Source organism: Esox lucius, chromosome 6 (genome assembly GCF_011004845.1).
Source record: "Esox lucius isolate fEsoLuc1 chromosome 6, fEsoLuc1.pri, whole genome shotgun sequence".
Taxonomy (NCBI): Eukaryota; Metazoa; Chordata; class Actinopteri; order Esociformes; family Esocidae; genus Esox; species Esox lucius.
Genome location: NC_047574.1, coordinates 11,428,513 through 11,485,496, shown reverse-complemented (window position 1 = coordinate 11,485,496; position 56,984 = coordinate 11,428,513). Strand labels below are relative to the sequence as shown.

Genomic DNA, 56,984 nt, shown 5'->3' with positions numbered 1-56,984 from the left:
TTAGCGGTTAGGTTTGAGAAACACATAGTGGTTACAGTTTTTGCCTAGAAGCACTATCTTGGTCTCATCTGGCTTTAACACCTCTTCTCATGTTGTGGCTGGATCAATCTCATGCTTTGAGATGGGAGTTTTGAGTTATGGTAACAGGCCAGTTTTATGCAGAGCTCATCATAATGTTGACCGAGGGGCACCATTATTCCACTCCAGGAAACTGAACTCTGCAGAACCTTCAAAGTGATTGATGTGGCTTCTCTCACAATTCTTCTAAAAAAAAAATATCAACAGAAAAAACTTTCAATAAAATGAGAGAACTGGTCTTGGGTTTTAATACTTCTGCCTAGGCACTGAAATATACTGTATATGCAGAATCTCATGTTGCTGATGTGGTTCTTCTTCAGGTACTTGAAGCCCAAACACATTCTTGGTCTACTCTTTCATGTCCTTTAGTACCGAATAGCACTTTATGATGAGGGTGATGCTGGTGTTGCCTTTCAGCACTAGCCAGGACTCAGTCAGCCACCTTAAACTCACAGTGACATGACACCACAATATGTCAATGCAGTTATGCGACACAACAATGACAAATATTTGTAAAACTAAACCAATACAATTTCACAAGCTGTAGTTAACAAATGGAGGATAGTGAAGCCAAGTGTGCTGAATCTAGGAAAGCAGATGAGCAGAGCAAGTACGAGCTAGCCAGATCATATTGGGCAAAATTGCTCCAACCCAGCAGCATGAGGACCAATCCGTTTCCAACAGTCATGCAGCATCAGTCTTAACAAAATCCATTGTTGAAAGTCAGGGTACATTTTTGTAAATAAAAAAACATACTCTCACGATTAACAAGTTAAATCATTTGGATCTCTGAAAATATTTCTAATAATGTGCTTGTTGTTCAGGTAGGCTGAGTCACATTCACACCCATAGGTAGCTTAGCATACTCCTAAGCAGTGAACTCCTTGTCTCATAATGAACTGCATGGCGGTTGTCAACGTTCAGATAACAGTCTGCTAATCCAAATCCAGTATGGTTTCCAATCTCCTGTTAAGTATCTCTGATTGAGTTAGGTCCCTTGTTTCTGCTTTAAATTACCTCATCCTGTAGGTTGCATGGGTAACCTATACGTTTTCTGAATTCATCACACTCCTTCATCCTGATGGTGGGGTAGGCGGGCCTTAATGCTAACCTTAATGTAAAATAAATTCAGTCACAGAAATACAAACCCAGTTAGGATTTGTGTTTGATTAAATGTTGAAATGACAAACAAAGCATTGGTTTAATTATGTTTCTGAATGGCAGATCGGTAAATGCGAACAGCTATTCTGCACTTGAGAGCAATTGAGACAATTGAATTGTGATTTCCTATGCATGCGCAGGTTTGGGAAGGCCAAGGAGCCCCCTGAGACCAGGTTAGGATCCCAGATAGCCCTGACCCCATTCTGGTGGACCTTCAGGGCGCTTCAGAAAGTCTTTGACTTTTAAGACCAGATAGGTCTAGTTTTCAACATGAACAGCTATTAGAACAAGTGGCTATACTTTTTTTGGACTAAATATGCATGGAAGTTTGTAGCAGCATTTAATGAAGATTTGTATTGTATTGAATGAAGACGAGTCATGTGACATGTCTTCAGTTAACACTAATGTCAGTGTCCCCTCTAAGGTTTGTTAATCGGATAGACTAGGTATGCTGTATCATGTATTATTTTTGGGAACAAGCTCATTGAAAAACAAGCTTTTGACAGCGATGCAGTGACATTATTTCCATTGTTTTTGGAATTTAGGTTGGGTGGTGGGGCTCTACAGGGGATGCTTGTTACACAACTGTAATTTTTAAAACATGCAGTGCTCACCTCAGAACATTAGGATACAGCAGGGAATGTTTTGATCTCAAAGTTAAATCAATCAGAAACTGAATAGAAGTTAAAGAAGAAATTGAATCAGTTTCCTATCAATTGAATATATTGGTCATTATGTAAAACAGACAGATTGTCTTAGTATAGTATATTTTTTATTCTTTACCAACAATAAAAGCAAATTATTTCTTGGTGCCTGTGAAAGTTAACTGGCCATGTCATTGATCCTACTTTGTGAAATGCTCCTAGTTTGAGTGTCTTCTATGTTGTTGAAACTCCCCCCTACTGTACATTCCTTTGTGCTTTTGGGACTCACATTTCTTCAGGTCGAAGGCAGCTTCAGTGTGATGCATCCTGATGAAAAGCCACACCTCTTCAGCCTTTAAACATTCAACCAGGAGGACTGGTTTATCCATACAGTGACCAGACTTCATTACTGACATTCTCTCTCTCACATATCCAGCCACAGTTTCACTGAAACTCACCACTTCAAGATCGCTGTCAGCGGATCTTACTTCTGCATTCAGATTACCACTTCATGTTTTCACCCGCTGATTTCACTTCAAACTGACCGACACCAGCTTTTCCTTTCCAATCTTCCTGCGGATCTCACCTGTTTCACCTGACCTGTGGACCTACAATTTAGTCATATCCGCGGATCCTCCCAGTTACGCCTGGACTTGTGGATCTAATTTTGCCCTACCTGTGGATAACATTTTTACTTGTTGGTCCTACTCCTACCTCTGACAAATGTCTCATCGTGGCAGCAACTTGGATCTGGATGCTACCAACAGGTATGGCACATTGGGAGGGAGGAACCAACGACGCTCCACTACCCCACGCTCCCAGTTCCCCACATCCTCCAAGCCAGGCGACGTGCTGTGTGACTTCTGCACCACACGGAAAGATAAGGTTTGGTTCAAAAACTGTTTGGTCTTGGCATTGTTTCTTTCTCCTCATGTTCCATATTCACGAGTATTTTGGCCTGGGAAATGTTATCATTTCACTTCTTAAGGCTGTGAAGTCCTGCCTGGTGTGCTTGGCGTCCTACTGTGAGAACCACCTCCAGTCCCACTATGATTACCCAGCGCTGATGAAACATAAGCTGGTGAAGGCCACTGGCCAGATGAGGGAGAAGCTCTGTGCCCAGCATGAAAAGCTGTTGGAGGTGTTCTGCCGGACCGACCAGACGTCCGTCTGTGTTCTCTGCATCATGGATGAACATAAGAACCACAACATTGTGCCGGCTGGCACTGAGAGGACTGAGAAACAGGTATGTTGGATTTTTAACACTACATTCTGGCAATGCAGGATTCCTCACTTGGAAGCCCCAAGTTCTATTGCTGTCTGAAGCTGGCTTTTACGCCCCCTATGTATGCATTCATAAAGCCCTTATTACATTTCGCATTAGACATGATGTCTTCCATCGGGCCTAGTTCATATGCTGATGTTCCTATTACATGGTGTAAATGTTGCACCCTACAGAAACAGCTGGGTCCTACTCTAATGAAGTCTCAGCAGAGGATTGATCAGAGAGTGAAGAAGTGGACAGACCTTCAGCAGGCAATGGAATCAGTCAAGGTGAAAAATGTCCTAAAATAAATCTTTGCATGTATGCAATTGGTGGTAGAGCATATTAGTGGGAATCATATCAATAAACCTCCAAACACTAGCAAAAGGCTACTTGTAACAAAGTGGGAAGTTTCTGCTTTTCTCCACCTGGCCCGATATGGCTTCTATATCTGTTCTTTCATTCAATCTTCAATATCCCCTATGCCTCCCTCTCCGTCCATACAGCACTCTGCCCAGGTGGTGTTGGACGAAAACGAGCGAATCTTCACAGAGCTGCTGCGCTCCATTGAGAGAAGGTACGTAGAGGTGAGAGAGCTGGTTCAGGCCCAAGAGAGGACCACGGTGGTCCAGGCTGAAGGACTGCTGGCCCGCCTGGAGGAAGAGATCACCCTGCTGAGGAAGAAACACACTGACCTGGAGAAACTCTCACACACTGACGACCACATACACTTCCTACAGGTTGGTAAAACATAGGATGTACACTTACACATTGAGTTTATTTGGCTACTGGAACCGGCACGGGAACGGGACATATCTGGAGTATCACTTCTCACAAGGCACTTCTAACGTCTACTAGGCAAAAGTGGTAGTGAAACAACGTTTCACCTGTCCATGAAATTGTATTTGAACCTTTAAGTAATTTGAATTTGTTTCTAGGTGCTGAATTAGTCAATGCCATTACATTTACAGGTTCCATTATCAACATAGCTGTTTGACTGAATTGCTAAAAATGATCATCATTCACTACTTTCCTTATTCGTTCCTGAAGAGCTGGCAGTCTCTAGCTGGTCCCTCTGGGTATGAGGACCTGAACAATTTAACTGTGGCTCCCAACTACTCCTTTGATGGGGCCAAGAGAGCAATAGCTGCACTGAAGGTGCAAGTGGAGGAAGTCAACAAGAATGAAATGAGCAAAATCGCCACTGCAGGTTATTTACTGCATTTTTCTAAGTCATGCTATCTTTTATGTCTTAATTCTGTTGTCACAACTGGCTTCTTTCAGTTGAATAAGCCTGTCTGTCTCCACACAGTGAAGGAGGTCCACCTCATTCAGGCGCTAGAACCTAATGCGAGGAGAGAACTAGAAGATTCTGAACCTAAGACAAGGGAAGATTTCAAGAAATGTGAGTCATGTTAATTTGTTTATTCAAACAACACTGACCCAAGCGCCGTCCCCTGTGACAGCAATTCGTCATGTTTATTTGCAGGAAGGATTCAATTTCCTTATTGCATGGGCCCAATGCTGTAGTACTGAGTTTGAGATTGGGTGGGCACATTCATTTTTTTAAAATATTTTTTGTAAGTGTTGTTATTATTGGGGAGGAGCCAACTTACCTTCTTATTCAGACAAAATGTATAGTAAGAACCATGAAGACCAAAATGAGAGAAAGACATCAGAAAGCCTGAGTGCAATTTATCAAAACACACCTGAACATACCACAATCCTTTCGGGATCTCCTGTCAAAAGATGAGACTAAATTAAAAGCTTTTGGTAAAGCATACCATCTCTGTAGTCATGTGAAAAAAGTTAGTACATTCCCTGGAAAGTTGTCATGGATATTTGAACTAAATTCCAACCACATTCTTTGATAAAGGTAACCCAATTTAAAAGTAAACCAGATGTGCTATTAAAATTAACAGAAATGCAATTTTCTTATGAGGGTAAAAAGTTAGTATACTCCTCCATTCACCATCAGATAAAATTGAATCAGGTGCATCAAAACAGGTGCAAATTATTCGAAAACGATTACAGTGTAACTTGGGAGGGTCAAGGCTGGATTCCAGCCTTCCATGAAGACGTATCTGCAGAACAGGTTAGGTGAAAAACCATCCAGTAGTACTAGATCTGAACAGAAAATGTTGTCACTCAGACCAGTGAAAAACTGCCCATTATGATTAAACAAAACTTTGTCCTGTGTTGGCACTCGATCATATGTGGAAGGAGTTTCTCTAACAACTGCTTTTGAATCCTCTTGGGCAACAATAAGGAAACAGCATATTGTATTGGTAGTTCCACTAAGGTAGGGCCTTTAAAACAAAGGAGACTGTATAATGTTGTTTCATGTAAGACTCAGGACTTTACTGCCACCATGGGGCGTTGCTCGGAACACAGTGAGGAGCTTGAGATGATGGTACAATGAACTCGTTTATTTACACACTGCAGTGCAAATAGAGGTGGAGTGGGTGGAGGCTGGTATTTGTGGCTAGTGAGGCCTGTAAGGTGAGGTATTTGTGATTGTGTGTTGTGATCTGGGAAGAATACAAAGGGGGATAAACTGTTAACAAGGTTTCTTTAGGGTGGGGGACACTGAATGAACAGCCAATGAAGTGGAATGAGAAGAGGCTGTAATGATTGGAGGCTTGGAACCATGAGTTCAAAGAGCATGCATGGGGGTATGAGGTAATTTACACTGAACAAAATTATAAATGCCACACTGCCCCTATTTATCATGAGCTGAACTCAAAGATCTAAGACTTTCTCTATGTACACAAAAGGCCTATTTCTCTTGCAACATCTGTGGCATTGTGCTGTGTGATGGAACTGCACATTTTCAATCAATCAATCAATCAAAATGTATTTATAAAGCGCTTTTTACAACAGCAGTTGTCACAAAGTGCTTTACAGAGACACCCGGCCTTAAACCCCAAGGAGCAAACAACAGCAGTGTTGAATTTCAGTGGCTAGGAAAAACTCCCTAAGAAGGTCGAATTTTAGGAAGAAACCTAGAGAGGACCCAGGCTCAGAGGGGTGACCAGTCCTCTTCTGGCTGTGCCGGGTGAGATATTAAGAGTCCAATTGGAATAATAAATACATTTCTCTTGGCTAAATCCAGAGTATATTCGATTTTAGACTAGGTCAGAAGTATGACCAGGTGGACAAGGACAGGAACAGCAACGGTCCCCCCAAACCAGGTAATCCGCAGGTGTGGACCAGGACCTCATCTCCTTCTAAAATTTAAAATTGGAGGAAACTGAGAAAAGTTAGTAGTACATCCCTCATGTCCCCCAGCACAATAATATAGCAGCGTAACACCTTGGAAACTGAGACGGGGGGGTCCGGTGACACTGTGGCCCTACCCGGGGGAGGCCCCGGACAGGGCCCAACAGGCAGGAAATCAATCCAACCACATTGCCAGGCATCAACCAAAGGGACACCCACCAACCGCAACCCCCCTGAATGAGGGCCGAGTATTGCTAGCAGCGTACAGCCCAACTGCACAAGTGCGCAATAGAGAGTCAACAACAAGCCAGTGACTCTTCCCCCGAAGGGCATTGGAGGGAGGGCATCCCAGTGGCGACGAGAGCCCACCTGGCAAGACAGCAAGGGTGGACAGTATCAAGCCTACTGGTCATCTTCACGCCCCCGGGCCAGGCTACACCTAATTATAAACCGTGCTGTAGAGATGAGTTTTTAGTAGACACTTGAAAGTTTGCACTGAGTTTGCATTTCTAACCTTAATTGGCAGATCATTCCACAGGAGTGGAGCTCTATGAGAAAAGGCCCTGCCGCCAACTGTTTGTTTAGAAATTCTAGGTACAAATAAAAGGCCTGCATCTTGCGATCTAAGGTTACGTGTAGGTGTGTATGGCTGGATCATTTCAGCAAGGTAAGTAGGAGCAAGTCCATGTATTGATTTATAGGTTAAGAGTAAAACCTTAAAATCAGCCCTTTTAGAGTGGCCTTTTATTGTGGCCAGCCTAAGGCACACCTGTGCAATAATCATGCTGTCTAATCAGCATCTTGATGTGCCACACCTGTGAGGTGGATGGATTATCTCAGCAAAGGAGAAGTGCTCACTAACACAGATTTAGACAGATTTGTGTACATAGAGAAAGTCTTAGATCTTTGAATTCAGCTCATGATAAATGGGGGAAAAACAAAAGTGTTGCGTTTATAATTTTGTTCAGTGTAAATGTATGTACATATGGTTAGGATCAGTAGTGGACAGATAATAAACAGTGAGAGCAACAGCGTACTTTTACATTATTTGCTGGCTGCGAAAGTGTAGGTGTGTGTGCAGTACTTATTCAGGTTCACATTGTGTGACTATATTCTCTGCTAAAGCATAATGGAGGATGGCCAGGTAGCCGTTTCACAATCGCCCATCTTGTTCAACAGTCCTATGTATTTGGGGTAGAAGCTATAATGTTCCTCTGTCTGTTATAGACATAGGGCACTTATACCTCATGCCACGCCAGCCATGCAATAGTTTAGAGAACTGAGGCTTATGTGGCTGTGGACTGTTTTTAGGACATACTTCTGACAGCTTCTGGTGTAGAGGTCCTGGGTGGCATGGAGCTTAGGGTCAAGGAACCCTCTCAAACGTTGCCATACCAAGGTTTGAAGCAGCATGTTAAGATGCCTGTTAAATGGTGCACCTGTTGAACTTGTTAGCAGATCTGAAGGCCCATTCGGGTGAATCATGGGGCACATGTACTATTAAGCAGTTTGGACCACCTTTTCAATCCAAAAACCTTTATTCCTCTGCCCCAGATCTGATCCCGCTAACCCTGGATGTCAACAGTGCCCATCCAAACCTGCACTTGTCTGAGGGCAACACTGTAGCCAAGATGAAGAGCGAACCCAAAAACTACCCTGACCACCCAGACAGGTTTGACCACTGGCAGCAGGTGAGAAGAACATGGCGTTTGTCCAAAATGTTAAAATCCAGTATGGGAGGAGCTGTTCTGTACCAAAGTAGTCTGGAGTTCTCCAGGCTCAGACAGAATGATTTCACACCAGAAAAGGACAGGGCTTTCTCAAAGGTTTACATAGTTTTTTAAAACAATTTTACCATGCTGGAGAAATGGTCCAATCAATGTCCAATTAACTCAAGCCTTTAAATTCAACTCACTTCTATCCCAGGTGCTGTGTAAGCAGGCCCTGTCCGGAAGTCGCTGCTACTGGGAGGTAGACTGGCGCGGAACAGAGGTGGATGTCGCTGTCACATACCAGAGCATCAAGCGCAAGGGGAACAACAATGAATGCAGCCTGGGCTGGAACGACAAGTCCTGGAGTCTGTACTGCTCCGAGGACAAATACTCCTTTGTGCACAAGAACCAGAGCACAGATATAGCCAAGCCCAGGTCTTTGAAGGTGGGGGTGTATGTGGACAAAGTGATGGGGACTCTGGCATTTTACAGTGTGTCCGATAGCATGAACCTCCTTCACAGGGTACAGGGGACCTTCATAGAGCCTCTCTACCCGGCCTTCAGTGTGTGGGGCTTTGGTTCCAGTGTGAAACTGGTGTAGTGATTGACTCGGAATGGTTAAAAAGGGGGTCTTTAAGTACAGCCACCCTTCGGTTAAAGATAGATTTCATTGTTTGCCTTTCAGGTCCAGATATATTACAAGTGTTTTGTGTGAAATACAAAAACAGATTGAGGCTCATCATAAACGGTGTATATTTGGACATTCTTTCACTATAATGACTGTTGATAGTTTGTAATTATTGAAAACAATTATTTATGCAAACACATTTTTTTAAATTACTGTAAAATAGTAGGCATAATTTTAGAAGGCTTTGAGATGAGTTATGTGTTGCTTTCTACTGTTGGATGTTTGAACTTTCCTTTATTTCATGTGCCTTTTTCTTACATATTTACAACCAACTAGATATATATGAGAGTGATAAAATGTATATCGTAATTATTGTGAATAAACCACTGTCTCTGTAATGAAATGGGCAACATTTTCATGTGAGGGGGTGTGATGCATCTTAAGTCTTTGCGACTGTTTGAAAAAGTTATTGCGTACAATGTAATTTAGCAGGATTTACTTGATAATGTTATCTTCATTTAGCATACTGTGATAAACTGATATTTCCTTAAATCAACCCATCTTCCATTTAAAACAGTGGAATTTCAGAAATTTCTGGGACTTGATAAAGTGACTTTCAAGCGCGAGAATTTCTGTTACACGTAAGAGACCATACCATACCATACCATCTTCTTCCGCTTATCCGGGGCCGGGTCGCGGGGGCAGCAGTCTAAGCAGGGATGCCCAGACTTCCCTCTCCCCAGACACTTCCTCTAGCTCTTCCGGGGGGACACCGAGGCGTTCCCAGGCCAGCCGGGAGACATAGTCCCTCCAGCGAGTCCTAGGTCTTCCCCGGGGTCTCCTCCCGGTGGGACGGGACCGGAACACCTTCCCAGGAAGGCGTTCCGGAGGCATCCGAAAAAGATGCCCAAGCCACCTCAGCTGACCCCTCTCGATGTGGAGGAGCAGGGGCTCTACTCTGAGCTCCTCCCGGGTGACCGAGCTTCTCACCCTATCTCTAAGGGATCGCCCGGCCACCCTGCGGAGAAAGCTCATTTCGGCCGCCTGTATCCGGGATCTTGTCCTTTCGGTCATGACCCAAAGCTCATGACCATAGGTGAGAGTAGGAACGTAGATTGACTGGTAAATCGAGAGCTTCGCCTTGCGGCTCAGCTCTTTCTTCACCACGACAGACCGATACATCGACTGCATTACTGCAGAAGCTGCACCGATCCGTCTGTCAATCTCCCGTTCCATCCTTCCCTCACTCGTGAACAAGACCCCTAGATACTTAAACTCCTCCACTTGAGGCAGGCACTCTCCACCAACCTGAAGCGGGCAAGCCACCCTTTTCCGACTGAGGACCATGGCCTCGGATTTGGAGGTACTGATTTTCATCCCCACCGCTTCACACTCGGCTGCAAACCGTCCCAGCGCATGCTGAAGGTCCTGGTTAGAAGGGGCCAACACGACAACATCATCTGCAAAAAGCAGAGACGAAATTGTGTGGTCCCCAAACCTGACACCCTCCGGCCCCTGGCTGCGCCTAGAAATTCTGTCCATAAAAATTACGAACAGAACCGGTGACAAAGGGCAGCCCTGCCGGAGTCCAACATGCACTGGGAACAAGTCTGACTTACTGCCGGCAATGCGGACCAAGCTCCTGCTTCGGTTGTACAGGGACCTGACAGCCCTTAGCAAAGGACCCAGGACCCCATATTCCCCAAGCACCCTCCACAAGATGCCGCGAGGGACACAGTCGAATGCCTTCTCCAAATCCACAAAACACATGTGGATTGGTTGGGCAAACTCCCATGAACCCTCCAACACCCCGTAGAGGGTATAGAGCTGGTCCAGTGTTCCACGGCCCGGACGAAAACCACACTGTTCCTCCTGAATCCGAGGTTCTACTATCGGCCGTATTCTCCTCTCCAGTACCCTGGCATAGACTTTCCCGGGGAGGCTGAGAAGTGTGATCCCCCTATAGTTGGAACACACCCTCCGGTCCCCCTTCTTAAAAAGAGGGACCACCACCCCGGTCTGCCATCCCAGAGGCACTGTCCCCGACCGCCACGCGATGTTGCACAGGCGTGTCAACCAAGACAGCCCCACAACATCCAGAGACTTGAGGTACTCAGGGCGGATCTCATCCACCCCCGGTGCCTTGCCACCGAGGAGTTTCTTGACTACCTCAGTGACTTCAGCCCGGGTGATGGACGAGTCCACCTCTGAGCCCTCATCCTCTGCTTCCTCAATGGAAGAAGTGACAGCGGGATTGAGGAGATCCTCGAAGTATTCCTTCCACCGCCCGACGACATCCTCAGTTGAGGTCAACAGCTGCCCACCTCTACTGTAAACAGCGTTGGTAGGGCACTGTTTCCCTCTCCTGAGGCGCCGGATGGTTTGCCAGAATCTCTTCGAGGCCAGCCGATAGTCCTTCTCCATGGCCTCACCGAACTCCTCCCAGGCCCGAGTTTTTGCCTCCACAACCACCCGGGCTGCAGCCCGCTTGGCCTGTCGGTACCCGTCAGCTGCGTCAGGAGTCCCACAAGCCAACCAGGCCTGATAGGACTCCTTCTTCAGCTTGACGGCATCCCTTACTTCCGGTGTCCACCACCGGGTTCGGGGATTGCCGCCTCGACAGGCACCGGAGACCTTACGGCCACAGCTCCGAGCGGCCGCTTCGACAATGGCGGTGGAGAACATGGTCCACTCGGACTCAATATCTCCAACCTCCCTCGGGATCCAGTCGAAGCTCTGCCGGAGGTGGGAGTTAAAGATCTCTCTGACAGGAGACTCGGCCAGACGTTCCCAGCAGACCCTTACAGTTCGCTTGGGCCTGCCGAGTCTGTCCAGCTTTCTCCCCCGCCATCGGATCCAACTCACCACCAGGTGGTGATCAGTTGACAGCTCCGCCCCTCTCTTCACCCGAGTGTCCAAGACATACGGCCGCAGGTCAGATGAGACGACAACAAAGTCGATCATCGACCTGCGGCCTAGGGTGTCCTGGTGCCACGTGCACTGATGGACACCCTTATGCTTGAACATGGTGTTCGTTATGGACAAACTGTGACTAGCACAGAAGTCCAATAACTGAACACCACTCGGGTTCAGATCAGGGGGGCCGTTCCTCCCAATCACGCCCCTCCAGGTGTCACTGTCGTTGCCCACGTGGGCGTTGAAGTCCCCCAGTAGAACAATAGAGTCCCCAGTCGGAGCACTTTCCAGCACCCCTCCCAGAGACTCCAAGAAGGTCGGGTACTCTGCACTGCCGTTCGGCCCGTAGGCACAAACAACAGTGAGAGACCTATCCCCGACCCGTAGGCGCAGGGAAACGACCCTCTCGTTCACCGGGGTAAACTCCAACACATGGCGGCAGAGCTGGGGAGCTATAAGCAAACCCACACCAGCCCGCCGCCTCTCACCATGGGCAACTCCAGAGTGGTGAAGAGTCCATCCTCTCTCAAGGAGTGTGGTTCCAGAGCCCAAGCCGTGCGTAGAGGTGATCCCGACTACCTCTAATCGGAACCTCTCAACCTCACGCACTAGCTCAGGCTCCTTCCCCGCCAGCGAGGTGACATTCCACGTCCCTAGAGCTAGTTTCTGTGTCCAGAGATCGGGTTGTCTAGGCCCCTGCCTTCGACTGCCGCCCGATCCTCTTCGCACCGGCCCCTTATGGTCCCTCCTGTGAGTGGTGAGCCCACGGGAGGGCGGCCCCACGTCACCCGTTCGGGCTGAGCCCGGCCGGGCCCCATGGGGGAAGGCCCGGCCACCAGGCGCTCGCATACGAGCCCCAACCCCGGGCCTGGCTCCAGGGTGGGGCCCCGGCTGCGCCATACCGGGCGACGTCACGGTACTCATAATGTTGTTCTTCATTAAGGGGGGTTTGAACCGCTCTTAGTCTGACCCGTCGCCTAAGACCTGTTTGCCCTGGGAGACCCTACCAGGGGCATATAGCCCCAGACAACATAGCTCCTAGGGTCACTCGGGTACTCAAACCCCTCCACCACGTTAAGGTGGCAGTTCTTGGAGGGGACGTAAGAGACCGGGACTCAAATTTCTCCAGAAACACCAACCTGACATACAGCTGACATACAACGGTGTTCATCAATTGGAATGCCAGATGTTTAGAAATACACACAAAACTTAGCACGTTTTAGTCGCCCTTGTTTCCCCTTGAAAATGCATTTCAAAAGCACTAGGTGGCAGTATGAATTTGTTTTATACCTTGCCCTCTGACTCCACAATACTTTGATTTCTTAAGAAATGAACTGCATTTCTTAAGAAATGAACAGCATAATTGATCAACTTTCTTTCAATAATTGGGCTGTTATAACAATCATTTCTTAATGTTTTAATGTAATATGGCTTATAGGCAACATATGTTTTGACTGCCAAGTTTCTTTTTAAGCAAACGCACCAGGGAGTGTAGTTAACGGCCAATATACCATGTCTAAGAGCTGTTTTTCTCTGCAACGTATCACAGAATGGTAAATGACACCGTATACCATGGTTACGACATCACATCACTTTTTAATGTTCTAATTGCGTTGGTTACCGTTTTAGAAGAGTAGCCTAAGGAATTTGGGGGTTTATGATATATTCAGCACATACCGCGGCTAACCACTATTCGGGATGCAAACCACCCTTTTTTACAATACAGTACAGTAGCCTTCAGGTAACACTTCTCTGGGAATCTGTTTTCAAACGGCATTCATTAAGTGTATCTTTTATAATTGTAAATTAATTTTCGAATAGAAGAGTTTCTGAGGATACAAATAACAACAACAATATGACAACAACAACAAATTCCCAAAATAATGTGAATAACTAGATTTAGTAAATATCAAACAAAGAAAGTAATGTCTAATGGCTTTTTCATAAAGGCAAACTGAAACATCAATGCACCAGAAGAACAATAATTTAAAACAATAATTTACTGCTAAATTTGTGGCCATTGGAGTTCTACCGAGTTCCACACATATTCTAGAGACATTTTCTAACTGCTTCTCGTCAACCTGAGTTTCCTCACCCATTCTCGCGGCTGAGGGAGGAGTTGAGTTCAACAGCTGGCTGGATCGCTTTGAAGATATTTGAACAAGATACCTTCACACCGCGATGCATGAAACAGCGTCTATGCACTCAGAAGAAAAAACACTGTGTACCATTAAACTATGAAAAACGGAAAAGGAAGGCTTATAGAATCACACAAAGATCTGGTGGACGATGGAAACGGTTCATCGTTGAATAACTGTTTTTCCATGAGAAACGCTGGAGATTTGCCTCGTGAAAAGGTGACCATTGGAGTGAGTGCCTTTTGACAGTGTTGCAGCTACAGCCGCTCGAGACGAGAGAGGGACAAAAGGTGGGAGCGAAAAACGGTATTTTCTCCAAAAGGGAAATACCGCAATTTTCATATCTTTATGTAATGTGACAGTTAGTTTGAGTGTATTAGAAATGTAAGTAAATGTTGAACCCTGGAAAGTGAATGCAAACGTTGACCGTTCACTGAAATACTTAGTCACTCAGTCATCCTGGTCACACAACCTGGATGTTGTGTGACCAGGATGACTGAAATGGGAATACGTAACGTAGAAAACCAGTCAGTGATAGCCGAATTTAATTTAATTACAATGTGCTTCTAAAACATAGGCCAATGTGGCTTGTGTTTTCACAGGAGTCACAATATGATCTTTATTACCACTGGTGGTCACATCTTTTTACAATAGGGTTGATCAGCTTAATCGAAATACCAATTAGTAAAAAAAATATATAAATCAGCATTCGTCTGCTAGTGTGAACGTGATGAATGGGATGTTGAGTATTCATTCAATTTTCAATTTCAGACGGGACACATCGCAGCTTTTGCTCTCTCCATACATCGGCCCACTTTTATGAACAAGTTGGCTAAGATGGGGCTGTCATTTTCCTGGAGTTAAATGCTAGTTCATGAGAAGAGAGTGCGAGTTTGGCCAAGGACGAGGAGAAAGAAGAAGAGGGCTGTTTCCTGATGCAACAGGACAGAGCAAGAGTGGACATGTCTTTTTGGGCGATATTACCTGTCAGTCTGCCGGCCTTGACCATCACTGGAATATGGGTTGTGTGAGTGTGTTGTTTTATTTCATTTATTTGATCCTGGGATTACCTAAATTCCTTTTATTAGCAACACATGTTCATGCAACAATGATTTAATAAGATGGAGCATCTAATGGAACAGGAACAACTTGTCTCTCAGATTAATTCTTACTACCTAAGTAATTTATATGGAGCAATCTGTTATAATAGTTTCAGATTCAGTGACAACCAGCACTATCTGCCTGTCTTAGTGGCCTTAGGTCCCCTCTTCTCTCTGTATTACATCATGTGCTGAGATTAATTGCTTCCTCCATCTGTCTCTGGTGCTCAGTATCTCTCGTCTGTCTCTCTTCCTCTCTCCCTCTCTCCTTCTGTCTCTCTCCATCTCTGTCTCTCATCGTCTTCAGCCATGGAGGGGGAAGACACAAGGGAGAGAATAGATAGGATTAAGGCAGATGGAGAGACGGCTTAATTTGAGAAAACAAATGTGTGAGGACAGAGACAGAAAAATAGACGTCTAGAAGTAGTTTGGTTCCTCTCACCCTTTACCTTCCTGCCCATTGGGCCTCATAAAGCCACCCGATCTCCACCTTTCTGCCAAAGCAGTGAAGGGCTTCTCTCTCTGGGCAGCAGAATGTGAAAGGGCACGCTTTGTTACGTAACAACCTTCCCACCACCATTGCCGGGTGGGAATAGGGTAAACACTGGTCTGCTGGTGTAGTCAGAGTGCTTATTCAGGGCTTTCGCTTGACTACATACACACGCACACACACACGCACACACACACGCACGCACGCACACACACACACACACACGCACACACCCACACACACACACACATGTGCACACTTCTCTGCCCTGTTCAATCAAAGAACCACTGAGAGCTAAACGATGACTTGACGTTAAAATCCTTCCCTAACTAGTCAGATTCTCCATTGACTTTTCAGTTTGCAAATTATTACATTTCTGTTTGTTGGAAAGCTGGATGTCAAATGGCAATTCATTGCTCGGCCCTTTTTCAGTGCTCTTCAAAATCAGAGAAAAAAGAATTCCAGAAATGGAAATATTAAGCCGACCTTTTAGATATGTAGCATGAGGTAACCTGGACTGATAGTGAAACATTAAGCTGTTTTCATTCAGTGTATGAAATCTTAGACACTGATTTGATTCAAGCATGTGAAATGATCACAGCACTTTCTCCAATGACATTTAATCTTCATTATTCTTTTCATGGGCCATTTGTTTAGAAAGACTGGTTGCTTTTTTAAGTTCAACAGTCTCTACATGTCTGTTTAGTGTTAGCTGTCCATAGAGCTGACACAGTGAACCGAAAACTATTGACACTTACAATAACAACCACTTATCACAGGTCTTTTGCTGATATTGTTCACAGTGATACAGTAAGTAGCCCATACTAAATGTGAAATCAAATCATTTTGCTAAGGTGGGTAATTGTGAATGGGACAATGGATGTTAACAGTGCTAAAATTGTTAACATTAGTTTGCAGGGTAATACCTTAAAACCGTGTTCCACATTATTGTTGAACAGATTGGTTGACATATGTGATTTGGACTACAACATTGGCTTATTTATGTGTCCTAAACCTAAGCTGCACCTATGACTGACATTGCTTTCTTGGTGGTCTTACAGAATGTACATATTCTAGAAGTTTCCATGGTACCGTTCCGTAGGCTAAACATTCTAGTTAAGGGGTCTTACATCAGAAAACATGTTCTCTTCTGTTGCCTCCCAGTCATGCAATTATAGCCTAATCACAACACACACAGACACACACACACATACATACCCATACACTGTAGCTCAACTCTGCCCACAAATGTAAACCCATATATTATTTTTAACTGTACGCATGTACGCTCCGCTGTGTCATGATTTTGGGACATACTGTGTAAAATAACCATTTAGAAAAATGTACAAATGTGAATGACACATTTAGAAAAACACCTTGCAGATAGAAAGTTTAGTAACACAGTCACTTCCCCAACAACAGCGCAAACTTTAACTTTGTTATACCAACCTGCATATTTCACAGGGAGAAATCAAATTCTCAGTGTAATTCTGTTACATGATGTGTTTTTTTTCATGATATCTCTATTGGATTTGTCTGCAGATTAATGGAGCTCACAAAGGGTTGTGTACCAACTCTTTTCTTGCTCAGTGTGTGTTGGAGTAGAAAAAGCCATGACAAATAAAGTCTGGTTCTGTAGGTCCATATATCTCCATAAACAGAATCAGAAATAATACTTGTTGGGATGCAACTAAAAACATCTCAAACTGGCACTGAAACAATTCCATTGTCACTTGTTTGAAAGAGAGCTCCATGTTAGTTACCAGGTAAACAACATTAACAGTGAGTTGATACAGATTCCAGGTCACTGGTCAGGTTGCCAGTGGTCTGACCAAAGCGCTGACAGCGCAAGAGTAAATCGTTGTTGATGTGAATAGAAAGGTGTACAACCCTGTTTCCATAAAAGTTGGGCAGACCACGAGCTGTTGAGCAGCTAAAATCCTATATCAAGCAGGCAACATTCCACTTTCAGAACTACAGCAATTGGTCTCCTCAGTTCCCAAACACTTAGAGTGTTGTTAAAAGAAGAGCTGATGCAACACAGTGGTAAACATGCCCTTTTCCCAATTTCTCTGTCACGTGTTGCAGGCATCAAAATCAAAATGGGCATGTATTAAAAAAAGAGGTTTTTGCTCAGTTTCACCATTTGATATGTTGTCTTTATACTGTTTTCATTTAAATATAGGGATGAATGACATTTGCATTTCATGCAGCAAACCAACTTTTCTGGAAACAGGGTTGTATTTATGTATTATGTTAACGTATTATGTTAACGTATTCATGTTAATAAAGTTAATTGAGGTAGTCTGAATAGGCTCTTACTGGTCTCTTGTTTGGCCAGGTTTAGACTAGGAAGTTTTATTTTATTTTCTCCCAATGGTCCCCCCCCCCCCCACTTCGCCATCGTATCCCCTTATCCCTGTCCATATATACCTTTCTGTTCTGTCTTCGCCTGGCCTAGGGCTGCTGCAGATTATGATTATTTATGGTTGCCGGGGCTTCAAAACCAGAGAGAATGTTTGTTTGCCAAATGTCATTTCTTTTCGTGTGAGCGCGCGCGTGTGTGTGTGTGACTGCCTAGTGTGCAGTGTTTTATTTTCTGTAAGGACACGGAGTAGCCCGCCGAAATAGAAAAGTCTGTGGATTGGACTGTTTAAGTATCTGCCGTAGGAAAGGATTCGGTTTTTCACGGCCCTCTTAGCGTATGTGGATCACATTCGAAACGTGCCTTGTTTCTCTACACACAGTCTCTGCTGTTCTCGTAGAGCACAGGTTGATATTACAAGTTCAAGACTGAATCGGTGTTGAGATGAACAGCATCGAACGAGTGACCAAAAGGTTGCTAGCCTAGATAAAGGATAGGACACGTTAATATTGAGCCAACAGAATATGAACTTATGAAATGTTTCACTGGAAAGCTAATTTAAGGTAATGCTTTCCCCTGTGCAACCGGGGAAATGACCGTTATATAGTTGCGGTTTCCTCTTTTTTGCCATGACTCACTTTCTGAGTGTACTTAGTCGAATGTGTGGGAAAGTAGATGTTGTTAACTGTTTAACTGCATACATGAATTGCCCTAAATGGAAAATGAAATCCAAATTTAAATATAAATGACTGTGCTTCAGGTATATAAGAGTAATGCCTCCAGTAATCAAATGTTCAAGGTACAGTTGTTTGATCCGGCTTAAAGACCATGATTAGTGGATGAGTTGAGTCAGGTGAGTTGCATCCTGCCAGATGTGTTTGAGCCTAACCATGACCCTTTACAGGTGACAGTTTCTGTTGTCTGATGATGAAGCTAACCTTTCTGTTAATCTGTTCCAGGTATGCCATGGCCTTGTACAACCAACACGTCTGTCCTGTAGATAACTGGCAAGTAGCTTAATCAATCCTAATTCATGTTGCTGGTTATAACTGGTTAGAAATCACTTGTATCACTGCCACATGGCCTAAATCCTAAAGAATATATCGATTTGAACTTTATTCCTACATAGAGATCCACTGAGACCTCCGTTTCTTCACAGATGAGCCCTATACTACAGCAATTACAACCCACACAAATGCAATTATGAAGCCCATACATTAACATAAAAACCCCCACAAGTAACAATAACACATTTATTTAGCAGACACTTAAATTGCCTTATAGGAGGTCACTCTGAGTGGCATTCCATGAGTGTGCTGCATGGTATTCAAAAACAGTTTTGCCCAGTTCTAAGTCACCCTGTGGTGTCTCCAGAACTAACCTGTCTTGGGAGCGTGTTTGATAACTGCTGTTTTCCAACTAATGTTTGAGCAACCTGGTTCTGTCTGCAGTATTTTGCAACATTGCTCATGTTGTGTCGTCTATGGCCTCTTGACCAATTTCCCAGTTATCCAGTACAGAGCATAAGACCTAAGATACTTCTCATTAACCAGGCAAATGGAACAGCTGATTGCTACCTCGTCGTCTCCTTAATGTTATCAACCTTCTATCTAATGTGTGACCAGATCCTTTTTTTGTTCATGGGAACTTTGAATATACATACTGTTGGGCTACTGAATGTTTAGGTACCGTCAATGTAGAAACTAGAGTGCTCACAACCTATGTCCCTCCACTTTAAAAAGGAAAGGTTCTTGGAGCATCATTTCATTTGAAACTGTGTGTTCCAGTGTTCTTGGAATAATTTATAAGGGTTCTCCCACAGTTTCAGAAGTGAGGAACCCTCAATGACCCTCTGAGAACCTTTTCTTTTTGGAGTACACTGGGTTACTGCGTTGGTTTCTGGAGATAGCAGGTGCAGACACTGATCTACATTAGGGCTGTTCAGTATGCCAAGTGGGTAGGAAGGCAAAACAGAAAAGGCAACCTAACTGAGAACAGTTGAAAAACAACACCAAATGTCCAAATGTTCCCCTTTGTGATGGGAGAATCAATAATATAAAAGAATGATGCTAACATTTACTTTAGGTTAAACCAATGTTACTGGATGACATCAAGGAAGCAGCACTGGTTGATGAATTAACTGTGTGTGTGTGTGTGTGTGTGTGTATGTGTGTGTGTGTGGTGATATTTAACTGTCTGATTCTATTCCTAGGTCTTACACCATACTGTGTATGTGTGGAGTTGTCAAAACAATGTCACTTCCAACATACTGTAGTATCACCATAACGCATTTGTCCTAACTGTGAAGCAGTCTGCTGTTACACATTAAACCGTTTCCCAGCGCCCTGTTTCAGATTTCAATGGCTGCTTAAAATTACTTTTTAAGCCTTTTCATCAAAACGTTTCTATTTGTGTATGTGACTGTGTCTGTGTGTGTGTGTGTATGTCTCTTTGTGTCTTTGTGTGTGTGTTTGTGTCTTTGTGTGTGTGTGTGTGTATTTGTGGTTGTCTGTCTGTCTTTGTGTGTAGGCTGTATAATCAGTCGTGTGAGGAGGAACTCCATCTCCAGAGCGGCCCAACGTTGTGCTGCACTCTGGAAAATGTTCCCCTCATCAGGTTAGTCTCATTTCTGTCTGCCTGTATGTCTGAGTTTGGCCCTGCAGACACAGACCACGTAATGTAAATCAGGCCCATGAAAGACTTGCATAAACCATCTCTTGTTACCTGTAAACATCAGGAGATTTATAACAAAAACAACAATGCACTGAACCGTATCGCCCCTGGCCAAACAAAGTGTACTAAATAGTGTAATAAATTATGTACTAAATAGTGTACTAAATAGTGTACTAAACGGTGTACTAAATAGTGTACTAAACGGTGTACTAAATAGTGTACTAAACGGTGTACTAACTGGTGTACTAAATAGTGTTCTAAATTATGTACTAAAAGGTATACTAAATGGTGTACTTAATAGTGGTCGAAATGATGTACTAAATAGTGTAATAAATGGTGTATTAAATAGTGTACTAAATGGTATACTAAATGGTGTACTTAATAGTGGTCGAAATTATGTACTAGATGGTGTATTAAATAGTGTAGTAAATGGTGTATTAAATAGTGTAGTAAATGGTATACATGGTGTACTAAATAGGGATTTGGTTGTTATTCAGGATGGACTCTCAAAAACAACTGTCTTTACCTGTTTTCTTTTTCTCTAACTCGGTTGCACTATACCTCCTCTTGCCTCTAACAGTTTTCCTCCTTCTCCTCCATTCTCCAAATTTTTTCCCTCTGTCTCCTCTGTCTCCTTCCTGTCTTCTCCTTTCTCACCCATCTCTTCTCTTAGTTTTCCTCTTTTTTCTCCCTCTGCCTGTCTGTCTGACTGTCTTTCTGTGTAGTGTTTATGAGATACGGAAACAGGATACTTTCAGTTTGTCACGAATTGCTGTTGGAGCTCAAGGGGACAGTGCGTGTGGGAATCCCAATTCTGAAAATAAATGACGACTAAATCTTCTGCCTTTTTCCATACAAGTGGGAAAAGGAGGGAAGGCACAGGTCTATACATGACAGACAAACATGCAGGCACACACACTTGCACACAGACACACTTGCAGGCAGGTGGTATTATGCCAGATAGCTTCCCGCTCCCTGTTCCTAGAACACAGGCTGGAGGAGTAGGTGAAAGGTCAAATGCTGGGGCATGGCAGATCATTTCCTTTGATTCCTTCCACCCTGTCCCTCATCCTCTCCTTGCTCCATTTTCAAGGTAAAAAAGGATGGGAGAGAAAGGAAACAAAATGAGACTCTTTCTCTACTGATGCGTCATCTGGCAAACTATGTTTACATAAATGGAATCCCACAATGCATTTGGTAGAAATACATGTAAAATAAACTACATGTGCTAGGAATTGTGTACACAAAAGGATAAATAGCATGTCATGTTTAAATGAGCGCATGCTTTTTCGATCAGAGAAATCTGTTTCAAATAAATATTGGGGATTAAATGATTAAATGCCTGCACAGTAAAATTAACCAGATTATTTACCTTTTGGAAGAGGCAGCCAAGGAGAAAAGCTTATCAGTTTGCAGGTCACTGAGGAAATGGTTTCACATGGTGGTGAACTCTGCTGTTCTACTGTCTTCTGCAGTAAATGTGGGACTCTTCCTCCAGAAAGCTGCTTCTTCAGCCTCATCTGCAGCACGGGATCCTTCATAGGTGAGTCGCTACTCTCTGCCCCAGAGAAGCTGAGTGGAGCGTGTGGAATTTGGCTTGAGTGTGGGTTTCCAAAATGTTGGATTAGCTGCCATCTGTCCTGCTTCAATTTGGAACTGGTACCATTCAGCCATGTACAGGCCTTGGAACTGGTACCATTCAGCCATGTACAGGCTTTGGAACTGGTACCATTCAGCCATGTACAGGCTTTGGAACTGGTACCATTCAGCCATGTACAGGCTTTGGAACTGGTACTGTTCAGCCATGTACAGGCTTTCTTTCCTTCATCACCCTTATTTAGTGATGAGTGCTTTTTCTTAGGTACCCTACTTCAAATGTTAGTCTACATAATAAAAAAAATGATGTTTTTTAAATTCTGTTTTTAATCTAAAACGAGTAATGGACTGATACCAATATAAGTTTTAGTCCTGTGAGTGTGGAGTGACATATAGCGAAAATGGACATTGAAAACCCGGAGCACTGCACTTCGTCAATGATGAGTGGGATGAGTCCTGGTTCGCCCACACCTAGCCCTGGTTCGCCCACACCTAGCCCTGGTTCACACACACCTAGCCCTGGTTCGCCCACACCTAGCCCTGGTTCACACACACCTAGCCCTGGTTCACACACACCTAGCCCTGGTTCACACACACCCAGCCCTGGTTCACACACACCTAGCCCTGGTTCACACACACCCAGCCCTGGTTCGCCCACACCCAGCCCTGGTTCACACACACCCAGCCCTGATTCACACACACCTAGCCCTGGTTCACATTCCCAGTGTGTTGTTGAGTTTCTAACAGCTCCAGTCAGTGATTTCCCGCTGTGTCTGAGCCCACAACATCACGTACACTGCCATTGGCATGTGTGTGTGTGTGTTTATGTGTCTACGTGTTTGTGCGAGTCCGCGCGTGTGTGTATTTTCCATTGTGGCAGGGTGGGCCGGGTGGGAATCAGAACCCATGCCAAGAACATGAGAGCCGGCTCTGCTGTGTGTGTGTTTGGGTGTGTGTGTCTGTCTGTGTATGTCAATTGCCGTTTGTGCATGTATTCATTGTTGTGATTGTGTGTGTAATTGTGTGTGTTTCCGTTCCCCCACCCTACCCAGAGTAGATTCCAGGAGGCCTGATAATGCCCATTGCTATTTTAAGTCTTCTGACCCAGAGTGCAGGAATGTGACCCAAATTACAGTGTATTCCCAACATAGTGCCCTACTCAAGACCAGAGGGCCGTGCTCTAAAATAGTGAATTGGGTGCCAATTGAGACTCAGGTCTGGCCGCTTGTCCCTCCCTCCCTCCCCAGAGCCTTGGTCAGAGCTCTTCTTGACTTGGCTTGGCTCAGACCTGACCACCCAGAGAACAGAATCCTAATCACTCCATATTGGGGAGAAACGTGGAAGAAGCCTTAGTGCGTGGTTCTGAATAGATAAACATAGCTTTTGTTTAAATGAAACGCATCCGGGAACTGCTTCTTTAGTGTGTGTAGCAGCTGAAAGTCTGCAGTGCTTGTTATTTATCGGTGTTCTTCTGTTCCTGGGGACTCACAGATGTGCATGCTTTTGCTCCTGCCCAGTACTAACAGGAAAACCAGTTTGACTTGAGGACAAGTGAGGACATGTCAGGTCTTCTTCATGTTTAGCACCATATGCGGTCAATCTTACCAGACTGTGCTATAATGATCACTTATGGCTAGTGGTTTAGCATCAAACCATTAACCAGATAGGTTACTTGATCGAAAACCTGAGCAAACAAGGTGAAAGAAAATGTATTCCCTTAATACTCCCTGAGCGCAAAGTGGAGGCACGTAAAAATTATGCAACTTGAGAAAGGCAGAATGTATGCCTAAGATGATGTATTCCTCTAATAATAGTACTGTTCTGTTCATGACCCACTCAGCGAGGGAATGCTTACAGGAAAGACCCTTAAACGGTTCTGGAGTGACACACGTCTTCAGATAGCCTGCCTGGGAAAGATTTTGTGTGTATTTATGTGTGTACTTCTATGTAAATTACTTTACTTGTGGGGACCAGAGCTCTTCACCAGTATAGTTAACCATGGTAAGTGGTGAAGTGAGGACATTCTGCTGGTCATCACTGGTAAAATTATTATTTTATGCTTGGGGTTAAGGTTAAGATTATAGTGAGATTTAGGATTAGGGGTTGGGATCAGAAATTAGGGCCGTAGTTAGGGCCAGCGTTAAGATTTTTTAAGAAGTGTGTACGTTTTGGAAGAAGTCCTCACAAGTAAAATATGTGGGTGTGTTCGCGAGGGTTCGGGTTAGGTTTGTGTGAGAGCCCGTGTTATCGGTCTGTAGCCATGTGATGTTCTCTTAGCCCACTTTGACCCGTGAGCTAGTGTCACGCTCCGTCTGAGCTCTACAGTTTCTGTGCTTGTGCATTCTGTAACAGAGTTAAGTAGTAATGTATTAGCTTAGTGTAACCTTTTCACAGATAACGTTGTTCTTAGCATTCTTAACGTCAACAGTTACAAGCCCAGTCTGTATCTATCCATCCCTCCCTCTCTCGTCCTCCCTCCCTCCGCTGGGTCCCGGAGGTCTGGTGGAAGCATTAGGATGTTATTATAGTTGGCTAGTGGCATGGCACAGACGCGTAAGACTGTGCAGAGAACAAAGACTTGAGAAGTCACACCCTCAACTGTAGACTGTAGCATAACTACAGGAGAATATCGCTTCATGACTCTGATCCTCGGGAGTCTTTCTCAATTATGTAGCCTGCATACAGATGTGGGATCTGAAAGGCATTCTTCAATTAAGAAGTTAGTGTTTTCGGGGGTGGTTTATCCATCAGCTCTCTTTAATGGGATATTTGGAACGTCAACGCTCCAGCTTCTACAAGGGGAGCAGAAGGAATAATGTGTTTACACAATTAGATAGACTTAGTAGCTTTAACATGTGTCCTCCAATTCGAGTAACGTCTTTTTCCAATACCGTTTCGAATATTTTTCTCCTTTTGCGGGTGGAAAAAATTACTCCTTTAATGTAGGCTACATACAGTCCTGCCAGTTGTTTTTTTCTTCCTGTATCTTAGTTATTTATACCCAACACTTTTCTGGTTAAAAGGCCCAGATGAAATCCAGTGTGCATTTCAGTGTTGCCCTTATAGTTTGGGGGGTGTCTCTCTTTTTTCATTTTAGTACCAGCAGTTAAATTGTTAATGACAGTCCAAGAAAAACTTTTGTATCTTTATTTTTTAAGGCAAGCATTCAAGTTCAAACAATTACATCCTCAGTACAGTTGAGTAATAGGCATCCCAGACATGTAGCCTGTCCAGAATACACAGCTTGTTTTCCTGATCCCAGGGTGCACAGTAGGCTAGACAAATACTAAGTAGGTCCAGAATTAGATTATCCTCTGAGTTACATGACACAGTAAAGGCCACTAGCTAGTTTTTACCCTAGTGTGACATGTGACAGTGAGGTGACATTCTGTCTCTCACTGTTCAAATAAACCTACCATTAAAATTATAGACTGATAATTTCTTTGTCAGTGGGCAAACATACACAATTTTCTTTCAGACCGTTGACAGAATAAAGGAAAACCAATAAGGTGTTGGGCAACCACAAGCTTAAAGAACAGATTCAATCCACCTTCGCATAGATTCCCTGCAACTCTGCTAGTTGGACATAACTCCATTCCTCCAAATATAAATATATTTGTATTTGTTATTTCATAGTTTTATTATTCTACAATGTGGAAAATGTTAGAAATAAAGAAATACCTTTGAATGAGGGCCAAATTGTGATGGCTAGATGATTGGGTCAGACCATCTCTTGTGGGGTGTTCCCGTTCTGCAGTGGCCAGTAACTATCAAAAGTGGTCTAAGGAAGGAAAAGTGGTGAACCGGCGACAGGGTCATGGGGAGCCAAGGCTCATTGATGCATGTGGGGAGTGAAGGCTGGCCCGTGCAGTCCGATCCAACAGACGAGCTACTGTAGCTCAAATTGCTTGAAAATGTTAATGCTGTTACTGATAGGAATCTGTCAGAACATACATTGCGTCGCAGTTTGTTGCGTATGGGGCTGTGTAGCTGCAGACCAGTCTGGGTGACCATGCTGACCCCTGTCCACTGCCGAAAGTGCCTAAAACGGGCATGTGAGCATCAGAACTGGACCAGGAGCAGTGGAAGAAGGTGGCCTGGTCTGATGAATCACGTTTTCTTTTACATCACGTGGATGGCCGGGTGCGTGTGTGTCACTTACCTGGAGAACACATGGCATCAAGATGCACTATGGGAAGAAGGCAAGCCGGCGGAGGCAGTGTGATGCTTTGGGCAATGTTCTGCTGGGAAACCTTGGGTCCTGCCATTCATGTGGATGTTACTTTGATTTCCTTTTTCTCATAAAAAAATAATATGCATTGATTCATTCGATCCAGTGATGATTTAAAAAACAAATGTATGGTATGGTGGCTTAAAATTTAGCTTTCCACATGTAGCACTGTTGGCATAATTTTTTATACCGTTTCCCAAAATAGTTGCCGTCTGTCTACATGCCAATACAATCCAGTTATTTGACCAGTTTTAACAAGGCAGTAAACACAGTGTTTGGTTGTATACTCATTTTTTCCAGACAGTTTCATCTCATAAACATGCGGCACGCAGAGTGTATTCATCCAAATACACGCCAAAAACAATAAAGGAAAGCCAAAAACATTGTGCGAGTGTGTGTGTGTGTGTGACTTCTACAAATGGTCCATATAACTCAAGACTGTATCAAACATCACACAAAATGTGCTTGTTTATTTAGGTTCTGGGACTACTGCTTTACCGCCAGATCCACTAATAGGCCTCACTTGATCATGTCTTTGGAACATGAATCTGTCTTGGTGTATTTATAAGATGAGTCATTTTCCAGATGGTTTTACCAGAAAGATTAAATGTCAAAAGGAAATTCTGTGTTGATAATATCAAAGCTGATGAGAAGACATTTATCAGTGAGTAGCTTATGGGCAATTACATATTAAGAGTATCAATCAAAATAGAGACTCAAACAAAAAAACTGAATGTGGTTTGGTCCAAAATGAAGCAGGAAGGTTTGAGCTGCCAATCTATTACCAAACATCACATGTTATTCAGTGCAGTGTTTTTCAGCTACATTTGTTCTTGGGAGTGTTTCAGTGGAAACAGTGATTGTGCAAAGAGGTCCGTGGTTTATCTTTATCATTAACATTTAAGTCCTAACTCCAAATATAAACCTAATCCTATCCATAAAAATAACCCTAACCTTGACCTTAGCATCAAACCTGAAATGATCTTTTATCTAAGTGAGCCAAAACATCCTCAGTTTCCCTCGCTGTTTGACGTGGATCTTTATGTGTAAGAAACACACATGAACACTGTCTATATTCCTCTGCCTACTCACACTGACGGAGTGGGGCAGTGTGCTTGGTTCGCGAGGAGACCAGTTTATTTAACTCTGAGGGTGTGATGTGACTGATTTAGATTGTGTGTGTGCGCACGTGTGTGTGTATGTATGCATGTGTTTCTGAACCTGTGTGTGTTTATTTTAGTGTGATGTGCGGTTTGACAGAGTGGAGAATGTTCCTGGGCTTTAGAGCCAAAATCACCCTCTCTGGCTCAAAGCTGCGGTTCAGTTTCCCGCTCTCCTTCCTGAATTCCCAGTGTGTCCCTGCGGGTGGAACAGTTGGGTAACGGGACCAATAGGCACACAAGGACGTTCGCTCCTCCCCTTTTATTGGATGTATTCATGAAGTTCAGGATAGTTACGAACTCCCCTCTCATGGATGTCTGAATTAGACACCAACTAAAAAGAAAAACACAAAAACCAGCAGACACTAGGTCCTCAGTGTTTGACACCCCTGGGTTAAACCATCAGTCTGAAATGGCTAGCTGCTAGCTTTTCTCATAAGCCAACCTGACAAAGATTGCCACATTGCTGGGGTGTCAATTAAATAATTACCTGTAACATAATAACCAATTAACCCTGCGCCTTGAGGATTATTCAGTCAAATTTGCATCCATCTAATTTAACCACCAGAGGGAGACTGGTTAACGATTCCTCACTGAGTTAACTATTGCGCGTAGTTATGAGCTTTGTTAAAAGTTATAAAAAAGAGTACATTTGATGCTATGTATGCTATGATTAATTCCAGTGGCCTTGGATTCAGGGAGGTTTAAGACCAGATTCAAGTATGTAGATCATTTTTATTGGCTGATTCAGGTAGTGCCTCCTGGGCACTTTGATTAACAGATACAAACGCATATTAGCTTAGCGAGACTGAAACAGACTAGTTCACTCACCCTATATGCAATCTGCACAGGGATTCAAACCGGCAACCTTTGGTAGTCAGCCAGACAGTCTACATTGCACAGACCAGACAGGCTCTATAATCAGAAGCAGTAAACACCAATTAGCGTTCTTCCTCTTCTCTTAAAGTCTTCTCTGTTGAATAGAAACCAGAAGACAGCTCAGAAAATCGGGATCATTTCCTTTTGGTGAGAGCCCAGAGTCAGGGCACTTTGTTTTTCCAGTAACGTACCTCACTTCTCTGAAATGACTCGGGTGTGCTAACACAGACCGACAGACAGACCCACCCACCCACATAGAAACCTTTTCTTCTTTGCGCTCTGTGTCTCTACAGCTAAATGACCTGCGGCAGGGAAATTCTAGCTGGCTCGTTCTGTTCTCCCATAACGTCACTCGCTCATTCCCCCTGACCCTTAGGGAGGTTTATCTGGGCTGCTTTTGTCTCCGTCTTTGCTTCGGTCGGACCGTCTGTCCTGTAATTACTTTAGACAGGGATGGCAGCATTGGCGTCCCCATAACAACACCTGTCTGGGTTGGGCAATCGTGGTATTATGACACAACATTCAGGAAAGACTAGACACTAGCCTGTACTTACTTTGAATGGCTCCATGTTGGTTAGTCATTTCACAGGAAAACATTTACTGATGCTGGAAAGGTTGTTCTCTCTTGCATTTCATGTAAATCCTCATGTTTCTCACTCACTTTTTCTTTCCTGTTCTCCATATCCTCAGTCCCTCCGTGTCCGGGTGTTCAGTCCCATCGTACCCTGGTGCTCAGTGTCTCCAGTGTTCAGTGTGTCCATGCCGTGGTGTTCAGTAACCTGGTGAATTTCCAGGAAAGAGGCTTTTCATCTGTGTGCTGTATGCTCATCCAGATGACTAAGCTGTGTGTCGCTGCATTATGACCCATAACCAATGACCATGCCTCTCCCCCCCCGCCCCCTCCCCCTCCCTCCCCCCTCCACAGTGATGGTGATTGTCCTCCTGCGTTATGCTCATGTCATAGAGAAGCACCAGAACTGTGTGTTGAACACTGCGGCCCTGTCCACAGGCTGGATCTGTGCTGCGGGACTCATCATGGTCGGCAACTTCCAGGTAAACGCCTTTAGCAGCGCAACACTGTTTCACAGAGGCTAGTTTATCAACTTCCAGGTAAACACGTTTAGCAGCACAACACTGTTTCATTGCCGTTTCAAAGAGGCTAGTTTATCAATTTCCATATAAACGTGTTTAGCAGCACAACACTGTTTCACAGAGGCTAGTTTATCAACTTCCAGGTAAACACGTTTAGCAGCACAACACTGTTTCATTGCCGTTTCAAAGAGGCTAGTTTATCAATTTCCATATAAACGTGTTTAGCAGCACAACACTGTTTCACAGAGGCTAGTTTATCAACTTCCAGGTAAACACGTTTAGCAGTGCAACACTGTTGGTGGGCTTAGGTTTATGTAACTCATTTAGTTCATGTGAAATCTGCATAAGGCCGGACTTGATTCTACACCATGGTGAATTTCCGGGGATTGCTCTATGCCCCCAAATCCTACTATATGTCCAACTCTCCGCAGCTCACAATCTTTCATCAGCCCCTTTCTCTCTCTTATTTGTTTAACTTGTGCCTGTGCATTCCTGACCTGCTTTATGTTGTAGTTAAGGAAACATGCAAACATACCGTACATATATATCTACGTGCACACACACACACACACACACTCACATGCAAATCATTTATCTCTAATTCAAAATAGTACAAAGACAAAATATCAAATGTTGAATCAGAGAAATTATTATGGTTTTTGGAAAAATACATGCCCATTTTGAATTTGATGCCAGCAAAGTTTCAAAAACGTTGACACGGGGGCTTGTTTATTACTTTGTTGAATCACCTCTTCTTTTAACAACACTCTGTAAGCGTTTGGTAAACTGAGGAGACTAGCTGCCATAGTTTTGAAGGTGACATTTTTTCCCATTCTTGCTTGACATAGGATTTCAGCTGTTCAACAGTTCAGGGTCTCCTTTGTCAAATTTTTCATTTCATATTGCGCCAAATGTTTTCAATGGGTGACTGGTCTGGACTGCAGGCAGGCCAGTTTAGCACCCAGACACTTTTACTACGGAGCCATGCTGTTGTTATACGTGCAGAATGTGGTTTGGCATTGTCTTGCTGAAATCAGCAAGGCCTTCCCTGAAAAAGATGTTGCCTGGTTGGCAGCATATGCTGCTCGAAAACCTTCATATATTTGTCCCCGTACCATCACCGTCCACGGATGTTGGCTTTTGAACTGTGCGCTGATAACAAGCTGGATGGTCCCATTCCTTTTTAGCCTCAGTCCATCTTAAATGAGTTCGGGCCCAGAGAACCTGGCAGCTTTTCTGGATCTTGTTTATATCTGGTTTATTCATTGCATGGTAGAGTTTTAACTTGCATTTGTGGATGCAGCGACGTACTGTGTTAACAGACAATGGTTTTCGGAAGTGTTCCTGAGCCCATGCAGTAACTCTTACAGAATCTTGTCTGTTTTTAATGCAATGCCGCCTGAGGGCCCGAAGATCATAGACATAAAAAAAAAATGTTTGGCCTTGTCTCTTGCATATAGAGGTTTCTCTGCATTCTCTGAATCTTTTAATGATATTATGTGCCGTAGATGATGAGATCCCCGAACTCTTTGCCATTTCACGTTGAGAAACATTATTCTTACATTATTGAACTATTTGCCTGTGCAGTGTTTCACAGAGTGGTGAACCCCTCCCCATCTTAATTTCTGAAAGACTCATCCCCTCTGGGATGCTCTTTTTATACCCTATCATGTTACTGACCTGTTGCTAATTAACCTAATTAGTTGTGAGATGTTCCACCAGGTTCTTTTTAGTATTACACCACTTTTCCAGTCCTTTGGTGCCTCTGTCCCAGCTTTTTTGAAACATGTTGCTGTCATCAAATTGAAAGTAGGCATTTATTTTTCAAGGAACAATAAAATATCTCAGTTTTAACATTTGATATGTTGTCTTTGTACTATTTTCTATTGAATATAGTGTTTAAATGATTTTAAATCATTGCATTCTGTTTTTATTTCCATTTTACACTGCGTTACACAACTTGGAAACAGGATTGTAGTACCCCCCTCCCAGAATTGTAACGTCCCTCCTGAATTCCTGCCCTGTGGTCCTTGGTTGTTCATGACTGACTTTCTGCGAGTAAAAATATTTGGAAGTTTGGCACCACGCCTGGACTTGTGTGTGCATGTTCGTGCATGTGCAGTGTGTGTGCGTGTTCGTGCATGTGACTGGGGCCAAGGTTGTGGCATCAATTTTGGGTACAATGGCAGTGTTGCCATAGAGATTAGTTGAGGGAGGGTTCTTTACTTTAAGTATGTTAGGCTTTGGCCTGTAAAATGTTTGAATGATGGCTTTCTACCCATTTCTCATATGCTGTCAGTCTTTCCTTACTCCTTAGGCCTGCAACACTCTGCAAACATTCCTCCTGACAACTGAAGTTCAGATAACCTTTTTTCTGAGGCAATTCCTAGGATTACTTACCTACTTAGTCCGTCTTGATTCCAGGAATCATCTAAAGCACCTGACAAGTGTCTGGAATTTTGAAACCCTGCTAGGTTCCCAGAGTTCTGAAATGGACTCTGTTGTGAGGGGCTGTAGTGTGTGTGTTTATGTGTGAGTGTGTGTGTGTAGGATGTTTCAACCCTGAATGTCTGAACTGCTCCAGAGGCATACAGCTGCCACCTTCAATACGCCCCTGATTCTCCATAACCATTTTGGCATCCTGTCTCTGTCTCACTTCCAATATTCTTCTGCAACAATTATGTCCAGAACTCTGTCTTTCTGGGCCTTACGCCAGTTAAACTGCAGTACCGGCACCAGACTGTCAAAGTATGCTTCCAGACTAGGACCCTTACTTATTGGTATGTTCCTTTAGAAAATTCAAGTGAAACCATAGTGAATAGTGTCTGAGACACCCCCCACAACCTAGTCCTTCCCTCTCTCCCTACCTCTGCAGTGTCTTTACCATCTGAGAATTTTGGGAAAACTTTCACAGGAAGCAAGGGAAAGTGAGTCATCACTTTGTGTGTGTGTGTCGTACAGCCAAGAGCAGACAGCGTGCATACGTGTCAGATCCCATCTGTACCCAATCAGTGGCTGTCTCAGAAACGGTATACTCAGTCACCAATCAACAACAATCCCTTGAATGTTATATTCTGTCACCAGTCAATGGCAGTTTCTGGAACTTTATACCAAGTCACCAATAAACAGCAGTTTCTGAAATATCATACTCAGTCACCAGTAAATGTCACCAACATTAGTTTCTGGAACATTATGCGTCCCCATACAGAGCCAGTCTCCACCAGGGCAAAGTTGGATGGGATTGAATAAGACTTTATTTATCTAGCAGATATTCTGGGCAAAGCAACACAGATATACACAGATTATACATCTACTGTATAGCTCTATGAATACATTAGTCGTACACACAGTCACGTCACATTCAACATTTCAAATAATTGCGGAGGGTTTTGACTCTGTCACACGACTTTGACCGTCGTAATGGTCGTTGGTGTCGGACATGGTGGCTCCGGCGTCTAAGAAGCAGCTGGAGGGGTAGGATTTTCACTCACAAGGGGCAGAATCTGGCGTAAATCACATGAACCCGCGGACCCGTCCTGCCTTGTGTCAACGGTACTGGTTGCTGACGGTGCGGCGTTGTGGGAATGTTTTCTTTGTCACACATTAGGCCACGGTCTGCCCGTTTTCAGCGGGACAATGCAACAAGTCACAAAGCACACGTCACCCCACGCCTGGTGACCGGCGCTTTCGGTTTACTCCAGTGTCCTGTGCACAGAACGACGGCTGCAGAAGTCGGCGTGGACCAAAATGCTGAAGGAATCTTTCCGGCGGCTGGTTGAATCCAGAGATTTCAGGCTCTTCTGGAGGCGGTAGGGGGTCTTACCCGGGTGCCCCAGATACCGTGACCAAGGAGTGTATGAGGGGCGGATGTGAGTCATCCCTTTGTTACGTCTGTGTCTGCCGACTTGGAGAGATGCCACGGTACAGCGGGAGAGGATGAAACCAGGAGAGGAAGAGGAGCCCACGGAGGTGTGAAAGGCACAACTGGCTGTCAGTCGTTGTTGGTATCTCTTCCCGAGGGATAACTGAAGGTTCTCTAGACAGGTCTACGCACGCTAACCCCTCCCCACATACAGCCACGTAGGCACAGGAAACAAGCCCCCGTTTTAGACACCTATTCCTGTGCTCCAGTTCTCCCTATTCTAAATCACTTTTCCTACCTTGTGTTCTTGAACCTTCTCAGCCTACCACAACTTCATCTCCTAATTGACCATTCCCTCTGGACTGCCTAATCACCTAATTACCGTCTATCTACAGTCTGCAGCTGTTTCATTCAATAAGGCCACCAGAGAAATACAGGATGTCCCTACTAAATACTGTTGGTTGTTACTATTCTACTTAATTGTTAATGTGCTTGTGTGTTTGTGCATGCGTGTGCGTTCATGCTTGTGTGTGTATGCGTGTGTGTGTGCGTGCGTGTGTGTGTGCGTGCGTGTGCGCGCGTGTGCGTGGGTGCATGTGTGACACAACAGTGTGCTACACATGCCTCTTGACATTCCGCATGACAGGTAGATGGATGAAATCCTGGAATTTACTGCCTGATAACTCCAGAGTTCTCAAGTGAAAGAGAACGTAGAGGGAATAGAGGAGGTGGGTGGGGAGAGAAGAGGAGGTGGGTGGGGAGAGAAGAGGAGGTGGGTGGGGAGAGAAGAGGAGGTGGGTGGAGAGAGAAGAGGAGGTGTGTGGAGAGAGAAGAGGAGGTGGGTGGGGAGAGAAGAGGAGGTGGGTGGGGAGAGAAGAGGAGGTGGGTGGGGAGAGAAGAGGAGGTGGGTGGAGAGAGAAGAGGAGGTGGGTGGGGAGAGAAGAGGAGGTGGGTGGGGAGAGAAGAGGTGGGTGGAGAGAGAAGAGGAGGTGGGTGGGGAGAGAAGAGGTGGGTGGAGAGAGAAGAGGAAGTGGGTGGGGAGAGAAGAGGAGGTGGGTGGGGAGAGAAGAGGAGGTGGGTGGAGAGAGAAGAGGAGGTGGGTGGAGAGAGAAGATGAGGTGGGTGGAGAGAGAAGAGGAGGTGGGTGGGGAGAGAAGAGGAGGTGGGTGGGGAGAGAAGAGGAGGTGGGTGGGGAGAGAAGAGGTGGGTGGAGAGAGAAGAGGAGGTGAGTGGGGAGAGAAGAGGAGGTGGAGAGAGAAGAGGAGGTGAGTGGGGAGAGAAGAGGAGGTGGGTGGGGAGAGAAGTGGACAGAAGCTAATTGGGGTGGAGAGCAGGGGAGAAAGAGGATGAGAGGGGTGGATCATATTAAAGGAGAGGAGAGGATCTGAGCTGGAAAGTAGCAGAGTCAAGAGGAAAGGAAAGCAGAAGTGGTGAAGTGTGGAATGTTCAGGGTGTATCCCACTGAATGGGGCCAGGCTTCATGCTGATTGAAGGGGAATTTTGGGACTGCAGTTCAGCTGGTATGGCCTTAAAAGGCAGTTCCCATAGACAGCCCAATAAATGTAGCTTCACAACAGAAGATATCCACTTTTAATTTATTCAAATGGCATGGATTTTGTTCAGTCATCATGGATAGTGTCTCCATTTGTTGTTCGGTGATCTTTGTTTTGTCAGAACCCCTCTCCCTTCTCCAGCTCTCGCCCACTCCTTTCTACATCATTTTTCTCCATATCTCTCTCTTTGCCAACACTAGGCTTCTGTTCCCTGGTCTGCATCTGTCACCCACTGCTTTCCTTTTGCTTCTGTCCATTCCTCTCCCACCCCACGGTCAACCACCTCCTTCACCCCCTCTCCTCCACTCTGCGTCTCTGCCCTTTCTGAGGGAACACACGGCCAGTCATTTAGGCGGACCTGGCAGAGTCTCTAATTCATCAGACTGGAGAGAACAGTGTGTGGTGTGTTTGTGGCAGGTGGTCGGAATATGAACATATGGCTAGCTGAAGGTGTTTACATTGAAAAGACTGGCAGAAAGGATGCACTATGTCTGTGTGTGTGTGTGTGTGTGTGTGGGGGGGGGGGTGTGGAGGTGTATGACAGCTAAAAGCAAATGTGTTGAACTGGAAACAATAAGATTTACCTAATGGCCCCTGATAATGGAGGAGACGAGAGGTGAGAGGAAGGTAGAGGGGTGAGGAAGGGAGAGGGGTGAGGGAGGGAGAGGGGTGAGGTGTTGCCACACTGCCAATCCACAAAAGGTCAAATGGAACTGCGTGTCATACTCAGGGCATCATTAGCCAATAAGAAAGTTGGGAGAAATTGCATGCGCCTTAGGCTCCATTAGTTTAAGTCTGTCACCACCCACCACATCTTGCCCCCCATGTGTCTTGTGCATCACTCTGTTGTAATGTTTTTGTGGGACAGCTGAGCGCTCAGTGCTGCTGAGCTGTTTCCACACGGCATTGACTCTAGCCACAACAACAGCAAATAGTCCTACAGTTGCTGGCTAGCTGGCCTATTGAGGTAACATTGCATTTAGTGTTGCAGATTACTAAGCTGGTTAGCTTCACTTTTGTGATATTGCTGTAGTGCACTCAACTGTTCCTCTCCCCCATCTAGATGCACTGAAACTGTAAATCCATGTGTATTATACACTCGTTGCTCATATTACATTGTCTTGTATGTTCACAGAATCTACACAAAGGTGCATGTCAAGTTGTTGTCTAGCTGTGTGAGTTTAAAGGACTGCCGATTCCTTTCGAATCCTGAAGTGGCTGGCTGAGGCTTGATTGGATGTCAATAACAGGTGCTCCTTCACCTGATCAAATGACCAGAATACAACTCTGTCTGGATGGCTCCTGCCAGTATTTTGAAGCCACAGCTAAAATCTAAAGATTACTCCATTTACTCAGGCAGGTCAATCCCATGGAATGATACAGTCACTGACACCGAGGCCAACTTTGGCAGGCTGTTGGGCCCGGGTGCCTGGGCCTGGGGGTTCTGTCATCAGAAAGCCTGCTGTATGTTATCTCAAGGCTTATTATACAGCCGTCACCTCCAGCCATGTTTCCTTGAGTTGCAGCGCAATAGAGATACGTCAAATAGGATTTCCATAACTTGTGGGAGAGCGTACAGAATGTACAGTCACATCATAATGAGTCAGGCAGCTCCGGGACAGCTGTTACTGTCGCCCAAACCGACAGTCTAATTTAATTGGCCGCGTGTTTAGTTAAAACACACATCGTCCTCTGAGGACCCGCCAGACTATCTGGGGCGACAGAGGCGGGTGCGTGCGTCACATGCTCCTTTGTATATTGTATTGTAATGCAACGATGTCCGTCTCCTTTCCCTGTCCACGTCGCTCTTAACTCCCTCTGTCTCTCTCACGAGCTCCTTGCGTTCCTTTTTTTCTTTCTTTCTCTTTCTCTTTCTCTGTTCAGTGCCCCTCTCTCTGTGTGCTTCACTGCTGTTGTACAGTTTCTACTGTGTTTCTGTGTTAAGAGAGGATAGAAGCAACATCAGGCTCCATTGACAATGACTCAGCTGAGTGCTGTTTCAATGACTGAGTGACAGGTGCCTCCTGCTGGTCGACCTGAGACACTGCAGCACCAGAGAACTTTTGATGTATACTGTAGTATGTCATTATACAGATACAGTTCTACTATAATATCCCTCTCCGTGTAGTTCTACTATAACATCCCTCACCGTGTAGTTCTACTATAACATCCCTCTCCGTGTCGTTCTACTATAATATCCCTCTCCGTGTAGTTCTACTATAACATCCCTCTCCGTGTAGTTCTACTATAACATCCCTCACCGTGTAGTTCTACTATAACATCCCTCACCGTGTAGTTCTACTATAACATCCCTCTCTGTGTCGTTCTACTATAATATCCCTCTCCGTGTAGTTCTACTATAACATCCCTCACCGTGTAGTTCTACTATAACATCCCTCTCCGTGTAGTTCTACTATAATATCCCTCTCCGTGTTGTTCTACTATAACATCCCTCTCCGTGTCGTTCTACTATAATATCCCTCTCTGTGTAGTTCTACTATAACATCCCTCTCCGTGTAGTTCTACTATAACATCCCTCTCCGTGTAGTTCTACTATAATATCCCTCTCCGTGTCGTTCTACTATAATATCCCTCACTGTGTAGTTCTACTATAACATCCCTCTCCGTGTAGTTCTACCATAACATCCCTCTCCGTGTCGTTCTCGACAGGCTGTTCTGGCTGACACAGTCTGATCACATCCTGCGTTGACATTCTCAGCCACCTTGGAAAGAGCTGCACTACTGATTTGAAACACTTGAGCAGTCCTTGTGACTGCCGCCCCTCCCCTCCATGCCGCAATAATGTTTTTAAAAGTCACTTAGATTCTTGCCATCATGACCCAAAGTCCGGGTCAGCCGGGCCCGCTCTGCGTTTTAAAAGCCACAGAACCTGATGGGATGGTCATTGTATCAAGCAGTAAACCTGTATGGAAGCACCTGTGTTCGCCGTGCGGTTCTAATAATGTGTCTTCCTGTCTGTGTACCCTCCCTCCAGGTGGACAATGCTAAGATCCTCCACTATGTGGGAGCAGGTGTGGCCTTCCCCACCAGCATGCTGTTTGTGTGCCTGCAGTCGGCTCTGACCTACAGGCTGGCCAAGACTCAGGGAGAATACAACGTGGCGCACCTTCGCCTGGCCATGACGCTACTGGCTTTCATCGCCTTGGTGCTTAGTATCCTTCACAGCTGCGTATGTAGCCACCGTCGTTAAGACGTGGGTTATCTCTACAACCGTCGTAGGCTTCTCTCCTGTTCGGGTGACATAACGCTAACTCACAGTGTGGACACAGGAGACGAGACAAGACTACTTCTTGTTCCAACCAGAGAGGGTAGCTGGTGGAATAGACTGGGGAAAGAAAATAGGAGCACAGAATGGATTGACAGAAGGAGGAAAACAGGGATGGGAAACCCTGCCTGGTTTTCGGTAACTTCTGAACCTTTTATGAATTGTCTAAAATAACTCCACAGCCCCTTCCATTGCCAGTTTATTTTAATACCATAAAAAAGAAAACTGTTTGTGTTTTTGTATTCAGTTCACGTTTCGTTTTTTATTTAGTTCATGTGTTTATCACGTATTTATTCACATTTGAATGAAGCCAGTCTTGGTGAGACAGTCTGTTTGTCTGTGTAGTGTTGCTCCTTGACCACCTTGCTTCTAGGTGGCGTGTTCTTCGTCCAGGAGAGTTTCGTCTTGCAGCACGCATCTGCCATCTTTGAGTGGGTGTTCTGCGTCATCATCATGCTCTTCTACGGAACGTTCAGCTTTGAGTTTGCCGGCGTCACAGGAGACACTGTGATGGTGCTCGCCAGAGGGGGCGCTCTAGGACCAAATGGGAGGGGCCACAAAGTGGAGTCACTAGGGGGGCCCATTTCACATCCCCCTGAGAGCATGTCCATGCTGTAGTCCCTGGGAGAAAGGCCAGAGATCTGGCCTGTACCATTATCAATCTACGGGGAGGTGAAGGGACATTGTGTATCCATTGCTAAACACCAAAAAACCCATTCCAGGATGTGAAGTGGACTATGCCAATACCACATTAACCCATTGTCAGCATGCCTGGGCGTTCCAAGTGGAAACCGTGGGGGAGACATTACCCTTGTCCCCAAACCCTGTCCCAACCCCCATAGACCCTGATTCAGTTTGCACATCGTTAAGGAACCAAATAAGATTTAGCTTTTCCTTTATTCACCCTTTTCTGGTGGAAGGAGTGATGGTGCTCCATCACCTGTTATAGGAAGAAATCCCACGGCAGCTGAGTCTGAGCCTGCTGCCATCTGATGACATCATGGTCGTCTCTGGTGACATCATTGTCATCTCTGGTGACATCACTGCCATGTCGACTAAGGCTGAGAGGAGGGCTGGCCGCCAGAATGCCATAAAGTATGAACGTAAGAGAAAGAGACAGAGGCTGAAAGGCTATGAAAATAATAACATAAATGCATTAGAGAAGAGACTGACTGGGTCAGTAAGCTAGGACTGTAATATAGCACCTATTCCAATGGGGATTTAGGATTGATTAATATTGTCCAATAGACCAAGTACACATCATTCATAAAAACCACCTTCCTGACTGTTAAATTTGTACATAAAATTATTGTATTTTTTTACCTCTAAGTCCTATTGGAACCAAAGTTGTATTACTACAAGAGGTTGCTTATGTTGTTAGTTCGACAGCATGTCTGTTTTTCCGAAGGTGACTGAGATAACATTAGATTTAACAAAAGGCTTCTTGTAATACTTGTGATTCATAATGGACCCTTATGATGCAGCCCTGGAGATTGAAACAGGTTTAAAGCTATTCCACTATCTAAAGCTATTCCACTATCGCCAAGTATCGGAGGGAGCCTAAACAAAACAGCACACCTAAATGATGGTGTTTAATGCTTGTGCACATAATTCCCAATTCCTGACCTCCCCCAGTGAAACAAATACCGTCCATAAAGGGCTGTGATTTTTCTGCCAGTGTTGAACTTCAAATGAGACCTGCCGTCAGTGTCATGTGAGCCGGGCCTCACTGGACAGCTCCCAGCATGCCACACGGACTATTTTTAATATCCCAAATAATTCAAATGGTTGAATGAGTGAGGACAACAAATGTGTTCATGGCAAAGAGGCTTCTCCGATGAACCATATACTAGTCATTGAAGCCCAGCTTTAAAACTGGGTATATCTGGCAACCAGCTGAGTTAATTTATATTTCTACTGATGGAAGTATTGTATTTTAAAGCTGGATTATGGAATGCAGACTTTTGGATTCTTTTGGAATTTTACAGATACTTGAGTATATGAAAAGCCGAACCTCCAATAGTATTTTATATATAATGTCTAAATTACTTGTATTGTATTTTTACGTGTTGACTGTGCTGTTCAGCCAAAATGTATAAATGTTTGGAGATCTGATGACTGGAAAATCCAAATGTAAACCAGCTAACACAAGCTACAGTTGTCCATTCAAATCACAGGAAATCACAAACGTCTGAAGAAAACCAAGGACCAAAATAGAGAATCTATTTATAATCTCAGAAACGAGGATTGGACGCGCCTTCTTCCCTTCGAATTCCCTTCCAGTAGGCCCTTTTTGTCAGTCTGAATGTCTGTATGTTCCTGTTTCAGTCAACTTGGTGTTGTCTCAGAGAACATGTCAGTTGTTGTTTTGCGAGGTGACAATGTAGTGCGCTTGGCTGCTCTTGTCATCTTGGCTTTTGTCTTTCTGTCATTAAGCATATTTTGGTAATAGGGCAAAGGGAACGGGATTGCTGCCTGCTGCTGCTGTTATTCAAAAGACTGTAGGGACATAAACCTATTCTGTACTTACACTGTGCCAAACCATCTATCTGCCTTCCAGATCTGTGTGGCCTTACTGTGCATTTTTCTCCACTGTTTCAATGCTGCCTTAATTAGCTTTGCTGTTTGTAGATTGTAGAGCATACAGTTCCATTCACAAGTGTTTCACATTTCCCCTCAGCCATATCAACACCTAGAAAGTGAGTTACTGAAAAATTGGAGTGAATGCAGTTTCTTACAGACTTTAATAAAAAAACTCAAGTAGGCAATAATTATTATAGAGCGGAAAAGTTGTTCCATAACGCCTCCTGGTGGCAACGCTGATTACTGCACAGAGCTGTTACTATCAACTGGTTTCAATTGGCCATACCATAATACAGAAAAAAAATGATATGTGGCTTTTGTATTCTGGTGTTACTCTGTGCCAACCAATCCACAACTGAAGCTATTTAAATGTCTGTTTTTAGTGGTATTAATGCCCAGGAAAATTAAACAAACTCAATGTATCTTTAATGTCATACTACACATCTGCCTCTGTTTTCAAGTGGCCTTACAGAGCTGTTAAAACTGTCTGAATAAATCACACTGATCTGGTATTGACTTCCAAACACTGCCAAATGTTATCATAGCTTTATGCATAGATGAAGTTTCCACATGATGGTTTAGGTTCAGCTGAGCATATAGTCTAATGGTTATGGTTAGGATTTGGCACAGATAAGATAATCCAATATCTGTCTGTAATACATATTTGTGCAGAGCTCTGTGGCCATGTTCATTACACTAAATGGAAGAAAGCTGACACAGGGAGGAAATAACTGGTCCAATGAATTATCCTAATGTTGGCGTTCAATGTTGAAACACTGTCAAACATTTTCTATGGCATGCCTGAATGAATGACTGATTTCAAGGTTTCTCAATGTGTCTCTGTTTACTGATCTACCTTTGAACTTTTACCTCTCAGGAATTTGTTACATCACAAGATGGCCGCCATCCGTTTCTCTAAACAGAAATGTTGTCTTTTTCATGTCAAATTATGTTTGACCTGATTGGCTAATTGACCTGATTGGTCACCTGCCATGGTCCCATTAGTTATATGTTCTATGCAAAACCATTTAATATGCCTGGGGTCAGCTGTGGTTCAATGCTTTATCATACAATGGCAAAACAGTAGTGTAGAAATCACATCAGTTAATTCATACATGTATGATTGAAGTGGTTCTGTTGTAAATCTAAAACTTGATAGATTATGTTATGAAAATGCTTGCTTAGGTGTTATTTGTACAGCCAAAGATCTTTCCAAGGCTGTAAGTTTCCCACCCCTGATCCAGCTCTTGTCATCATGGTTAATTTCAATATTGTCATACCTACCTTCAGATATATAGTGTTAAACGTTACTATTACACTAAATATTACATGTATGTGCCTTTTTTTTGGATAGAAATAATGAAAGATATGTTTAAGGGTATGTGTATTTGGCGTAAGAGAAACAAGACTGTTTGTTTGCCTTAAAGTGATCTATAATAAAACTGAGGAAAATATCTGACCTTCTAATTCTGTGCTTTTGTTCCTCATCCCCCTTTGGTGATTTACGAAGTCACCTCTTTTTTTATCACTTCTTTGTATCATTCCACTTACACTCCTTTCCTGACAACTTTCTACAAGGAATACATTGCTAATTCTTGGCATTTTGATAAAATGTTGAACTAAAATTAACATAGTATTCAACGTGTACAGCAATCATTAGACACTGTGCATACTTGGTTCCTGAGGACTTTTAAAATCTTTTTTATTGTCAACAATTATTTACATTTCGTAGTAAAACATTATGAGTAGTGAGAAGCTACCAGGTACAGAGGATAGGACAGAACAAACCTTAGGACAGGTTTTACGACAGCTGAGATGAGATGATATTTGAATTGTTTTAATACACTATTTCTCTACTAGGTCCTTAGAGAGGAGACTGGGCCCAGCCACAGGAAGACAAAACAGACAAAAATCTGCAATATTGATTTCATCTATACTAAGAGAGATAGAAAAGCAGCAGATTAGTGTTTTTCAAGTAAGACTTTAGTGATGTATTGTTTGAAAAAAGAAAATGGATGACGGAAAGAAATACACAAGATGCGGTAACGCTGAGAAGAGGGATATTGACATGAAAAAAAATATTTCATATTTGTTTGTCAAGCTCAACAATATTTTCCTCAGAAAGCATCACCTCAGGCATATACAATTGTACAAATATAGACATTTTAAGATGTTAATGGTCCACAAAATAATATGCCTACCGTGGGCAGCATGTTGACAATCTATTAATAAACTATTCATAACAAATAATCAAAAACGATTAACTCATAATTACATCAAAACACTACATACATTAAACCTTATCTACTGTCCGCCAGCCAAATGAGTTCAAATGATTATCATTTATTTAACGCAGTAACTGTTGTTTACAGTAAGACAGATCCCAGCAGCAGCTCTACAGATGTCCATAGAAAACGTACGTGATGATACCTTATAATCGGTTATAAAACGTTATTCTGCAATGCTATTTTTACTGCTAGATTTGGTCAATACGCAAACTGGTAAGAGGTATAGTATATTTCCCAACACCTACCTGGGATAAGAGACCAGCATATTGGTATTGGTAATACAATGTAAAAAAGAATATCACGAAGTATTATGACATTACCGAATGTAAAACTTTATATAGATTTAATCTTCAAAAGCTACAAATAATGGAAATAACTTTGATGCATGGTACCATATTAGAGGATGATCTCCCATCTAATATTAGAAAATTAGATTAGAAAATTCTCCTGATTTTTATTTTATTTTATATTATGTGTGGTTTAAATTTACAGATACGTACATATTCCCCTTTTTTGGATGACAAAAACAGGATTTATAGCACCATCTTGAGGCGATATGGACAGAGTGGCTGGAATGAAATCTCTATTATACACAGTATATTCACAGTTTAGAAGCTAAATGCTGTATTACATGTTCCTTCTCAATTATTAACTAAATTCATTAGGCTACTATCTAGTTTATTTGATTTGTTTACTTCTTTTGTATTTTTGTTTGATTCAGACCTGCCCACGAAATCCATTCCCCAGAGTGTGCGTGAATACTTCGGTACATTATTCTTTACACTTATCCTAAACCCAAACCTTAATCCAAACAATACCCAAAAACCGAACCATTAAAACACACTGACCGCCTAACAGTTCCATCTGAAATTGATCACTGTACTTACATAATAGTTTGATGACGTTCACGCAGCTGTCCAAATTATGTCTTTTTTTGTATCCACTTCCACATTATTTCATCTTGTTTCTTGACTAGCATACAGTTTTGTGCCGTGGGGTTCATTCAAGCCTAACTCGGTTCATGCCTGATTTCGGAAGATTATTGTCACCTTTGATATGCCAAGTCCCCTGGCTCCATGTAACCGTGAGCGAACTAACAATACCGTTCACAGTAGGATACGGACTATATATTCTAGAAGAGTTGACTTTTATGTATCAAAATAACGTGTTAATTAAAATATTAATTCAATGTTTTATATGAGAATGTTGGTAACGAATCATAGAAGCAATAAAGGCGTACGATTCAGTACTGTATCGTGAATAAAGTCACAGGTAAATGAGCTGACTGTAGTGATGGGCATTCCCGAGTCATAACTAGTGAGCCGCCTTGTGTAATTTATTTTCCCGAAAGAGCCTGCTCATTTGGCTCCCAAACGGCTCTTTGTTTAAAATGCTTATGAATAATGCCAGAAGAAAATGGTCAAATCACCAAATGAAAAGCCAGAAATTAGGTTATAGCGTAAACTACACATTCAAATCGGTTAAATTAGCTTAGCTGTCGTAATTATTATATTTTGTAATACCTGAAGGCACCCTGCAGAAAAATGCGCTTAGAACACATCCGTCCTATAATGAATTGTTTCCTAACTGCATAAATGTATCATCTTCTGTGAAAAAGTATCTAACATACCTGCAAAAGAATCGTTTGAACAAAAATTGCTGGTAAAAAAGAAATCTCCAGTTGACTGACCCGACACCATTTATCTGAGACTGTATTCATGATACAACACAACTTCTAGTGCCATATTGCTTGAATATTTGATTATGAGTCATGTTTAGTAGTTGTATTCTATAGTCATATTGTTATATTATTGTTATCAGATTACCATTGGGCATGTTTAGAAATTGAGCACTTTAGGGACTTCCCAGGTGAACTCACTCCGGCCAAAATGTCCGTAACAAGCTGTGTTCTGGTATATTGGCCTCTTCAGGTTTAGTTCCCTGAGGAGAGAGGTGACAATAACACATATATTTGAGGTGACAATAACACATATATTTGAGGTGACAAAAACACATATATTTGAGGTGACAATGACTCATATATTTGAGGTGACAATGACTCATCTGCAACAGTAGTAATTACACAAACTTTATTTATAGATAAACGCAATTTAACTTTAGACATAGATTAACACAAACTGCTCATGAGTAGATTAGTGACCTTAACAGACCTGATAATTATGTTCATTTTTTTGTGGTGTTATGATCTTTGGACTAGAAGCATCTTAGATGACAACAAGTTGCAGTGAAACGTGAGGCGTTTACCTGACAATGACACCAGGTCTTAGGTCAAAGTTCTTGTTGACAATCTGCAGGAGCTCCTTCTCTGACCTCTGTGATGAGCCGTAGGTGAAAACGGAAATGGACAGGGGATGGGCCACTCCAATGGCATAGGATACCTACACAGTCACACAGACAAAATGGCTGCCGTTAGAAAACCAACAACATACCAATCATGACAGTATAAAGTCAACAGTCATAAACTGATGTAAGGTTCTGTCTGAAACATTTTTGCATTTGGTTTGTATTTTATTGTGGAGGAGAAGCCATGAAGTGGAAAACAAGGAGACCAGGAGAATAATGACAAGATACCTGAACCAACACCCTCCTGCACAGCTCAGCCTTGACCAGAGACTTGGCCACCCAGCGGGCGGCATAGGCAGCCGAGCGGTCCACCTTGGAGAAGTCTTTACCAGAGAAAGCTCCGCCGCCGTGGGCCCCCCAGCCTCCATACGTATCGACGATGATCTTCCTTCCCGTCACTCCGGCATCACCCTGGAAGAAGAGGAATTGCGGATATTATGTTTGTGTTTCTCCTGCTTCGTCCGTAAAGCAGGAGAGATTTGTCCTCGCCGGTGAGCTGAGAGAACTTACGTCCGTACATTTGCCTCGTGATGCTCGGGTTGGGTTTGTGTCACTCACCTGGGGTCCCCCGATTACGAAGCGTCCACTGGGCTGCAGATGGTAGATAGTCCTGTCATCCAGGTATTTAGCTGGGACCACGGCCTTGATCACCTTACAGGAGGCAGGTTTACATTGCATTTGTATGGAGCCTTTAATTAAGCGTCCGAACACTTCACATTCACATCCACTACTAGAGCCACAGACTTAGCATAGCATAATCCGTGTTCTGCCGCAGCCTCCCACCATCCACCGTGGAGGCCCTTGTCACAGCCCCGGAACATTTAAATGAGGACCTGCTTCAGGAATGCTTTTTCCAGGTTTTGGAAAATATCCAGGCTGGCTTCCAAGCAGGTGCCCCATCTACATACCTTCTCCTTGAGGACGTTCTTCTGCTCCTCCAGGCTGATGAAGTCGTCGTGTTGGACAGAGATGACCACGGTGTGGACCCTCTTGGGAATCACTGCTCCGTCTTGCTGTTCGTAGTGCACAGTCACCTGTGGGAAGAGGGGAGAGAGGGAGGAACGGGGGCGTTCATGTTGTCTTTGTCTTTCTCATTCTTACCCCTGAAGCTGAGATGCCTGCCTGTGATATTGGACATCAATAATATTTTCTAAGGGGCCTTGGTGAACTGACCCTCTGTTCAGATGGATGGCTTTCATATGATTTTCTAGCTTCATCGACTGAGCAATGGATCAATCGATTGGTGGTTCCAAATTAAGAAATCAATCACCTCAGAAAGAAACACACGCTGTACATGGAGTTGGCCTTCGACAGCCCTAATGCCTGAACGTAACCCTTGTCACAAGGGCCTATTTTGAGCCATGTGTGTTCCACCCCTGCCTTAAATTAGGAGACACTTCCTTCACCTCCACTTCAGAAGAATCTTAGAAATGTGAAAACTGCAGATGAGGTTACACTGGATGTCGGTCTGTTCCATTTCAGCTCTTTTCTTCTCCCAACTTCAACCCAAGACGTTTAGGGATATCGTTGTCTGGTCCAAACCTGGGTCTCGGATAACTGCTGATTTTTATTCAGTAACATTTTGTTTTTAGAGAACCAATTTCCAACTGTAGATGTTCTATAGATAGTGATCTGTTAACAAGCCTCTGCTCACTCAGGTTAGGGTTCGGTTTAGAATAAGGTTTATGGTAAGGGTTAAAGTTAAGTTTAGGATAAAGGATAAGGTTACACTTAATAGATTGTTAGTTAAAATGTTACTGATAGTCAGCAGATAATCTATAGCGCATCTACAGAAACACTTTTTGGACTCTCAAAATAAAGGGTCAATTTTATTCAAGTCTTTTAGTACTGCTTTTGACCTGGGACACCAGGTTAATGCAGTTACCTATCAGCTAAACAAGAAAACCAGCAGCACTCTGTATCTACAGGCTCAGAGTTGAAAACGACTTCTTTAGGTCAATGCAAGTGGAATTAGTGAAATCAGCCAGAGAAAGAAGCTCCGACAAGGACTCAAGAGTTATTATCGAACTAGATTCTTTGATGTGATTGACAAGACCAATGGCGGCCTGACTAGTTTTACTACAGTGGGTCAGTAGGGGTCATCTCATTCCCACCCAGGGATAAAAACAGACTCATGGACTCATGGGAATAGCTTCCTAGTGGAAACCTCTCAGAGGGGAGTCGTGGATTCAGTTCCAGGTGTGTGTTTCGAGGACCATGTGTGGCCTTGCTCTGATTCTGCCTTATCAGAATCCTACACTCCGTATCTTCTACACACAATCCAAACCGACACTCCGTATCTTCTACACACAATCCAAACCGACACTCCGTATCTTCTCGCACATCACCCTCGGAATGAGAAAAAAAACGTAGAGAGGGAAAGTTAATTGGTAAATTCTCTTGGTCTCACCTGCGTTTTAGAGTCCGGGCGGAGCCATGGGATTGTTCCGTTGCGTCTGAGTTCGGCCATTTTGTAATTAAGTTTGTGAGCCAGGATGATGGTGAGGGGCATGCACTCCTCTGTCTCGTCTGTGGCGTAGCCAAACATCAGGCCCTGGTCTCCCGCTCCCATGTCCTCCTCTTGCCTGTCGACATGGACGCCCTGAGCAATGTCAGGACTCTGTTGCTCCAGCGCCACCAAAACATTGCATGTCTTATAGTCAAAACCTGGACGGAGAGATGGCGGAGGGGATGAGGGAAGGGGAAAGGGAAGAATAGAAACAGAGATGGGGGAGTGAGATGGAAGAGGGAAAAAGTGGAGAGTGAAGAAGGTTGGAGAAGGAAAGGATGGGAAGGGGTGGGAAAGGGACTCGTTGTTTTTAATGTTTTTGACATCACAAAGTCTGCCATCTAGTGTTTGCAAAAAGTTATGATTTGTGTAGGTTTCTAACCTTTCTCTGAGTTGTCGTAGCCAATGTGTTTTATGGTGTCTCTGACAACCTTCTGGTAGTCAACGTTGGCCCGAGACGTGATCTCTCCACACAGCAGTACCATGCCTGTCTTACAGACTGTCTCTACACAGAGAAAACACAACACATGTACTACTTGTTAACGGCATAAAAGTAACATGCCATACTTTATAAAATGATTTTTATATTTATATTGTCAAATAAAATGATATAATAAAACAAACAAAGCTAACCCCTGTGAGTTAATACTTGGTGGAAGCACCTTTGGCAGTAATTACAGCTATTGCCAATTGGTCTGTTGGTCTCTAGTAATTTTGTAATTTCTAGATTTGTCAATATTTGACCATTCCTCTATACAGAACTGTTCAAGTTCATTGGATAACAGTCTTCAAGTTATGCCACAACGTTTGATTGGATTAGGGTCAGTACTTTGACTGGGCTATTCAAGGACAGTTACTGTTTGATTACTTTGCCATTCCACAGGACATTTGGCTATGTGCTTTGTGCTGTTTTCATGCTGAAAAGTGAACTTTTTATGGCAGAAGACAGCAATTTTTCCCCTCTAGGACTTCTCTGTACATGGCTCCATTTTCCCCTCTTGTATCTCTGATGATGATAAACATTGTGTGATTTATTGGTCAAAAAGTTTTTTGTCTGAGCACAAAACATTTGGTCACATGGCTACAGAATTTCCAGAGTGTTGTTTGACATTATTCAAATACAATTTAATTAAATGAACGGTTGCCATTCAGAAGTAATAGTTTGCTTTTTGTCACCCTGTCTTATATGCTTTGTTGTCCAGTTTGTAAGGGTACCCTAAACTAGGCTCTACCCAGGTAAGGTCAGTTACCTTGGTACGGGATTCTTTATAACCGAGTTAATTTAGAATTGCCATTACAAATAATTTGTATCCAATATTGATATTTGAGGTAAGTATTTTTCAAATGTAATTTCATTTCACAAGAAGATAATATTCCAGGGACCCCTTTACTGGTGAATATGAACTTCCTCCTTACATTTTAAATAAAGTCACAGTTTAAAAGCTCGGAAATGTAAAGCACATGAACCAATGTGTCTTTTTTGTTCACGGTGTCAGTGGAAAGTACACGTGTGTCACTGGGTCGGCGTCCTGATTTGGGCTCAATCGGTTTATCCGAGATGTGCCTGGCGTCGCATGTGGGACACGATGCGAGAGAATATCAAAGGGTTTGAGTTCAAACAAAGGACAAAGAATTTATAGTTCTGGAAATAAATCAGTAGAGGTGAAAGACATAATACGTGTGACGTGTACACTTTCTGTTTTGTCTGTGCGCTCAGCTTGAATGCATTCTGTTTGCGTTTCCGCTCCGGTCACGGTCCGCCTTGTTGACCTGCGTGCGTCATTTAAATGTACCCCACCCAACTGCCCCTCACTCACCACAGGCAACCTTGGCGTCTGGGTCATTTAAATGTACCCCACCCAACCCCACCCCATCACTCACCACAGGCAACCTTGGCGTCTGGGTCCTGTTTCAGGTGGGCATCCAGAACAGCATCACTAATCTGGTCGCATATCTTGTCTGGGAGAGAAAAAAGGATAAAAAGAATAAAAGAGTGAGTCTTCACGAAGGCCTGTCATCTGGCCATTGGCTGGACTAAGCACAGTAAAACAACGTGTATTTCAGTGTGATTCAAATTAATAATTTCCTCATGAACAGGATTGTACCCATTGAACTCGTCAAATCTGTAAAAAGTGACACATTCCTTCTGCAGGGATAATCCCAGACTACAAAAGGGTCATATTTTCCAGTTTTCACAACACACCAAAGTCAAAGTCAAATAGCGCTGTATGAGTGTATGCTCCATGAATGATTGAGTGGGTTTGGATCTGGCTAGGTTAGGAGACGTATGGGGTGCACTTCTGTGCACGGTTTTGGGAATGTTCAGGATTTCTTTGCTTCATTCCTGTTCCCAGGAGGATTTCAGATGGACACAGTGTCACAGCACTGCAGAACAATGCCAGTGTTCCCTGCATTCATCTACTGACTGATTATTTGTCTGTCGACCACTGACGTAATGTGCAGTGTGGGCTACATCAGAAACAACACGCAAACATCCCAGATATTCAGGCTTGGCAGGAACTACATTGTGGTACATTTTCACCTCACACTCAAACATTACCCATTGCAACTGGAAAACTAGACTAGAAAACTATACAACAAATGCCTCAAAGCAAATATTATCTCACATATAGTATAACCTAGTACAGAGATTATTGTAGAAAGTAGTACACGGACACCGAAAATGTCTAAGATCTAATTGACTTTAATTCACATTCCGAATGGAGAGGATACCAGGTTGCAAGAAAGATACATCGAAGAGATGCCCATTTAATAGGCATGGTGACAGGAACAGAGGCCAAATTGCCATCCTGAAAATATATTTCATCCTGGAATACGAGGCCCCCCCATAAAGACACTTATGTTTCTAATATAAAAAGAACCCAAATCCTCCACCAGCACTGACCACTTCTGTAACATTCTAAAGGAAAAGTAACAATACGAATAAACAATTCAATACATTTCTACCACAATCTTCACCTGGAACCAAAGCTTCCCACTGTATGTCAAGGCCCAGTGTAAAGGCAGTGATGTTGATGTTAAACTGTTTAAACCTTAGAACAATAGTGGAAATCTTTCTGAGAGGATTAACGGATCAATTCAATCTAACCTGCATTGCAGACTATACACAGTAGCTCTTTATCCATTGGTCAACTTAAGACACAGGCTAATCTTGGTACTGTATAAAAAACCTACCAGACTAGTCTTGGTACTGTACAAAATCCTACAGTTAATACCAGTCCAGTCTTGGTACTGTATAAAACCTACAACTAACAGACCTGTCCTGTCCTCTCTATTTGCAAGACAACATCTTCACAGGTATGCTTTTAATTAACAGAATAAAAAGTGCGTGAACATGGGTGGAATATTGTAATTAAAGCCACTGCGTAGACATTGCTATTGTAGGTATGAAGGAATCCCAGCTTAAGACCGTTATAGGTACCAGTATGTCCTGCTTAGTCCAGCGAGCCTCTCTCCTGGCAGGACAGAACCGTGTCCTTGTGAATCTTTTACTCAGTGGACAAAGCAACTTGAAATGACCTCATTAATAACTTCTATCAACCAGTTAAGCCCACAGGACACATTTAACCCCACAGGACACTTTTAACCCCACAGGACACATTTAACCCCACAGGACACAGTTAACCCCACAGGACACATTTAACCCCACAGGACACATCATACGACGGTTAACCAGTCACCATGGTGTCCCTCTCCTAACACTCCAAACGCAAAAAGCAAGTGTCTCCCTCCCGCAGTTACAACATCCATAGAGTACAGTGCAACCTTCCCTAATACAGGAAGCGAAGCCGGCCCTGATCCAGGCAGATGAGTGGTCTCTCGTCTGGACCACTCCACCTGTCGGCTGGGCTCCCTGCTTGTGCCATTCAACCCCTGCAACTCATCCAGCACGATGGAGTCTGGAGTTTCAGTCGTCCCAAGTTCTCCAGTGTCACCCTGGTGCTCTGTACCGATCCACCGGATTCCGGTTAAAGTTCATATTTGCTTGAGTACGCTGTTGCTTGGCTGTGGTGCAGCAGGAGGAGATGTCTCTCCCCAAACCTGCACCCCAACCTGAGCACCACTCTGCCACCTCTGGTCTCTTTACCCTCCTCCCACTCCTCTTCGAATGAGAGTCAGGTTAGCACTGAAACCTCTTTGACCAGGTGTGCAAAGGGTGGAACTAGGCTTTCCTCAACATTGGGACAGCGGAGTCCATGCCCATCTACCGAAAACCTACCTTTTCAAATATCTTTATTTTTTATTTATTTTATGTATTTGCTATGACTATGATGTATGGTTGTCTCTCCTACTTAGATTGATGCGGTAATCGTTAATTGCTCTGCGTAAAAGTGTCCGTTCAAAGATGAACATTTAAATGTATGTTATTTCCATGCAACAGTGTAAATCTGCTGGGTCTTCCACTGTGGAAGGAAGGACCCCTAACCAGTTTCCACCATGTGTGGGAACTGTCCAGACCTGTTGATTGTTATCAGGTGGAATTGCATGTGCTGAAGGCCAAGCCAACTGGACACTGTTGCAGAGATCTGGTGGGTCTCTTTCAAAGACAAAAAATGAGAAAGACAAAAAGTGAGACTCTTCCTTTGATACTCCTAATTGGGTACAGTCAATGTGAACTCAGATGTACTGGATATGAAATTGAAGATGGCATCTGAAAAGACACATAGAGAAATACAAATTATAGGCCTATGCTTTGCTGTAGTGGTAACATCCCTAGCAACCTTTGTAGGTGTCCATGGCTTGGCCTGATGTGTTCATATCACAGGGTTTAGTTTTGAGTTGAAAATGGAGGGAACATGCACTTCAATATTTACACAAAATGTGTTCACAAGCCAAATAATAATTGTGCCATTTTTCTAAGCATGAATTAATATGAAATAACAATTTCACAGTCAACATCTTTATATCTTGATTCTGAGAGGGCAGGTTTTTGTATGTACTGTATATAGTGAATATCACTGTTCATGTTTCTGGAGATACTTTCATTTACCGGGTCACTTCCACTACCAGCACTGTTTAGTTTACCCAGCTCAAAGAGGGCAGTGTTGGTGTTAACGTTTCTGATTGGATATTACGTAAAACATTGTTGGAAAGGGCAGGGTGTACAGAACATGAAACTGGTAAGATTGGAATGAACTCATCACAATAAGAGCCAAATCAAACAGCAACATTGTGCGTGCAAACATCCAAGCAGTAAACACTAAACCTAACCGAATCACCGATTTCACTGGAACAGAGTGCACAATTCACTGTGGATAACCGATAATGATGTTGTGTATAAAGAAAACGAAGTACAAAGATGATGATGTTGTGTATCAGATCTCCTCAGCCTGTGTTTACCACAGACCTTATTCTCAGCATTCATCCAAACGCTACCCATTGGCTTTGGCTTATAAACCAAAAAGAGGCCATAACTATTGCTATCCATCACTTCACATTGAAAGAGGTTAAAGAGATTGAACAGGATCCTAAGGCTGCACTAGTGTTCTCCCCCAACTATTTCCAGTATACCCCTTAGACCGACACAACTGAGTTCCTCAGTGCAAAAACAGTTATGAGCACCCCTTCCCTCCATCTCATGCTCCCAGCAGCAGAATGTAGAAGAAGACCATGTGATTTACAATTATTACAGGAAGTTGCTCTGGATAAAAGCATCTGCGAAGACTTGCTGCCAGCCTCTCTGCTCCAGCGTCGTCCCCTTGTTCGGTAGTTCATCAATGTCTTTGTCTAATTTGCGTTAATAAAAACCTTCAGGCTCAGCATCCACACTTGCCTTTGTGTCTTTGTCTCTTAGCATGCTACAATGTATACTGTACATAAAATGTGTGTGCTAGATGTTGGTCTAATTAAATTATTTGATTTGGTGGGTATAAGGACATGAGTGCAGTACAGTGTTTTAACGAACATACTTTTATATCTGGGTTGTTATTAGTTATTATCATTCATGTAAATCTAGAATCACCTTTGGAAAAAAATATATTCTGTCCTGAATTATGCATATTATTGTTGACTCTATTTATGTAAACATTAAATGTAAATAACAGAATTGTAGATTCAGAGAACAAGTAATGACATATCAGTTCACAAAACATCACACATCAACATTTATCCACGTTTTATAGTGGGGTGTATAATATGGAGTCCAGAGGCAATGCTTTTACTTGAAAATAAAATGTTCCTCGGGTAGTAACAATGCAGCCAATCCTGTTCCAGCCAATCTTCCAATCACCTAAAGAGGCGAGACTTGGCTTTCTTGTGAACGTGCATACCGCCTGGAGGTGTCTGCGATAAGGAGTGAAAAAAACATTTTCCGGACAGAAGCTACAATGGCAGCTAGAGATGACAACAAAATGCCAATTCCTCCAATGCCTACAACAGCATATACACATTGAAAACTGCGACGCGAAGAAAGATTTAGGAGAGTAGCTCTATTCGTAAAAAAAGAAAAAAGGGTGAAAACAAAAAGAAACATTGGTTCAGCACCATTTCCATGGTGGAAAGAACTAATGGCATTGAAAGGGATGCGCTATTTCGTTCAGACAGGTAAATAGATTTCTTCACATTATTATACGAATTGTGTTGCGCCGTATTTGAATAGCAACCTATAGGTGGCTCCCAATGCTGCTAAGCTAACGTTAGCCTCCCACTGAGCAAAATGATTTGAGTGGCGTATTTTAAACATCTATTGAATGTTTTTTCAACAAGGAAGATGTCTTTCCAATGTCTTTTCAACGTCCTTTGTTCAGTTGGCAGTTACCCAATGAAAAATAAGAAGTTGGACATGAAATTATAGCGCTTTCTTTCTGGACAGGCAAATATTACAGGCAAATTATTATATTATATTACATAGCTTGATATCGTGTTACTCTAGCCAACTCTAGCTCCTAGTGGAGGCAGCTTGGCTATCGTTGGGGAAAGGATAAACTGATTTTTCACAATGTTATATATGTAACTTAAATCTCTATCGAGCTGGCATGTAACAAATATGTATAGTGTGTATAGAAATTGCATCAGATCATCTGCATGCGCGTTCAGGTGATTAGGAAAGAGAAACCCAGCTATCAATCAAACCCAATCAGAGGGGGATGTGGAGTAGGGAAGAATTGGGGGGCGCTGTTTCTCACATTTAGATTTTTTTCAGAACGTTACCTAGTCCAGCTTTAAACACCTGCTGCACAAATTAAATTCCTATCATACAAAATGTCAAAACATTAGAGAACTCAATCTTTTGGGCTACTGGCTGAACTGTTCTATGATCACTTTAACAGATACTAAAGCTACTCTTAAAACATATACTTTACTGAAGTTAGTTTACTCAGTAATTCACTACTGCATATCCAAATGTCTAAAACATGATATCAGAAATCAGATGATTCATTCAGCCTATAAAATTAAACTTTCTACTTGCGCTGTAATTTATTAAATACAAAATGTAATGTGTAGTTTCAGTTGGCTAATTTGCCATACTGCTCCATGGCATACAAAAACATTGATTAAACAGTAAGACCAACATTTCTATTTAATCTACCACCAAAATGTAAATATGTAGTTTAATTACTAGTTGAGCTATTTGTGGTGAACTACTCCTGAACATTGCTAATGACCCACTCCTGTGATCACTGTTGGGTGATGCAATGTAATTAAGCGCTAGCACTACTGTCACTCACACACCGATCAGCTGTGTAACTCTACATCAGACCTCTACTCTATATCCCCCTCTGAGAGAAAGAGAGGGGGGGGGGGGGGTAAAGGTAAGGGCATGCCACATGTCAATGGGGGCAGTCTATCAATGGAATACCATCCTAAAACCCTCATAGTAAATGTGTACCTGTGTCTGCCAGGAGCACAGATAGATTAACTGCCGTAACTTCCCCCAGGGTCTGACAGTGTCTGGTTAGATGCGCTGCCTTTATGACATACGTTGTGTTCACGTGCTAGTAGGGAACTAAAATGTAGGTGAGTTGATAATTACCCGGCTGCATCGTTTACTAGGACCGGTTAGCAAGACAGTTTCCGTTGTAGCAACAGAGAATGCCACGTTTCTACATAAGAAATTAAAAGTATGTTTGATCAAGGATAAATTGTTTTGTTTGTACATTTCGGTTAGTTATGTTTTTTTAAATATAATTTTTTTATTAATCAAAATCCCTCTTCAAAGTCTAGATTATAGCTTTCTGTTCCTCCATGATCATTACTCTGGACCCACCTGGTGGTCTAGGTTAAAATCAGTCTCTGATTAGAGAGGAGGTATGAAAAGAAAGCACCGGAGCTGACTTTGAGGTCCAGACTGGAATTTGACAATTGTTATTATACTTATGAACAATCATTGTGTTCGACAGTAGCCATGCACGTACTAAGTCTTCCCACTCATATGCCGGTTACACAGTTCCTGAGCCTGGTACAAAGCCTGTGCAGTCACAGTAGTTGAGAAGTGGGTGTAATGCTCCAGAGCAGGTAAAATGCAGCCAGGTGAACTCACCTGGGTGTCCCTCTCCTACGGACTCCGAGGTGAACATGAAGGACCCGTCATCCAAAAGGGTGTCACTCATTTTGACCAAGGCAGGGTGCTAAGAACCACGCAAAAACAGAGATAGAAAGTTCTGTCCTTTTCCTTTAACAGCAGCCAGATAGGTTTGTTGAGCTCTTTATATTTCTACTTGTTCCCTGTAGGGGTTGAGAGAGCAGGTAGAGGAAAAGAGAAAAGAGAGAGGGTTGCAACCCCGCAGCCAATTTATTGTCTATCCAACAGAACTCCTGGACTATTTACACATGGTTCTATATATGGCTAAGAGAAAATACACACACGCGTGCTTACACGTGTGCGCGCACACACACACATACACACACACACACACACAGACGTCATGTGAACCCCTGGGACAGACCATTCTGTGGGGAGCTGTTGACAGGAGGGGATTTAACCTTTTTGGAACTCTCATTTAACCCCTCGTCCTCCCGGAACAATTGAATGGTGGACTAAATCTACCACCATTGTCTTCCACAGGGGCGCTGCTGGAGTACAGACACCTTTGCGGGATGTAGAAAGCTAACGTTTCTCGGGGAAATCCTTCTTCCCCCTATCCTCTGGGTGGGTTAGCTCTACCCCATGGCTGAGCTAGGCCGGGTAAAGGTATGGAGAGAGAGGGAAACAGTGGAGCATTAACATATG

At 43.4% G+C, this 56,984-nt stretch overlaps 3 protein-coding genes across 3 annotated transcripts; 2 read left to right on the top strand and 1 right to left on the bottom strand.

The window, feature by feature from the left end:
- Nucleotides 1-3,044: 3,044 nt before the first annotated feature.
- ftr14l (finTRIM family, member 14-like) lies at nt 3,045-9,152 on the top strand. The gene is made up of 7 exons (XM_034292815.1): nt 3,045-3,129; nt 3,342-3,437; nt 3,654-3,887; nt 4,198-4,357; nt 4,460-4,552; nt 7,924-8,060; nt 8,296-9,152. The coding sequence occupies exons 1-7, from the start codon at nt 3,070-3,072 to the stop codon at nt 8,680-8,682; spliced, it is 1,167 nt and encodes a 388-aa protein (XP_034148706.1). The 5' UTR covers nt 3,045-3,069; the 3' UTR covers nt 8,683-9,152.
- A 4,581-nt stretch (nt 9,153-13,733) lies between these two features.
- zgc:154058 (Frag1/DRAM/Sfk1 family protein) lies at nt 13,734-42,083 on the top strand. The gene is made up of 8 exons (XM_029120466.2): nt 13,734-14,053; nt 14,535-14,790; nt 18,678-18,725; nt 20,248-20,334; nt 21,867-21,934; nt 29,183-29,310; nt 37,760-37,937; nt 38,424-42,083. Exons 2-8 carry the CDS (start codon nt 14,699-14,701, stop codon nt 38,666-38,668), a joined length of 846 nt encoding a protein of 281 aa, XP_028976299.1. The 5' UTR covers nt 13,734-14,053; nt 14,535-14,698; the 3' UTR covers nt 38,669-42,083.
- A 235-nt stretch (nt 42,084-42,318) lies between these two features.
- mat1a (methionine adenosyltransferase I, alpha) lies at nt 42,319-56,573 on the bottom strand. The gene is made up of 9 exons (XM_010870046.4): nt 56,295-56,573; nt 49,676-49,753; nt 48,177-48,299; nt 47,696-47,952; nt 46,194-46,319; nt 45,844-45,936; nt 45,514-45,696; nt 45,187-45,320; nt 42,319-44,862 (listed from the first exon to the last, which is right to left on the bottom strand). Exons 1-9 carry the CDS (start codon nt 56,362-56,364, stop codon nt 44,760-44,762), a joined length of 1,167 nt encoding a protein of 388 aa, XP_010868348.2. The 5' UTR covers nt 56,365-56,573; the 3' UTR covers nt 42,319-44,759.
- Nucleotides 56,574-56,984: the final 411 nt, after the last annotated feature.

What these genes read in the sequence shown, in the direction of transcription:
- ftr14l (XM_034292815.1), top strand. Translation starts at nt 3,070, where the DNA reads ATGGATGAACATAAGAACCACAACATTGTGCCGGCTGGCACTGAGAGG. An exon ending in AGGCAATGGAATCAGTCAAG is followed by an intron (nt 3,438 to 3,653) that starts GTGAAAAATGTC and finishes CCGTCCATACAG; the next exon opens with CACTCTGCCCAGGTGGTGTT. An exon ending in GGTTTGACCACTGGCAGCAG is followed by an intron (nt 8,061 to 8,295) that starts GTGAGAAGAACA and finishes CTTCTATCCCAG; the next exon opens with GTGCTGTGTAAGCAGGCCCT.
- zgc:154058 (XM_029120466.2), top strand. Translation starts at nt 14,699, where the DNA reads ATGCAACAGGACAGAGCAAGAGTGGACATGTCTTTTTGGGCGATATTA. An exon ending in ATCACTGGAATATGGGTTGT is followed by an intron (nt 14,791 to 18,677) that starts GTGAGTGTGTTG and finishes AATCTGTTCCAG; the next exon opens with GTATGCCATGGCCTTGTACA. An exon ending in CAGCACGGGATCCTTCATAG is followed by an intron (nt 21,935 to 29,182) that starts GTGAGTCGCTAC and finishes CCCCCTCCACAG; the next exon opens with TGATGGTGATTGTCCTCCTG.
- mat1a (XM_010870046.4), bottom strand. Translation starts at nt 56,364, where the DNA reads ATGAGTGACACCCTTTTGGATGACGGGTCCTTCATGTTCACCTCGGAG. An exon ending in CGTAGGAGAGGGACACCCAG is followed by an intron (nt 49,754 to 56,294) that starts GTGAGTTCACCT and finishes TTTCTCTCCCAG; the next exon opens with ACAAGATATGCGACCAGATT. An exon ending in AGACGCCAAGGTTGCCTGTG is followed by an intron (nt 48,300 to 49,675) that starts GTGAGTGATGGG and finishes TTCTCTGTGTAG; the next exon opens with AGACAGTCTGTAAGACAGGC.